Source organism: Oreochromis aureus, linkage group 3, assembly GCF_013358895.1.
Source record: "Oreochromis aureus strain Israel breed Guangdong linkage group 3, ZZ_aureus, whole genome shotgun sequence".
In the NCBI taxonomy this organism is placed as follows: domain Eukaryota; kingdom Metazoa; phylum Chordata; class Actinopteri; order Cichliformes; family Cichlidae; genus Oreochromis; species Oreochromis aureus.
The window spans coordinates 128,399,598-128,471,686 of record NC_052944.1 but is presented as its reverse complement, the minus strand read 5'-3'; the positions used below and the strand labels follow the sequence as shown (position 1 = coordinate 128,471,686).

The following is a 72,089-nucleotide window of genomic DNA, read 5'->3' as shown; positions in this document are numbered from 1 at the left end:
CTGCAGAGAGGTGAGCTGTTAGTAACATGAACTCTTTGAGTTGGTTGGTTGCTAATAGACATAGATTAGTTTATGTTAGCTAATTAGTGACAGAAGCAATGACTTAGTGGAGAATAAGAACACTGAAGCTAAAAATCTGTCTCACTGTTGTGCTGCTCTTTGCTGCAGCAACGAGTTTATTTAAAAACTTTCACTCTGGAGAAAGATAAAAAAGGACAGGAGCTTACATTTAAAGGTAAAGACTGCTTAGTAGTGTTGGATAAACTGACAATATAAATCTCACATATGTTTTTAAATCAGATATCATGTGAAATTTGTTGATTTTGTGACTTTGTTTGTGAGCTGAGAGGAAATGAAAATGAATTTGTAACCAAAATCAGTTTAGTCCAGTTTTCCTGTAAAAAGCTGAACTCTAATCTAAGAGGACTGTTACTGACAGGAAACAGCTGCATCATCTGCAGTCTGTGTGATCACAGCTGCTTCAATCATGTTTGTGTCTGCAGAGGTCAGAGGTCACAGTCTGCAGGGTCCAGCTGTCCATCTATGAGGAGTGACCGGTCCAAAGGTCACAATCCATTCTTCAGTGCTGAACCTGGACCAACGAGGTCAGAGAGCTGTGATGACTCCTTTACATGTTTGTGTTTCCTGGATAAATCTGACCTGAAACATCCTCAGATTGTTACAAAGATTCATTAAAAAGAAAACAATGAAAGAGAAAAGATCCAAATGTTAGACTTGGTCATTTGCTGTTTGAGGACAGTGATGCTCATATCTGTGGGGAAAGTGTGACCTGAGTGGGTTCATGTTTGTCTTTAAAGAGCTGCTCTGATTCTCTTTGTGTCTGATCTGTTAAACAGTCTGAGAGGTCACACAGAGACCCAGCAGCTAAAGCCTGGATCATACTGGCTGCTGTTACTCCATCAGGACAACACTGAACCACAGTGGTGTTCATGGAAATCAATCAGTGCAACTTTACACTGTATTACCAAAAGTACTGACTCGTCTGCCTTCACACACATGTAAACTTGAGTGACATCATATTCTGAATCCACAGCATTTAATATGATGTCAGCCAAGTGCTGATGACAACTTTATTTTTGGCACAATGCAGTCATACAAGTATTGTTGCCCTGGCAACCACCAAACCTATAGTAGTCAATCAGATTGTCAGATGGAGAAGCGTGATTGGTCCAGAGAACACATCTCCACTGCTCTAGAGTCCAGTGGCCGTGTGCTTTACTCCACTGCACCATCGTGCTTGGGCTTGGATGCAGCTGGTCGCCATGGAAACCCATTTAATGAAGCTCTGCTCTTGAGCTCATCTGAAGGCCAAATGAAGTCGTGATCGGCTCTGCAGAAACTCTGCACTTCATCATCCACTGACCCCACTCTGTGATTTCCACTTCATGGCTGAGCTGCTGTTGTTCCCAGTCACTTCCACTCTGTTATAATCCCACTAACAGCTGACTGTGGAATATTTAGTAGTGAGGTCATTTCACAGCTGGACTTGATGCACTGGTAGCATCCTGTCACAGCACCACGCTGGACTTCACTGAGCTCCTGAGAGCCATTCTTTCACAGATATTTGTAGAAGCAGTCTGCATGCCCAGGTGCTGATTTGGTACATATACGGTCATGGGAGAGACTGGAACACCTGAGTTCAGTGTTTTGGATGGTGAGTGAATTCTGTTGGCAGTATCCTCCTGCAAACCGAGGCCAGAAGAATCTTCCCACTAAACTTTTCTTGTGCCCACCAAACATGAGATATCAATGGAAAGCCCCGGATGTCCTCTATCTAACACATCAGGACTTAGTAGGGTAGCTCGAATAACTCCAAAGATATAGACTGAAAACAAATGTCCTTCACAGAGGACATAAATAGGTTGGTTCTCACGAGGATACTATGTATATGAAGTAAGCTTCAACAAACTCAAATATGAACCCTGTGTCTGTTGCCATCTTTTATATACAGACTGTAGATCATCTACCGTGGAAATACGTATTTACACTTGCTTAGAGACATTTAATGTTAACCAACACACACACACAAAACCTAAAAGGAGGAAGTGTTTTTAACACTCGGCCTTATTGGTCCGGCTGTGAGTCCATTACCGTGATCTATGGAGCGGCATGAAGAATATAAGCAGCGCCCTCTGATGGAAGGCTTTTATTCTGAAGTGTGTATTCATAGCAAACTGCAGGCAGATCACTGAGTGTTTAATAAGACAGGCAGACAGGAAAAGCAGCTCATTATTGTTGATGAAATCAATGAAGCATCGCTTTGTTTCCAGACTGAACGCTGCCTTCAAACATTAAAGTATCTCCACTTTACTCTGTGACCATCACAACTTCTTAACCATCTTTTAAATTTGAATAGTTTTAGCAACAGTCAGTGAATGATGTTAGTGATAAAGAAATGTGTTCACAGAGAGAGGAAGAGGAGTGGTGTCTGTGAGGAGGAGCAGCTGTCCTGCTGTGCTTTGTGTCAGGATGTCCTGAAGGATCCAGTCTCTACCAGCTGTGGACACTGGTTCTGCAGACAGTGCATCTCCTCATACTGGGACCAGTCTGCTTCATGGGGAGACTCCTGCTGTCCCCAGTGTGGAGAAAGATCCAGAAGCAGAGCTGGACTGCAGACAGCCAGTCAGAGCAGCTGTGTACAAAGTAAGACTGAACATCTGTCTGCTGATGGACTCGTTTCTGAAAACTGGACTTCTTGTTGTTGTTCAGACATTGAAGAGTTTTCTTTCTGTGTTTCTTTCTTTCAGCAGATGTTGGTCTGCAGGAGGTTTTAGATGAACATAAGATCAGTCTGAGGAGGAGATGTGAACGTGTGACTGAAGGAAGTGATGAAACAGGAAGTAGAACCCTCCTCAACAGGATCTACACTGAACTCTACATCACAGAGGGACAGAGTGAAGAGGTTCATACCCAACATGAGGTGAGGCAGCTGGAGACAGCTTCCAAGATGGACGCCCTCCATGAGTCTCCAATCAGGTGCCAGGACATCTTTAAAGCCTTCCCTGACCAACAGAGACCCATCAGAGTGGTTCTGACCAACGGCGTGGCTGGTGTTGGAAAAACCTTCTCAGTGCAGAAGTTCACTCTGGACTGGGCAGAGGCTTGGAGAACCAACATGTCAGTGTGGTGGTTCTGCTTTCATTCAGGGAGCTGAACCTGATCAGAGATGAGCAGTACAGTCTTCTGGAGCTGCTCCATGTTTTCCATCCAACATTACAGAAGGTCACAGCAGAGCAGCTGGCTGTCTGTCAGCTTTTGTTCATCTTTGACGGCCTGGATGAAAGCAGACTTTCATTGGATTTCACCAACAGGAAGCTGCTGTCTGATGTCACACAGAAGTCATCAGTCAGCCAGCTGCTGACAAACCTCATCCAGGGGAATCTGCTTCCCTCGGCTCTCGTCTGGATAACTTCCCGACCTGCAGCAGCCAATCAGATCCCTCCTACATGTGTTGACAGGCTAACAGAAGCACGAGGCTTCACTGACGCCCAGAAGGAGGAGTACTTCAGGAGGAGGTTCAGTGATGAAGAGCTGTCCAGCAGAATCATCTCCCACATGAAGACATCCAGGAGCCTCCACATCATGTGTAGTATCCCAGTCTTCTGCTGGATCACTGCTACAGTTCTGGAGCACATGTTGACTACAGAGCAGAGAGGAGAGCTGCCCAAGACCCTGACTGACATGTACTCACACTTCCTGCTGGTTCAGACAAAGAGGAAGAAGAACAAGTACCATGAGGGACATGAGACGAGTCCACAGGAGCTGATGGAGGCTGACAGGGAAGTTCTTCTGAAGCTGGGGAGGCTGGCGTTTGAACATCTGGAGAAAGGAAACATCATGTTCTACCAAGAAGACCTGGAGCAGTGTGGTCTGGATGTGACAGAGGCCTCGGTGTACTCAGGAGTTTGTACAGAGATCTTCAAAAGAGAGTGTGTGATCTTCCAGAAACCAGTCTACTGCTTTGTTCATCTGAGCATTCAGGAGTTTCTGGCTGCTGTCTACATGTTCCACTGTTTCACCAACACAACAACAAAGGTGGTGGTGGACCTTCTGAGGATAGATTGGAATGAGTCACCTCTGAATGTTTTCCTGAGCAGAGTCATGGAGAAATCCCTCCAGAGTAAAAATGGCCACCTGGACCTGTTTGCTCGCTTCCTTCATGGCCTCTGTCTGGAGTCCAACCAGAGACTCTTAGTAGGTCTGCTGGGTCAGACAGAGATCAGTCCAGGAACCATCCAGAGAGTCATCAACAACCTGAAGGAGATGAACAGTGATGAAATCTCTCCTGACAGAAGCATCAACATCTTCCACTGTCTGATGGAGATGAACGACCTCTCAGTACATCAGGAGATCCAAGAGTTCCTGAAGTCAGAGAACAGATCAGAGAAGAAACTCTCTGAGATCCAGTGCTCAGCTCTGGCCTTCATGCTGCAGATGTCAGAGGAGGTTCTGGATGAGTTGGACCTGCAGAAGTACAACACATCAGAGCAGGGACGACAGAGACTGATTCCAGCTGTGAGGAACTGCAGAAAGGCTCGGTGAGTCCAGATGTGATCATTAACATCATTAATTAGTGTAGATCAGTAGTTTAGTTCTTCACATATACACAGTACTAAACGACTCTCATTAGTTTGAGTTCCTCAGATAAAATGATATTTTGTGTTGATCAGTAAATGTGTGTGTGCACTTAGCATGATCCTGCATTGGTAGTCGTACACTGTGTGTTGTAGACTCACATCTACGTGTAGTACCTGTGTTGTGTCATTAAGGGGCAGTATTTTAAATCTGCTGCTGCTGTTGTTGGTCATTCAGACGCTCCTGTTAGAGAGAGACAGAAATAACAATAATAATAATGGATTGCATTTATATAGCGCTTTTCTAGGCACCCAAAGCGCTTTACAATTCCACTATTCATTCACACACACATTCACACACTGGTGGAGGCAGCTACAGTTGTAGCCACAGCTGCCCTGGGGCAGACTGACAGAAGCGAGGCTGCCATATCGCACCATCGACCCTTCTGGCCAACACCAGTAGGCGGTAGGTGAAGTGTCTTGCCCAAGGACAAAACGACCAGGACAGAGAGCCCGGGGATCGAACCGGCGGTTTTCCGGTTACAGATGAGCTTCCCAATCCCCTGAGCCCCTGAGAATCTAGGAAGAGCTTCTTTGTAGTGAAGTGAACTCTAACGGTGTGTTCACACTGAACGCAATAGACGCGACCAGAGCGTCAGGTTTACATGTAAAGTCAATGGAGAAGCGCGATGAGGCACGATTGCAGGTCCTGCGAAAATTCCGAAGCCGATTTGCGTCGCGAAAACACGTCAAAGCAGCGCGTCTGGCGCGTTTGACTCACGAATAAAACCACGCTCGTCAGTTTTTGTGTTGCATTTTGTGCATACGCGCGTATCTCGCCTACCGCTTGAGTTGGAAAAATCTGAACTCCAGCGTCATTTCGCGCCGCGACAACCAACCAGGAGCCTGGTGACATGGCTCTGACCTAAGGGGCAGATCCAGCCAAAGCCCTTCATTCTTCATTCAATATGGAGGATAGGCTAATCAACGCTGTAGCAAGCCACCCGGAGCTGTACGACACCAGCTGCTTTCTGTACCGAGACAGGAATATTAAGGACCGAGCTTGGAGGAAGATATGTGAAGAGATCGGGCAACCTGGTAAGTTCATTCATTTCTCTTATGAAATTTTTCACTGACCCGAGGAAGCCGCACAAAAGCTAGCAAGCCACCGCTATTTTCCCACTGATGTACAAATACCGTTCTGCTTTTATGCATGTTGTCATATAGGAATATATTTTATTGTTTATTAATAAACAGCACACAGTGGTCCCGCTCATCCGTCACTGCTTCCCTTTTTTGCTGATTTTTTATTGCACCGTGCAGCATTGCATTCTGCAGCCTGATTGACAAATCTCCTCCGTGTCGTGTCTCCTGTGCTTGTCAAATTTATCATGTTTGGTTTTGATAACCATCACGTCCAATAGAAAAAACAGCACAAAGGGGGTGCCAGAGGGGGTGTTCGCCGAGGGCGCCAAACAGGCTAGGACCGCCACTGCTCAGCCTTGTTCCTGCTCTGGAGAGCATGCCGCCTCAGATGAGAGTATTAGTAAAATTTATAAATTAGTTTTTGAAAACAGCACAGCTGTGTTAAATTTGGAAACATTGGACCCTAGCAATCAGTAGTTTTCTGATGAGGCAGCAGGCTCTCCAGGGCAGAAACAATGTTCTTAATTTTCTCCTTTTTCTCCCTGAGGCTTTTCCAAGCTGGGTCCTTTTTATTCCTGTCTCTCTGTAAATACTTATATTTTATATATTTATGTTTAATGTTTTTTTGTTTGAGAATTTTAATATTACTTCAAATAAATTTTTATAATGACTAATGTCTCAGTTCTACTACACAGCAAATGTTGGCACACGACTTGACACATGTAGAATTTATTTCATATTATACTAATGACAAAATATACTAATACAGTGGGATGCAAAGGTTTGGGCAACCTTGATAATAGCCATTATTTTCCTGTATAAATTGTTGGTTGTTACAATAAAAAATGTCAGTTAAATATATCATACAGGAGACACACACAGTGATATTTGAGAAGTGAAAAGAAGTTTACTGGATTTACAAAAAGTGTGCAATAATTGTTTAAACAAAATCAAGCAGGTGCATAAATTTGGGCACCACAAAAAAAGAAATGGAATAAATATTTAGTGTATATCAATGTGTGTGTCTCCTATGTGATATATGGGGCGCCTTTGTCTGGACGTGCTTCCCATCCAGAGCTCCACAGCAGAGAGGGAAGTTCCAGCGCTCCTGGAATCCCTCTGTGATGGACCGCCAGTCTCCAGGTGAAGGCACAGCCATGAAGTCGCCCACTAGACAGTCCCAGATGGCCGTCGCTACCTGGGGGTGATCTGGCACACCGTGGACACACCGACTCTGAAACTGAACGCGATGGTCCTGAAGGAGTCCCCGGTGGCAAGGGACCTGGACAAAATTGTTCAAAATTAGTATTATGTGTACTGCAGTTACAAAATACATTATTCAAATTCCAAAGTACTTTTGTGATGTCAGATTTAAATTACAAAACTTAAATCTTACATAAAACATTTTGTAATTATAATGATAATTACATAATATATATTAGATATAATATAAAACAGTCAGTTGTGTTTTGTTTTAACTTTACCATATCATAATTTGATTGGTTGCAACTTTTACCACTACAGTGAGCCAATCACTCATAATTCCTAGACATGTCAATCAGGTAGGAATGAAGTAAGACATTAATAGAAATAAAGAGTTGTATGTTGACATGTAACCCTTTCCTTGCTTAAATCATTGTTAATATTTTTGAAAAATTAACCTGTGATAAGACAGCTTATCAAGATAGAATATGCTAGATAGAACCATATAACTAAAGATGAACCAAACTGTTCACAATTTTATCTAGCTCTCAGTTTTAAGAAAGGCTGGTGACCCCTGTTATAGAGTCTGACAGCTGCGAGGTTTATATACAAATATTCAACTATACCAGAATTAAACCAGGTCTAAATAAAAAAAAAAAAAAAGGAGTGAGTATCACTACAAAGATTAACCCACAGTGGTCCTCGTACCACAGTTTGATATCAGCAAACACCGAGAGCATACATTGATAGACACCACAGCCATGCTATCATTACTAACACTGATAACAGCATAAATCGAATTAAATCGGGACTTGATGAGAACTGTCGAGTATCACTAGAAATATTATAAACAGTCGTCTCCGTACCACAGTTTGCTATCAGTAAACACCGACGGCATTCACTGATAGCATAGCACATCTATGTTAGCAGTGTATAAACGATAGTTTAGCATATATTAGCACAGGTATCAATAAAGGACTACCGTATTAAACACTTTTACTAACCACAGGCAGATGGACAGGCGCTCTGCAGGTGGGATTGAGCGCCTGTAGTTGGTGTCTAGGCGGGTGATGCTGGGACCAACAGCAGCTCCTCAAACTGGGCGAGGGAAAGACGGTGGTACCGCTGAAAGCGGCCGTGGTCCAGCCGTAGCTCCTGGAGCAAATGGTGAAACTCACCAAACTGCTCACGCTTCTGGAGGACCTGATGGACCCAGGTACGGCGAGGACGTCCTTAACGCCGCTGCTCTGCTCTCCACAGTAAATAGAGAAGGCTGACACTCTCTTCAAATGCTAGCTCGACAGCTGCCATCTTGCAAAGATACCATCTGGCACAACTTCCTCCCACATTTCCGGTTCACGCGCGTCAAAATATGCAATTTTGATTAATTCGCGTTGGGCACACTTTGAGGTGCGAATTTGCATGCATCAAGTTAGGGGCGTCTGGCGCGTTTTTGGTCGCGTCTATCGCGTTCGGTGTGAACACACGGTAATGGTAAAAACAGGGACAAAAATCCAGAGCAGTCACTGTTGGGTCTGCGTTTCAGCAGGCCCGCTAGTTCAGACTTTTTCCCGTGAAGGAAGCAAGACAGAACAGCTCAACTGGTTTTTCACACACTAGTAGGGCTGCCACGATTAGTCAACTAGTCACGATTACGTCGACGATCAAAATCGTCGACGACTGATTTAATAGTCGACGCGTCGTTTGAAGCTTTGTAAGATCACAAAAGACGCAGGAATAAGTAGTAGTATTTAAGAGTGCAATAACGGACTGAAACAGAAGATGGCAGCACTGCATGTACAAGGATGCCAGCTGCCGTTAAACCCCGAAGAAGAAGAAGTAGCTCTGTCCTTGAATTCATAGCACAGCCCAGCTCAGTTTCCAACAATGGCGGCAGCTAGTTAGTTTTAATATTACTCTTATTATTCTTTCTGGGTCACAAAATAAACGTTTAACATATTTTCAGGTGAGAATGTAGCTGTGTAAACCTCAAATATCTGCTCAGTTTATCAAGACACCACATATTTTCAAAAGTGCTCCAACGTTTTCGGAGACGTCTGTTACCCACTAGCTCGATAGCTACCCGGGGGCAAGGCTCACTAGAACCCGTGAGAACACCGGACTCCCGGCAAATCGTTTTCAAACCCACCGCCGTCTTTCGCTACTCAGGTTAAACATATATAAGTCACTTAGATAACTTAAAAATGTTATTGTTTGGCTTTTTTTAGTATTTTATTTGTTCCTGAGTAAATCGGTTTGCCTGACATTAAAGTTATAGTTTTTACACAGCTGAATAAACGTCAAGCAGACAACTGATTATCAGAAATGTGAGATGCTCGAGAATATACTCCGGTGTCCTGTTATATTTTAGATAGCAAGGAGTTTATTAAACTTCACCGAAACAATCTGCAAATTTCGTTAAAATTTAATAAACTATCATCTTGTCTTTATTTTTAGTTAGCACATACCTTAAACACTTAAAGCCGTAAGCTAATGATAGTTATATAAGAGCAGATGCTGGTGCAATAAGCTGTACGTCCAATGGATGCATGATCTGATTAGTCGACTAATTGCAAAAATAATTGGTGACTAGTCGACTATCAAAATAATCGTTTGTGGCAGCCCTACACACTAGCAAGGGGAGCCGGACGGCAGCACTTCTGCCCTCCAAAGAACCAACTTCCCCTTTTATTCTGTGACACACAGTTTACACAAACACTCATTGTAAAACTCCCACTATGGTCATAAACCCTAAGGCATTGAGTGTGTATGTGTATGTATGTGTGTGTGTGTGTGTGTGTGTGTGTGTGAATGTATGTATATGTATGTGTATATGCACGTGAGTGAGTGTGTGTGTGTGTGTATGTGGGTGTTTCTGTGTTACTTCCTGCTGATCACAAAGGGTCATCTTCCCTCACCCTGTATATGGCTTAACCCCTCTTTAACAGTCTCACCATACACAAACACAGGTGAGGTCATAAATGGCAAGAAGTAAACATCCTCACTAAATAAGGACAGAGAAACAGAACCTTCACATAGGACAGTGGTTCCCAAACTTTTTTTGCTAGGCCCCCCTTTGTTTTACAAGAAAAGTTTCACGCCCCCCCGCGCGCGCGCACACGCACACGCACACACACACAAACACATCCTCCAAACACACACAGCCATATTTTGCTCCATTGCGGTTTATTTCACACCTCAAACATTTAGTAAACAATTAAGCAAATACAAGTAATCTGCAATAAATTACTGGTAGTAACAAAATGAACTACTAACTCTTTTACGCTGCGTCCGCACCTACACGGGTATTTTTGAAAACGCAGCTGTTTCGTCCACATGTAAACGGCGTTTCGATTCTCCGAAAACTGAGATTTTTTTAAAACTCCTTTTTTGCGTTTACGTGTGGACGAGGAATACAGAGTTCGTCACGCAACATCAAAGGTATGTGACTTTTTTCACGTCACGCTGTGCACCATGTTATTGTTTACATGAGATGAATTGCAGAATGGCAGATAGAGACACAATACTGTTAATCTGACTATCTTCAGGTTTTACACATATACACACACAGTTACTGTCCCTCCATTTAGAAAGGCAGAGGCGTCATGGTGTGATTATTTTACGTGTAGTTGTTTTTTTCCTGTGTAATAATATTCAACATTGCTATCAATACATTTTTCAAAAGATGCCTCTCTGTGCAAAATGGGTTTAAAAACATAAACAACTGCGGGATACTGTTTGTCCGTGATTTAGACAGGGGGAACAAACTGTGGCAGGATCAGCCTGATGTTATTTGTATCCCACTGTAACTTTACTGTATAAAGAGCTAACATCTCCAAAATGTCAGGAGTAGTTAGTTATTACAGCAAGTGTTTGTGAACTAAAAATCAAGAATTTGGGATACTGTTTGTCCGTGATTTGAACAGCCCAGGGCGTACTCCCGACGAAGGGAAAACCAATTCTGCAGGGGAGACCTACCTCGGTACTTGTACAGGTGAAACCAAAGGGAAGATATGCTTCACCAGATTTTCTAGTCTTTGGCTTAGAATGAAGTTGGTTTGGAAACATATTCAGCTATGCTTCACCTCCTGCTTTGCGTTTGTGTGGGCGCCCCATGCTAGCAGTGTCCAAGCGTTTTGTTTTGATTTTTCCCCATTTTCATCCCGCGCCCCCCCTGCCATGGCTCGGGCGGGCCCCACACTTTGGGAAGGTCTGACATAGGATGTGCCTGTAGTTAAACACTATAGCTAATTACCCATTCAACAGGCTGGGGAGGAGGATAGAAACAGAAGACACGCCATTTCCTCTCCAGCTTACGAGTCATCTGCTTTAGGCTACGTGTTTGAGAATTGTACCACGGAGTCAGATACTTCAGATTTGAGGCCTTAGTTTTCACAGGAGCTACAGTATCCAGAGTCATAAGTAGTGAGGAGGTAAAATTATTAACAAGATAATCGACCTCTGTTGGAGTAGCGTTCAGATAGCTGCTCTGCTCTATGTTGGTACAGGGCATTGAAGATGATAACAGTGGGTGGATTATATTGTTAAACTTAGTTACAGCACTTTCAGAAAGACATCTACTGTGATAAAGTCTACTCTCCACCAGGGGCGGATCTAGAAGGGTGGCATGGGGTGGCAAGTGCCACCCTAAATTGATCCCTTGCCACCCCAAGTGCCACCCCAGTTTTGCATATGACAGTATTGTTTATTAAAATAAGATAGCATTAACACTTTGAGCGTAGTTACAGTCAACACTGAGTATAAATGCTAAAACTGAATATATTGCATAGTGTTCCCCCCCTCCACCATTAACAAATGGTTCAGCCCATAGCAGGACGGGCTTTTTTCTTGTTTTCAGTAACAAGCGATGTTTATGATTGTGCCAGAGCACATTTTGAACAACACCATGGGAATTTCGCTTTTTACACAGGTGGTTGGATGTTACACTCTGGAAATGGAAGGAAGGTGAGTGTTATTAACCCTCTGGGGTCCACGGACACGCTGCACCTCCAAATCACATGACTGATTTAAGCTGACATAGCAACAAGCTGCAGCCACGCTGAGTCTCTATTTCAGCCCACATTGAAAGTTCGGACTTCAAAGTTTTTAAATTTTAATTACAGGCCAGTAAATCCAGTTATGATAATGGTCAAAGGAGTTTGCAAAGAAAAGCGTCTGGACTTCTTTAAGTTGCTTGAAGACGTTTCACCTCTCATCCGAGAAGCTTCTTCAGTTCTAAGGTCAAATGGCCGAGAGTCCCAGATTTAAACCCAGTGGGAGTATCCCCCCAAGGAGGGACAAAGGACCCCCTGGTGATCCTCTAATCACGTGCGCCAAGGTGTGAAAGCGGGTGTGGGACCTAATCAGCCAGGGTTCCGGGTGAGCTCATTGTGAAACCTGGCCCCACCTTGTCATGTGAATTCCTGAGGTCAGATGGCCCAGGATGTGAGTGGGCATTAAGGCGTCTGGGGAGGGAACTCAAAACTGGATTATAGATGGCAGACAGTTGGTGTCGTAAACCACCGCCTCTGTTCAAAGATGGTCGCTCACAGTGGACATAGATGGCCTCTTTCACTCCTCTTTCAAACCATCTGTCCTCTCTGTCCAATATGTGAACATTGGCATCCTCGAAAGAGTGACCTTTATCCTTAAGATGCAGATGGACTGCTGAGTCTTGTCCCGTGGAGGTGGCTCTTCTATGTTGTGCCATACGCTTGTGAAGTGGCTGTTTGGTCTCTCCAATGTAGAGGTCCGGGCATTCCTCGCTGCACTGTACCGCATACACCACGTTGTTCAGTCTGTGTTTTGGAGTTTTGTCTTTCGGGTGAACCAGTTTATGTCTGAGTGTGTTGCTGGGTCTGAAGTACACTGGGATGTCGTGCTTGGAGAAAACTCTCCTGAGTTTCTCTGATACACCGCTACATAGGGGATGACAACGTTGTTGCGTCTGTCTTTCTTATCCTCCCTCGCTGGTGTCTGATCTTCTTTTCTGTGCCTCTTTGCTGACTTTATGAACGCCCAGTTAGGATAACCGCATGTTTTCAGTGCTTCCTTTACATGTGTGTGTTCCTTCTTTTCCCTTCAGGCTTAGAGGAACATGTTCTGCCCGGTGGTGTAGGGTCCTAATTACTCCAAGTTTGTGTTCCAGAGGGTGATGGGAGTCAAAGAGGAGGTACTGGTCCGTGTGTGTGGGCTTCCGTAAACTTCAATGTTGAGGTTGCCATTCTCTTCAATGTGCACAGCGCAGTCCAGGAAAGGCAAACAGTTATCCTTTGTGTCTTCCTGGTGAACTTGATGTTTTTATCCACGGCGTTAATGTGCGCAGTGAAGGATTCCACTTCTTGTGTCTTGATTTTGACCCAGGTGTCGTCTACATATCTGTACCAGTGGCTGGGTACTCTCCCTTTAAAAGAGCCAAGGAGATGCCATACCCTGCATTTATGGACTTCCTAAGATCCACAAGGAAGGGGTCCCACTCCAACCCATAGTCAGTAGCATAAACTCAGCCACTTATAACATTGCGAAACACCTTGCTACCATCCTTGCACCTCTCGTGGGGAACACCCCACACCACATCAAGAACTCCACCGACTTCACCGACAAGGTCCAGAAACTTACCCTGGATCCAGATGAAACCATGGTGTCCTTTGATGCAGTCTCTCTCTTCACTTGCATACCCACCACAGAAGCAGTGGAGACTGTCAGAAAACGACTACAAGAAGACAGCTCCTTGGAAGACAGGACCAACTTCACACCCGATCAGATTTGCACACTGTTAGATCTCTGCCTTACCACAACATACTTCAAATACAACGAAGGCTTCTACAGACAAAAACATGGCTGTGCCATGGGCTCCCCTGTGTCACCTATTGTAGCCAACCTTTACATGGCGGAAGTGGAAAGAAAGGCTCTTGGCTCTTTTAAAGGGAGAGTACCCAGCCACTGGTACAGATATGTAGACGACACCTGGGTCAAAATCAAGACACAAGAAGTGGAATCCTTCACTGCGCACATTAACGCCGTGGATAAAAACATCAAGTTCACCAGGGAAGACACAAAGGATAACTGTTTGCCTTTCCTGGACTGCGCTGTGCACATTGAAGAGAATGGCAACCTCAACATTGAAATTTACCGGAAGCCCACACACACGGACCACTACCTCCTCTTTGACTCCCATCACCCTCTGGAACACAAACTTGGAGTAATTAGGACCCTACACCACCGGGCAGAACATGTTCCCTCTAAGCCTGAAGGGAAAAGAAGGAACACACACATGTAAAGGAAGCACTGAAAACATGCGGTTATCCTAACTGGGCGTTCATAAAGTCAGCAAAGAGGCACAGAAAAGAAGATCAGACACCAGCGAGGAGGATAAGAAAGACAGACGCAAACAACGTTGTCATCCCCTATGTAGCGGTGTATCAGAGAAACTCAGGAGAGTTTTCTCCAAGCACGACATCCCAGTGTACTTCAGACCCAGCAACACACTCAGACATAAACTGGTTCACCCGAAAGACAAAACTCCAAAACACAGACTGAACAACGTGGTGTATGCGGTACAGTGCAGCGAGGAATGCCCGGACCTCTACATTGGAGAGACCAAACAGCCACTTCACAAGCGTATGGCACAACATAGAAGAGCCACCTCCACGGGACAAGACTCAGCAGTCCATCTGCATCTTAAGGATAAAGGTCACTCTTTCGAGGATGCCAATGTTCACATATTGGACAGAGAGGACAGATGGTTTGAAAGAGGAGTAAAGAGGCCATCTATGTCCACTGTGAGCGACCATCTTTGAACAGAGGCGGTGGTTTACGACACCAACTGTCTGCCATCTATAATCCAGTTTTGAGTTCCCTCCCAGACGCCTTTAACGCCCACTCACATCCTGGGCCATCTGACCTCAGGAAATTCACATGACAAGGTGGGGCCAGGTTTCACAATGAGCTCACCCGAACCCTGGCTGATTAGGTCCCACACCCGCTTTCACACCTTGGCGCATGTGATTAGAGGATCACCAGGGGTCCTTTGTCCCTCCTTGGGGGATACTCCCACTGGGTTTAAATCTGGGACTCTCGGCCATTTGACCTTAGAACTGAAGAAGCTTCTCGGATGAGAGGTGAAACGTCTTCAAGCAACTCAAAGAAGTCCAGACGCTTTTCTTTGCAAACTCCTTTGACTACGATGACCTGGATGACTGAGAACCTTCACAGACAGTTATGATAATATATATAAGCCACGCTTTTTACTAAATACTGTCGTCACGTTTTTGTGTGTGTGTGTTTGTGTTTTAAGCGTTTTAAGGACAGCGCGAAAACAGTAAAGAAAGGAAAAAAAGCCACCTTTTTCCTATCGGTGGAAAAATGTACCATGTCGACCAATTTAAAAAAAAAAAGTCAACACGTGGGATTTGGTTGTTTAGGAAGAGGGGAGAGTTTTGGGAGTGACGGTAACGGCAGCGAGACAGAGCGAGCGAGTGAGAGAGAGAGAGAGTTTTTAGACGTGGGAGATTTGTGACGTTTAGTGTGGAGTGTATAGTTAGTGTGTTGTGTTGTCTTGTGTAGTTGTTCTGTTGTGTAGTTGTTGTTTTGTGTGTCAGTGAGGGCACTAATGAATGTCACTGAGGCACATTTGCAACGTAAACACTGTCACTAAGTAGAAAGCCAGCGGAGTGATACACCTGCTGTTGTCAGGCCTGCAGGTTTATCCCTGTGCTGTTCTCCTCTGTCTTTTGGTGGACAAACTGTTTTTTTACTGGGACACATCATTTGTGGGGCATCTTATTGCAACACTTGATTGTTCTCTCATTTTTTTAAATAGTTGTATATGTTTACAAAATGTACATTTTATATTTGCATTTCAAGTTATAAAAATTTACTCAACATGTCTGTGGTTTTTTTTACAGTAAAAAAAATACTATTAGGATTTTAAGTTCTTTGTGTGATTTCAGATCAGTAATACTAATGCAGTATGTCAGTGAAAAAAACAACTAAATTCAGTTGAGCTGAAAAGAATGATACCAAACAAGCCAAGGGGAAAAAAATAAAATGAAACAATTTGAGGGTGAAATACAAACGTAAACTCAAAAGGAGTCAAAAATGGTCGGTTGTATTTCAGACCTCAGTGGGTTAATCCAACAAATCATGAAAAATTAGGTTTAAATTTTTGTTCATGACAGTGCAGATTTCTGACATTTTGTGTAATTTAAGCTGTAACAATGTGATTGTTTTCTAACAAAAAACAGTGTGAAACTTAAGTTAGACTTGTGTTTGTAAATGAACCGCCCCATGTTGTGTAGCTTTCTGGATTTTATACTTATTGGGCTACATATTTATTTATTATACTGGCTATACAGTACATAACATCAAAACTCACATGTTTTATGTAACTAAAGTGTGTAATTATGTGGGCTACAGACAATAATTAAGTTATAGACTATAACGTGTATACTTACTGCATTTGAATCATTTTAACCATATGTAACCACCTGCATATGTGTTTGAAAAAAAAAAGGCTTTGATTTTGCCACCCCATTTGATTTCTTTGCCACCCTCATGCCACCCTAAGAAAATTTCTCTAGATCCGCCTCTGCTCTCCACTGCTGTGTAATCAATTATTGTAAATGTAAATGTTATCAGGAAATGATCAGACAGCAGAGGGTTTTCAGGAAACACTGTTAAATGTTCAGCTTCTATGCCATATGTTAAAACAAGATCTAGAGTGTGATTAAAGTGGTGGGTGGGTTCTTTTACATTTTGAGAGAAGCCAATTGAGTCTAATTTTGTAACCACAAAGTGTTTGTGTCCGTACGCTGCAACCTTCCACACCATCCTTTATTATACAGACTCAGCAGCAGCTCCATGGATCCCAAATCCAAGAGTGGAGTGTGTCACATCCATGCAGTCACAGCTGTTTCCACCATGTTTCCACTGATATTAATCCTGTTCAATGACACGTTTCATATCAGTGAATATGTTCTTTAGAACGTCCACTGACATGTTTAAGTGTCCTGCTGGAAATCACTCAAATCATCCATTAAATCCATGAAAAATCCTTTTAGTGTTTCTAACTTCACCCTCTGTCCTGTCTCTCTCTCCATCCTCCTCACTGCTTCTTTCACTGATAATCACACAAACATCGTATTCAGCTACAAAATAACACAATAATATCATCTGATGATCATTATTATAAGAGCAGGATCCATATTTGATATCAGAGTAACACACTGCTTGGTTATGTGCAGTCATCATCAGTGACTGTGGGTCAAAGAGAAGCTCTCTGATTGGTTGCTGACCTTGGTCACCTGTCCACTCTCACCTGTTTGTGTTTGCTCTCTCTTTGCTGTCTCCATCCTCTCTCTCCTTTCTCTCCCTCTCTGTCTTTGTACCGTCACTCAGGTCCAATGGAAACAGTGACATTTACAAACCAATCAAAGACAAACTGATCCATGTCAGGTTATAACAATGTTCGAAGTGAATACAGGCTGCTGCTGGACACAGACAGGTAACATCATTTTGACTTGCTGTCACCTGGATCTGGACTCATAAACACTGAAGCCCTGAACAGGAATACAAATCATTTTCTGCCAACTAGCGACACACCAGCAGATAATGGCTCAGAAAGCTAAAATGAGCCAATCATTTCTGTGTTTAGTTCCCCTGAAATCAGATCTGATATCAGCAGCTCTGAGTTCATTCATCATTATTGTCCAGTGATGAGATTTCTGCTCCGTTTGGTAACAGTCAGCAGATTTTTCCTGCGTGTGGACGTGAACAGTCGTACCTGACAGCAGCAGGTAGCAAACAGAGATCATCTTTGCAGCTGGAACTCTTCACTGAGCTGAACTCATTCAAAATGTTCTGGAGTCAAAACAGGAAACAGTCCAAATGTGTCTTCACTCTGACTCTGGATCAGATCTCAGTGACAGACTGTGGACATTATGGAAGCCTAAATGTGACACCATCTTCCTCCTTCATCTGCAGATTAAAGCCAAACAAAGATTCTCATTAAAAGTCTGCAGGTCTGAGAGAGACTCAATCGTTGTGTCATGTCAAACACAGTAAGAGGAGCTGAAGCACAGATGTAAAGAGCAGATGTTCATCAGATTATGACATCACTCTGTTTTGTCTTCATATACATTCAGTCTGTGTTATAATGCAGATTTTCTGCTTTTATAATAACACATTTTATATTTTCTCTAATCACAGACTGACTCTGTGTGGACTCTCAGAGACTCACTGCGAAGTTGTGGCCTCAGCTCTGAAGTCCAACCCCTCCCATCTGACAGAGCTGGACATGAGTGAGAACAACCTGCAGGATCCAGCAGTGAAGTTTCTGTGTGCTGGACTGGAGAGTCCAAACTGTCGACTGGAGACTCTGAGGTGAGTTCCCTGACTGCAGCTGTTGTTGTTTTTCTATATTTCAGATGTTTGATGTTTGAAACTTTCTTTAGTTCATAAATATTCGGGATGTGTCTGAAGACAAATGTGAAGAACTTCACGTGCTTTCAGAAATGTTGTCTTTCCAAATGACTGAACAACAGTTTTTCCTCTTGGCTTTTAATAGAAGTGACAGACTTGAGCAGGGTTCATTTAAAGGCTGACAGAAGTGGAGTGGTGACGGGGAGATGTTTGACAGGACAGTGTTTCAGCCTCCACAGGTTCATGTTGTGCTCCAACATGTTAGAGATCTGATGATAGCAGATAAAAACAGGCTGCAGAGACTTTGAGCTTGTGTGGAAACAGAGAGAGAAAATAAAGACATAACTGTCAAAGCTAATAAAGTTGAAGTTAGGAGCTGTAATGATGTTCATGTATCAGAAGCTGATACGGCTGCTACAGAGACGACCCACACAGCTGCTGTGGTGAGGTGTGTGTTAAAGCAGAGGAACACAGAGCAGCCTAACACAGGCCCAAACATGACAACAAAGCAGGATTCAGGCTCTGTGAAAAGATTTCAAACAGAAGCTGGAGAAGAGAAAGGACTCTGTTGGAATGACTAAAGAAAGAAGGCAGCTGAGACCAGTCCAAGTGTTTCCATGGAGCCCAGTGTAACATTCATTTATACACTAACGTACAGAAGTGAACCGGAAAATGAATCCATAGTTTCAAATGTAGAAATAGTTCTCAGTGCATTTACAGAGTTTAATAGAGTTCATGAGGAAATGAGAAATGTTCAAAACAGCAGCTGAGAAGAAATCTGCTTCACAAAGTTGGATCCAATTCCAATAGTTTGTGTTGCACTTGAACGCAGCATGAGCAGTTCACTGCCTAACCCCACAGAGACTGTCAGTCTGGGCTTTTCTTTATTTCTATTGGTTGTCAGTGAGATTTCAGAGCAATCAGAGACTGTGGGTCTGTGTATGAAGTATAATTCATGTGCAGTTGTTGAAGTTGTAGAATGAGAAATGGCAGTTTCGGGGTATTTCCTGCTTTCATTGTCCTGCTTGTGCTGATGAAAATGTTTATTGATGAGTGAATTCATTCTTCAACGCTCGATTCTGCCTGAACAACATGAAAACGTTTCTTATTTTTGTGTTACACAATTCAACGCACTAAAGCATCGACTTGTTCTTTTATCCAAACAATGAAAACAGGAAACGGAGACAGCTGGCCTTCAAAGTAAAAGCTGCTCCTTTTGAAACGTGTTGGTGGTAAAATGTAAGAACAGCTGAACCACATCAATGAATTGCACAGCTGATGGCCAATGGCTGCGCCTGCTGGAGTGTTGTGAGTGTTGGGATTCAGGTGTAGATGTAATGACTCGTTCATCACATTTAGTCCTTCCATAAAGTTCCTTTTTCTCTCACTTTAGCTCAACATTAGCAAAAACATAAGAATTGTTTTCACTTTGTAAACATCGCACACTATTTCTACCCGTGTCTGACACCTGCTGCATTGTGGGTAACAGGGATTCCAGGCCAGCCAATCAGAGTAGAGTTTGACAATAAAGCCAAAGATGGCCTCCAGTGAAGGTGGGACATGATGGCTGACATGACTCCAGACTGGAGCCTGAACCAGGATGTGGAAACATCACTGCCTATTTTATTGTTCACACTAAATCCATGATGGCTCCATGTGGCCACGGCTGGATGTTCAGCTTGCAGAGCCTTGGGCACAAATGTGTGATGGGCCCTCACCAGCTGGATTTGAATACTCGGCTTCTTTTCCTTCTTCAATAATTAGACATACAGGGCACACAGTGTGTGTACAGAACAGCTGAAATCATTATGGAGGTCTCACTGGAATATGGAATATGGAAGCATCACAGTACAGCTTCACTGAATCTTTAAAGTCTCTGATATGAAATGAGAAATGAAGCAGCCAGAGCTTTTTCGTGAGTGGAAATCCACTGTGACTGTGAGCTGCTGCTACAGCCTCCAGATTAGAAAGCAGCTCATCCTGCTCAACATTTTCTCACCAACTTTAATGGAAGTGTGATGTTTTCAGCTGGAGTGGTGGTCAAGGTGGTCTCCCTCTCCTCTTCTTCTCCTCTTCCTCTTTCATTTGTAAAGCCACTTCTGCTGCTTTCATTCATTTGGAAGTCCTGTAGCTGAGTTTAGGAGAGACTTACAGCCTCGGCAGCAGAGGGGAGAAAGGCCGGCTGTAACACCACCACTTTACTCTGTTCTACCTGTCACATCATTTTATCAGGAAACACTATATAGAGGGGCAGGGATACCTCAGTAGGTAGAGTGGTGGCCCCATGATCGGAAAGTAGGGGGGTCGAATCCACTGAACGGCTGCCCAGAGGTACCCCTGAGCAAGGTACCGTCCCTACACACTGCTCCCCGGGCGCCCAATGGCTGCCCACTGCTTCACTGAGTGAATGTGTTAAATGCAGAGAGGAATTTCCCCACGAGGATCAATAAAGTATACATTACTATTATATATACTCATGTTTTTACTATGTTTGGCTTGAAGAGATAAAATGTAAGAAGATCAAATGGTGCTCTTTATTATTGTGTTCGTTTGTGTCCTGTCTCTTGAATGGAGCCCAGCTGTGCATGGCCCCTGGCCCTGTGGTCAGAGTGTGTGTTGGATAATCCGGCCCAGGATGAGGCCAAACTGACATGGGATTAAATGTCTGTCACAAATTTGAACCTAATTTAGAACATAATCCATAAATACTGAGTAATAACTGGACTCTTATACAGCGAGACTACAATGCCTTTAAACATCAGGGTTATCCTGCTGATCATTTTGTTTGGTTCAATAACTTCCTGCTAATACACAACATTTCATCATATTTCCTCATAACCCTTTTTTGTCTGACCATTTGAATCATATTTGAATTTCCAATAAACGACAGAGTTTGGTGAAAAGTGTGTGATGTTCTTTCAGTGTTGCACTTTGTAGACGGTCCCTGAGCACTGGTCTCACAGCCAGCTGCACATAGAGACCAGTGTTGTTAGTCCAGGTCAGAAGATGACTTGTTGGAATGAAAATGAGCTTGTAGTTTGTCTGCTTTAATAATGTGACTGGAGAAAGGTGTTGAACTTCAAATATGTCCATTTCTTACCAACTTCACCTTTAAAAGTGTGGTTCCTTGAATGAAAAACATCAATTTTTCAAGTGTTTTTCATGTTTTTAAATAGGTGTATAAAAATAAAAAGGTGTATAATAAACACCTTTAATAAAATCTCGGCCGTGCTCACACTGATAATCAGCAAGTCTGAAAATTCATCAATAATTGACATATAAAATTATCTCAATGGCTGGATTTGGCCCACAAGCCATATGTTTGACACCCCTGGTTTACACTGTTGTAAACTGTGTAAACCAGCTCTATGCATGTTGTATAGAGCGCTTTGACTACTCCGGGAGAGTAGAAAAGCGCTATATAAGAATCAGTCCATTACCATTTACAGTTTAGTATTCAATGTACAAGCTCTCACCTAACTGCAGCCACAAGCTGTAACTGCGTCTTTCTAACAAGAGTATCAGACACTCAGACTGGTTTTCTTTGTGGATGATGATGTGTTCTCACACTGATCCTTCATGCTGATGCTGCCATCCACCCACTGCTCCTGGATTGTTATCTTCGTCATCATCTCCATCAGCCCTCGCAATACTCCACCTTCATCAGCTTCATGTTCAGGAGCCTGGATGGACAGTAATTCTTTCCATGGGTTATGGTGGGACATTGAGAGCTGAAGTCAAACAGAAGTGAGAAATGAAAGACTGATTCATTTCTATTTAGTCTTGTGATGTGCAGCTTTGTTCAGAGCATTAAGGCCCATCAAAGATTACTGAGGTCATAGAGTCACTGATGAAACCTGTGCTTATAGAAACGGAAACCAGATGAACCAGAATAGAAGGACATTAAAATGAAGTGTCAGCTACACAAAGGTATTCAGTTGTTGGTGTGAGTTATTTAAATGGAGGATGGAGTCAGACTTTAAGCTGCTGGACTCAGTCACTATATCCTGTTTTCCTCATAGAACCTGGATACACAGACTCACCTGTGACACAGTGACACACAGTGTGGGCTACACACACATTAGAAAGTGGATCAGTCACACTTGTACAGTCATTTGTAGTGCTGGGAAACCATGAACACTTTGAATCACCATTAATGGCTTTGTTACAGCAACATTCAATCATGAGTTCAAAAGTAGTGTATTGTGTACTTATTTTAATAGTACTGCAGTATGAGAAGTGCAACATTCAGTGTGCAGAAACAAATCAGGTGCTTTAGAACAGCAGTGTTCCCTTTAACACAGCAGCAGTTCAAATATTTCTGTCAATCTGAGCTGAAACATGAATCTAATCAAATCAAATATCAAATCAAAGTTCTTTGCCTCTGCTATGACGTTAACATTTGATCTAGTTTGGTCCAAACAAAGTTCCCCTCAGAGTCCAGAGCCACCATCATAACATTATAACAGGCACCTTTGATCAACAGCAAGTGAACATTTATAAATGTGTGTTTTCAGAACAGGAACCAGCAGAACTACAGGGAGTGCAGAATTATTAGGCAAATGAGTATTTTGTCCACATCATCCTCTTCATGCATGTTGTCTTACTCCAAGCTGTATAGGCTCGAAAGCCTACTACCAATTAAGCATATTAGGTGATGTGCATCTCTGTAATGAGAAGGGTGTGGTCTAATGACATCAACACCCTATATCAGGTGTGCATAATTATTAGGCAACTTCCTTTCCTTTGGCAAAATGGGTCAAAAGAAGGACTTGACAGGCTCAGAAAAGTCAAAAATAGTGAGATATCTTGCAGAGGGATGCAGCAGTCTTAAAATTGCAAAGTTTCTGAAGCGTGATCATCGAACAATCAAGCGTTCATTCAAAATAGTCAACAGGGTCGCAAGAAGCGTGTGGAAAAACCAAGGTGCAAAATAACTGCCCATGAACTGAGAAAAGTCAAGCGTGCAGCTGCCAAGATGCCACTTGCCACCAGTTTGGCCATATTTCAGAGCTGCAACATCACTGGAGTGCCCAAAAGCACAAGGTGTGCAATACTCAGAGACATGGCCAAGGTAAGAAAGGCTGAAAGACGACCACCACTGAACAAGACACACAAGCTGAAACGTCAAGACTGGGCCAAGAAATATCTCAAGACTGATTTTTCTAAGGTTTTATGGACTGATGAAATGAGAGTGAGTCTTGATGGGCCCGTGGCTGGATTGGTAAAGGGCAGAGAGCTCCAGTCCGACTCAGACGCCAGCAAGGTGGAGGTGGAGTACTGGTTTGGGCTGGTATCATCAAAGATGAGCTTGTGGGGCCTTTTCGGGTTGAGGATGGAGTCAAGCTCAACTCCCAGTCCTACTGCCAGTTTCTGGAAGACACCTTCTTCAAGCAGTGGTACAGGAAGAAGTCTGCATCCTTCAAGAAAAACATGATTTTCATGCAGGACAATGCTCCATCACACGCGTCCAAGTACTCCACAGCGTGGCTGGCAAGAAAGGGTATAAAAGAAGAAAAACTAATGACATGGCCTCCTTGTTCACCTGATCTGAACCCCATTGAGAACCTGTGGTCCATCATCAAATGTGAGATTTACAAGGAGGGAAAACAGTACACCTCTCTGAACAGTGTCTGGGAGGCTGTGGTTGCTGCTGCACGCAATGTTGATGGTGAACAGATCAAAACACTGACAGAATCCATGGATGGCAGGCTTTTGAGTGTCCTTGCAAAGAAAGGTGGCTATATTGGTCGCTGATTTGTTTTTGTTTTGTTTTGAATGTCAGAAATGTATATTTGTGAATGTGGAGATGTTATATTGGTTTCACTGGTAAAATAAATCATTGAAATGGGTATATATTTGTTTTTGTTAAGTTGCCTAATAATTATGCACAGTAATAGTCACCTGCACACACAGATATCCCCCTAAAATAGCTAAAACTAAAAACAAACTAAAAACTACTTCCAAAAACATTCAGCTTTGATATTAATGAGTTTTTTGGGTTCATTGAGAACATGGTTGTTGTTCAATAATAAAATTATTCCTCAAAAATACAACTTGCCTAATAATTCTGCACTCCCTGTAGGTGTGGTACTTGACCATAAACTGTGTTTTGAATCTCATGGTGATGCCACTACTAAAAAAGTTCAACAAAAACTGTTCTTTTTAAGGAAAATGAGATCTTTTAATGTCTCATCTGAGATGTTGTCTTTGTTTTATAGAAGTTTTATCGAATCTGTGATGTCTTTTTGTATCGCTGCCTGGTTTGGTAACCTGACAGTGAAGAATAAGAATCGGTTGGGACTTCTGGTAAAAACTGCTAGCAAAATTTCAGGGCGCTGGCAAGATGGACTTTTGGCCATCTACAATAGAAATGTGCTTAGAAAGGCTCATTCTATTATTAATTGTTTGAACCATCCACTTCACAGTGAGTTTGAGTTGTTGCCTTCCGGCTGCCGTTTCAGAGTACTTGTGAGGAAGACTAAAAGACACCAGGTCTCTTTTATCCCTACTCTGCCTTGTCTCCTTAATGGCAAATAACTGTCCTTAGACTTTCTATCACTGTTATTGTCATTATTATTTTATAGTATTGTTCTGTTTATTTTTATCCTGCTGCTAAACTAATTTCCCCTTGTGGGACAATAAAGAAATTGAATTGAATTGTATTTTCTGACTCATAGTGGTTAACTTCAACATATTTATCTTTATTTCTATTCAACATGCCAGTATTGAGACACTGAGCATAATGAACCCTCAGTGTAAGTTATACAAGTTGTGGTAACTGGAACATATTTATGTTTAATATGTTGGGTTGTATTTGATCAGTTTCAGGTGTTTGTGTAGCTGTGTTAACGTCAGTCAAACATATAGAAATGATAGTTCTGTCTTTAACAATTACAACACTCTCACCACATTTGTTAACAATTCTCTCAACAAATGTGTTTTTCCTCGTTCTTTGTTATCCAGCTGAGACTTTGGGTATAAATCTGTCATAAACAGGAGAAAGCACCGCAGGTTCAGTCTAATCAAACCTCAGACTGAGTTCAAAATCATCATCATCACCTGTCCCAGATACCGCATCAGCACGAGAACCATGATGTGTTTACTCATATTTAAAAAGGTGGAGGTCACTGTGTATGGATTGTTGTCATTGGTCTGAATGTGCCTCTATAAACATGTGTTCTTCATTATTGATTTTTTCCTAATGAACAGAAAATGTGTTGGAGGAAAAAGGACCCAAAATTCAGGCAATAGACTGATGATATGAGTGACGTTTATTTACAAAGTGGCGGAGTGACAAAACAGGCAATGAAGCATGGGAAATTAATGAAGAATCCTAAACTGGGCAAACTAAGAAATAATGGCAAAACGGCGTGAAGGGCAGAGAGACGCAGACCAGAGAACCAAAACACCATGAAACGCAGACGAGCCGACAACGAGCACAGACCAACACCCATAATATATACACACACAAGGAGACCAGGTAATGACACACAGGTGGAAAGCACAGCTGATCCTAATACACAAGACAACCGGAGGATACAAGCTGAACACAGTGACAACAGACACATACCTTCAAAATAAAATAGGAAATCCACAACACGAACTCAGGGACACAAACAGGGCACAAGGGGAGGACACAGAAAATAAACCTAGAACTGGAAACCCTGAGAATGAAGCCTATATACTAATTGAGATAAGCATGAAGAAATTAAACACCAGTTAACCTAATAATAATAAACATAATGCCAAACGCAAAATGCTGGGTCAACGACTCAGCACCATGACAGAAAATGAGACTTAATAAAATCCTCCTGACTGTGGCCGTTGTTGGAGCAGGTTGGGCCCTGGGTTTGAGTCCCCCACTGTACCACAGTGGCTTCTAGCTTTGTTTCACAGTGTGTAGAACAACAAAAACCAAATCCCAAAAAGCTTCAAGTCAAAAATACATCAAACTTTGAGGGTTTTTTTTTCAAGGATGAGGAAGCAGACTCGGCCCCAAACAGCTGTATATATGGATGGTTACCACAGCAACCACAGCAGTGTGCTCTCAGTATATTTAGTTGTATAAAGGTGTTTGTGGTGTGTTGCAGCTGAAACAGCCTTATGTATGTTGACACAGTCAGAAAATAGTGTGAGAACACTGTTCACAGCAGTCACAGCCCGCTGCCTTCAACAGTCTCTTCCTTCCTTGTTTGGATGTCACTGATATCATCTTCTGCTCTCACACTGTCCACCTGTTGGAGCTAACATGCTAACATGGAAGCAGCAGCATCACTACATGTAGTCCTTAGTGATGGAAACTGGAACCATGAAGTCAGTGATGCTGGAATAAGCATCTCCACAGTGACACTAATGGTCACTATCGTGACTCTTTGATGATATTCTGTGAAACACTGACAGAGAAAAGTGTTGGACAAATCTGAACAAGTCTACTTATTATACACGACTGTCCATAATTGTGATGGACACATGTTTTGGAGAAACGCCCTGCCTCCTGCTGCTCAGTTAACTCCGCTGTTCCACTCATGGTTGTTCATTATAACCTGTTTTATTTTGGTAAGTATGGTCTCTGGTGTCAGACGTTGTCTACATGAGTTTCAGCTGTGTTTCAGGTGAGCTCATTGTGAAACCTGGCCCCAGCCTATCATGTGATTTCCTGAGGTCAGATGGCCCAGGATGTGAGTGGGCGTTAAGGCGTCTGGGGAGGGAACTCAAAACTGGATTATAGATGGCAGACAGTTGGTGTTGTAAACCACCGCCTCTGTTCAAAGATGGTCGCTCACAGTGGACGTAAATGGCTTCTTTCACTCCTCTTTCAAACCATCTGTCCTCTCTGTCCAATATGTGAACATTGGCATCCTCGAAAGAGTGACCTTTATCCTTAAGATGCAGATGGACTGCTGAGTCTTGTCCTGTGGAGGTGGCTCTTCTATGTTGTGCCATGCGCTTGTGAAGTGGCTGTTTGGTCTCTTTGATATAGAGGTCTGGGCATTCCTCGCTGCACTGTACAGCATACACCACGTTGTTAAGTTTGTGTTTAGGAGTTTTGTCTTTCAGGTGAACCAGTTTTTGTCTGAGTGTGTTGCTGGGTCTGAAGTACACTGGGATGTCGTGCTTGGAGAAAACTCTCCTGAGTTTCTCTGATACACCGGCTACATAGGGGATGACAACGTTGTTGCGTCTGTCTTTCTTATCCTGCCTAACTGGTGTCTCGTCTTCTTTTCTGTGCCTCTTTGCTGACTTTATAAATGCCCAATTAGGATAACCGCATGTTTTAAGTGCTTCCTTTCCCTTCAGGCTTAGAGAGAACATGTTCATGACTCTCCACCATTTGACCCTTAGAACTGAAGAAGCTTCTCGGATGAGAGGTGAAACGTCTTCAAGCAACTTAAAGAAGTCCAGACATTGTCTAGATGAGTTTCAGCTATGTCACATGACCCTCCTGTGATGACCTCAGGTGTATAAATGGCTCTGTCCTTCCCTCAGTCTTCATGTCAGTGTCAGTTTATCCTCCTCATGTGCTGCCGGTCTGTTTTAGATTCTCTTTAGTTTGTTCCTTGTGTCCTTTTATACCTCAGTTTAAGACACCAAACTCATCAAAGGTTCAGTCTGCCTCCTGAAACACTCCCATTCATGACATGAGACCAATACAAGATGTCCTTGGCAGCACAAACACTGTTTTAAAAGCAGCGATGAGCAAAGTGAGGCTTCGTCAAACTGAAACATTCGAGCATTTGTGTCATCTTGATGATGCTGTTCTGTGAAACGGGGACACAGACGAGCCCAGCACAGTTCACAACACAACTACAGACACACAATAAATCAGTTTAGTCAAACAGAACAGACTGTTGTGTTTACTGTAATAAGCACACAGGTTTACAGCTGTTTGTTGGCCTCATGTTTTCCTCCCAGCCGTGAAACTTTGGACGCATTATGTTGATTTTGAGGTTTTCTGGGAGTTTGTGTCATCAAGCTTGTTCTACACACTGTCAAACAAAGCTACAAGCTGGCATGGCGTTAGCTTTGATTTGGAATCACTTTTAAAAAGATAGATGTCCATGAAAAGACTAAATGTGTTTCTTTCTTTATACAAAGTTTGTCCCATTTTCAGAGGCTCATTCTGACCAATCAGAAGCCTCCATTTCACGCACATCTTTAAGTCGTCCTCTGCTGAAGATCTTCTGAACCATGAAGAAACTTTCCTGAACTTTATCTTCCTGGCCTGATGTTTCACTGTCAGTCTGGAGTTTGGCTCATAGTGAACCTGCACAAGTCCTTTTGAATTTGAAAGACTCACAATAGAAGCATCAGTGGAAATTAAAAAGGAAAATAGAGCCTGGAATCATTGTGTTTTTCTAGCTTTCCTTTTTATAAGATCAATATTTTCTGTATTTCTACACACAGTGTGTGAGTAACAGCTGACAGTGAGGATGATATCCCTGATTGCAGTAAATCCTGTTTTCTGTTAGAAGTAGAAAAAAGTAGAGCGCAGACAGAGCTGAAAACTGGTGCCTGTTTGATTTAGTCCTTGAAGCAGAGGTGATGTTTTTACTAAGATCCTCTAATGATGTTACAGACAGTGTGTGGCTCTCTTTCTGCTGGTAGGACTGAATGTGTGTGGAATAAACTGAAGCAGTGCTATAAAAGCATCATTCAGTCATTACAAGGCCCAGTCCAAAAGACCAGCCAATCAGAAATGGGAATTCCTGGGCCTGGCGATGCCTGGAAGCAGCAGGTATGCCACCTGTGGCAGCTGAGGTCACGTGATCTGAGTGTTTGAACCATGCGTTGGAGCAGCATTTCCAAATTTCTGCACTTCAGAAGCTCCAAAGTGTGGAAATGTCAGTGTGGAGCGTCTCATCCCTATTTAAGAGATCTTCTTGGCACTGCAAAGCTAAGCTTGCAAACAACACCATAGTTTGTCAATCCCAACCAATCAGAGCGCTACTTATGTCACGTCACATGACTCGTGTGTTTTCCTCTTTGATTAGCACCCAAAGAACTAAAGAAAGGCTAAAAGGACGTTCAGCCAACAAATCCCTCCTAGGAACAGGAAGTCTAGAGAGGAAATGGAGCAGAGAAGGAGAATCACCAATTTAAATGTCTGAGTTTTAAACTGGTGACCCTCTAAAGAGGCTTTTATTGACTCTTTCTGTTTTCTTTACAGCTTTTTACACCATTTAAACTATTTAATATCAGATTTAGAAATAACCTTTGGATAGTTTTTCTACATTTCCACTAAAATGTGACACAAATAGTGACTTTCTGACTTTACTTTGGAATAATCTAACGACTCAGCCTGGCTATGTTGGACTGGGTGTGGAAGCAGCTCCCAGTTTGAGTTCAGGAGACAGACACCCTCTACTTTGAAGATCAGCTTCAAACTTTCCTTTTTGATAAAGCTTATAGTTAGAGCTGGATCAGGTGACCCTGAACCATCCCTTAGTTATGCTGCTATAGGCTCAGGGTGTTGGTGGACTTCCCATGATGCTCTGCTTTCTTCTCCACTCCCCTCTTTTCACTCAGATGCTCCTCCTGGAGCCTGTTTTCACTGGGAGGATCTTTGTGTCAAAGGGAGTTCTTCCTTCCCACCATCACCAAGTGCTGCTCACAGTGGATTGTCTGATGGTTGGGGCTTTCTCTCTAATATTGGAGGCTGTTACCTTACACTGTTAAACAGCTTGAGATGACTGTTGTTGTCTGTTGGGAATTGTCACTTATAAATAAAGTTACATTGAATGGATGTAAATGGATTGATGTTATTGTGACAAAGAGAAAATGATTGTTGACAGATGGATTGTTGTTTTGTGTGTCTGCAGTCTGTCAGGCTGTCTGATCACAGAGGAAGGCTGTACTTCTCTGGCCTCAGCTCTGAGCTCCAACCCCTCCCATCTGAGAGAGCTGGACCTGAGCTACAATCATCTAGGGGACTCAGGAATGAAGCTGCTGTCGGCTGGACTGAAGGATCCAGGCTGGAGACTGGACACTCTCAGGTATGGAGAGAACGTCTGATAGAGGAGGAAGAGCTGGAAACATTTCCTGTCTCCTTCACTCACTTCCTGTTTGTTTCCTGCAGATGAGACATGAACAATCACACATGCAGGAATATTTTCAGGGACAGACACACTAGTCTAGCTGGATAGTACATGGATATTTATGTAGCGGGTCTCCAAGGAGTCTGTTTGCAGGAACATTAATGATAACTGATAAGTCATGTCGAGAGTTTCATTAAAAGTAGACCTACAGTTAGGTCCATAAATATTTGGACAGACATTTCTGTGACTTACTAGAGGATTCAAACCAATCAGATGACAATATTCACATGACTCCCACTTCTTCAAGTATATTTGTGAAAATCTTGGACTGTTCCTTTATCAGTGTCTAACAGTATGTTTATGAGAGCCATGTGATGTCGAGAGAGAGAGAGAGAGAGAGAGATTTGTGATGTTTAGCGTGTTTGGAGGCTACAGTTAGTGTGTAGTATAGTCATTGTCATGTTTTGCGTGTCAGTTCTACTAGTGAATGTCACAGTTGCTGCCTTAAAGTCACCAAAGGCAGACTGCAGTGTAAACACTGTCTCCACATGGAAAACTGGAGTGATCCACCTTCTGCTGTCAGACCTGCAGGTTTATCCCTGTGCTGTTCTCCTCTGTCTTATAGTGACACAAACTATATTTTGCAGTGGAACAAATCATTTGTGTGGCTTCTTATTTGATGCAGAACACCTGATTGTTCTGTAAATAGTTTGAAATGGTTGTATAAAAACCACCTGAGGCCTCGGCTGCATTTTTAGGTAAATAGATGCAGAGTAGTTATTTGTAAAACTTGCGCAACATTTTTAAAATGTATAATTTCTGTTTGCATTTCAAGTTGTGAAAATGATTGGTTAAACATGTGTGGTCGCCAATTTTTGAAGCCATCCTGATAACCTTCTTCCACCAACAATGTGGTGATCCAAATCCAATTAAAATCAAGACACTCAAAAAGACGCTCTGTAAAAGAGTAGAATTCTTGGAACAGAGTTTAATACACTGAATCACATGAACAGCAGGAAAAATACATACAGACATTTAGCAAGAAAATTACATAGCAGAAAGCAAGCAAAGCAAAACCCAGCCTTAAGCACAGACAGCAGAGCAACACAGAGACGGACAGGTAGCAGCAGCAGGAGGAAAAAGAGCACTAGGGGTGTCCTCTGGTCCCCTAATATAGGGACCAGTATCCCCGCCCCCTGGGGCTGGGTAATTTTCCCACGCGCCCAACACAGCTGCAGGGGTCAGGTAGCGGCCAAGGTCTTGGCCAAAGGCCAGTCAGGACTCTGAGTACCCCTGCTCTGGCTTATCACAATAGGTCATGACACGGTCAAAGGTCAGACATTAATCCTAATTACTAAATCTTATACAGCAAGTGGCACAATCTTATAACATATAATACACAGGTTACATGCTTTCTCATATATAAAAACACTTCAGTTTGGGTTCAAAGTGTGTGTGTGTGTGTGTGTGTGTGTGTGTGTGTGTTTATTTTGTATGGTATTTTATCGTGATGTGTTCAGGATCTCTGTTACAATGTTACTGTTTTGGTTGTGCTGCATTGAAGATGTTAAATTAATTAATTATTAAGTAAATTATTCAAGAGAACTCTCCCCTTACATTAACTGCCCTGTTACAGTACCAACTTAATAAACCTCGGTGAAGCAAAATGTCTTGTGCTTAAGACTCCACATGAAAGTTAAAATATATATGTTCAGTGTGCATAGATATATAGTGTATATAGTTACATAGTTAAACATATCAAACAAAAATCCACCACACATGTTTGTGGTTTTTCCAGTAAAATCTGACTTTTTTTCTCCTCTGATATTTCCTCCAATGACTGGAGATGTGGTGTTGATGAATGTGTCAGAACTAATCCAAAGATATAACCCTGTGCAGTCTGGAGAAATGGCATCATCCAGTCTGTCCTGTTTCCATCAATCACTGTCTGCTTGGCCTCAGTCATGAAGCATGACGGGGCCAGACAATAAGGTCTTTAGAGAGGCTCATCTGTGCTGTCTTTCCTCCATCCAGGACCTGTAAAGCTCCAGAATGAGGGACAAACACATCTCTACAGACCTTTCACATCATGGAGATAAACTGTTCACATTTCTTCCTTCAGGCAGACGATACAGAGTGTTGTTAACAAAAAAATAGACACCACAGACAATTCATTCCCCCGGGCTTTGAATTTGATGAACACTGTGAATGTTCATGTGTATGAGAGCCATGTAATGTCCATGTGTGCATGCTGACTGTGCTGCTCTGACCCTCCTCCTCCTTTCAGGGTGGAGCCTGCTGGAGTCCGATGGTTGAGACCAGGTCTGAGGAAGTGTAAGTGTGTTTTTAATGGGATTCATGAAAACAAAGCAGCACACATTCAACCATCTTCATCATGTCAGGAGTCATCATCAAAGTGTCAATCAATGAACAGATGATGGATCAATAACTGCAGCTGGATTGTGTTTGTTCTCTCCATCAGATTCCTGTCAACTCACAATCGACACAAACACAGTGAACACAAAGCTCCAACTGTCTGACAACAACAGGAAGGTGACACATGTGGAGGAGGTTCAGTCATATCCTGATCATCCAGACAGATTTGATCACTGGGCTCAGCTGCTGTGTAGAAATGATCTGACTGGTCGCTGTTACTGGGAGGTCGAGTGGAGAGGAAACATTTTTATATCAGTGAGTTACAGAAGCATCAGAAGGAAAGGAGACAGTAAAGACTGTGTGTTTGGAGGGAATGATCAGTCCTGGAGTCTATATTGCACTGATGATGGTCCTCAATTTGCCAGACACAATAACACAGGAACATCCATCTCCTCCTCCTCTGTCTCTAACAGAGCAGCAGTGTATGTGGACTGTCCTGCTGGCACTCTGTCCTTCTACAGAGTCTCCTCTGACACTCTGATCCACCTCCACACCTTCAACACCACATTCACTCAAACTCTTTGTCCTGGATTTAGAGTCTGTCCTGGTTGCTCAGTGTCCCTGTGCTGAGTGGAGTGTAAAGAGTGTCCTCCTGTTAGAGAAACACTCTGACTGTTGAACAGATAGTTCAGTCTGTACATGTCTGTCTCTTTCACTCACAAACACGTTTTCAGATTCATGGATTCAATCAGTTGATGTTTGAAACTCTTCCAAATGATTCCTTGTAAACTTCTTCCTCTTCGGTCTTTTAAAGATGGAAGCTCCCATTATTCCAGGATCCACATGTTGTTTTTCTGTCTTTTTCCACTCAAAGCTTCACAGTGAATCTCAGTATGTTGTGTTTCTCTGAAGCTCAGTTCACAACCAGCTCCTCTGCGTTTTCAACAAGTCTGAGCTCATTAAAATGAATCCAAATGTTTGATTTCTCTTTCTTAATGGGATGTTTCCATCATGTCTGAATAAATGGACATCCAATAGTACTCAGTGTATCAAATATTAAAGACATTCAGCATCTCTCATGTTTCTGTCGTTCTATAAAAACAGCTGCTTTTTAAAACTGATCCAATCACAGAAACATGAAGTTCCATATTGATCACAGCAATACGTACAGCTCTGATGTCACTAACATCTCCTTGAACTCTTCATTGATGGTGATTTGTGGCCCCCTGCTGGTGAGAAGATGAACTGCATGATGTCAGTTTAATGAGCACAGATGACATGAAGTGTTTTTAAATCTGCTTTTTGTAATTGTTCAGGGTCCTGCTCCAGGAAGCAGCTTCAACAAACTCTGGCTTTCAAAATAAAACCTCAGTCTGAGTGTTTAAGAAAGCTCTTATTTTGTAGGGAGCTGACATTTAATCTTCATGTTATCAGTCCATCATTGGGTGTTATTAGCAGTTATCAGCCCCATAACTGTGGCTCAGATTGGCCCTCCTGCACCTGCCAGCAGGCTCAGTAGGTCGTTATCACCAATTGGTGAGCTGGATCACTGTGTCGCTGTTGGAGGGACAACGATGAATCCAGATCCAGTACAGACAGACTCCAGTTCACTTCACACTGAGACGGGCGCATAGCAGCTAACTACTGAAAAATGTCTATTTAATCAGTCTGAATATGATTTCCTCATGAACAGAAACAGATTTCAAAATGAAAAGGCTTCTGAACGTTATTCTTTTGCCACGAGCATCATCTGTATGATGGAAGTTGAACCTGGAAATAGTTTTTTGCTAGTATATTACTTTAGCTGACGCTAACTTCAAAGCACGCCATGAGAATAACGTCACTAATGTTCAGCTACACTTTACTAGGTCACATCTGTGACACACGTCACTTAAATAAAGAAGGAAATATTGGCTCTGTTTTATCTGCTGGGCCCAAAAGTGACTCCCCGTATTTAAACTGCTATGAATAACTTGTTGGTCTATAATATGTGAAACATGTGTCAAATGTCTCCATCATGAAAGATATCAGGTCATCTTGAGCCACAAAAACATTCCTATCATGAGGTAGAAGCTGGAATCAGTTTGTTGCAGAGGGACGTTTATATATCCCATATTTATCCAGTTAAAGTCACATTGAAATTCAAAAATGTCTTTTCAAGAGTCGTCTGTCCAAGAGGAGCAGAAACAAATATAACAACAGTTATTTAAGCTGTTTTAAAGGCCACAAAGGAGCAGATTGGTTATAATGCAGCTGCTTCAGAGGAATAAAGATGAAACACTGTTTTTATTTCATGTGTAACACCTTTCAATCATGTGTTGACTAAAGTCTATTGACCAGTATAAGTAAAGACATCACACACACACACGGAAACACTGAAACCTGTTTTTTGGTGCAACAGCGGTCCCAGCTGCTCGCCTTTATCTAGACTGGGTCGGCTGCTTATCTCAATATAATCAATGTTTAAAGTTTTGTTCTCAGTGTTTCTGTGTTGCTTCGTATAGGATCTCCCAGCATCATCAGCTGTGCAGTATAATCACTGCTGTGTCTGTTAACCCTAGAACACTATCGCTATAAATAGTAACACAATCACTAATGCCGGGTGATTTTTACCCAATATAATATAACCAATAAAAAGTAATCAAATATATCAAAATATGACAACACATGACAAATTAGAGTGGTCTTTTTTACTTTCAACTGTGCCATGTCTAACAAAATGAAAAAAAAACCTCCTAAAACAAAATAATGACTCTGGAAAGCTGGTCTTTGGTCCACCCATTCCTGGGAAATTTGAGACTTCCCTGGTGAAGGCACAGGCTCCTCGACACGCAAACAGCTGCAGGAGAGAGAAATCATGTAAATGTATTTGCTCGGGTGTAAATCACCCAGCGATAGTGTTCTAGGGTTAATGATGTGCGGATATTTCTAAAGTTCTGTATATTAACATTTACAGTTTTCACTACTTTTTTAATGTGTTTTTTAAAGGATAACTTAGAGTCTAGTAGCACTCCCAAATACTTAAATTCCTCAACATAGCACTGCACTCCATCTACTGTAGCCCACAGTAGATGGAGTTATCAAGCTGGACTGACAAACATCAGGACTCATGTGATCCCTACATGTGGACCTTTCACAGATGGATCCAAGTGCAGATTCAACTCTGCATTACATTTGACTTCAGCTGTTACACACTTTCATTTTCTAGCTGTGTCACTTCCTGCTTTTTGGATCAGATAGTTTATCCATGTCCACAAATGTTTGGCTGCTGTTGGGATTCAGGGATTCTTTTATTGCTGCCATATAACCTGCCTTATGATAAATGCATTAACAACATGTTTTACAGCATTATTTTATCAGTAATATTTCTAACAGGGTTCATATTGCATTGAATATGTTTGTCATCACATTCATTCTATTCACAGGTTTATTTTATTTTATACACATTGCATATCTGTGCTGATTTGGAGTTGATGTTCCATCCAAGAGGGTTTTAAGCTTCACTGGTGAGAGTGTCCAGGTGATACATGTTGAGGGAAGATGAGAACATAGCAGGTTAATTGCATGCAGGCTTACAGTACACATAAATCTAGCAACAGACCTGAGCGAAGGCCCAAGTGTCTTCTGATTTTCTTTGAGACCTGCTGCAATTCAGTTTACTTAGTGATTGATGACGAGGGTCAATTATTAGCCCTTAGAGACCCTGAAGCTGGAAGTTTATTACCTTAAAAGGCAAGTGATATAGAAAAGAGAAGTTATATGTCTGTTTATAGTTATTAAGATGTACAAGATGTACCCTTGTCTGTAAACAATGACTGTACACAATGTATTTTTGACCTGTGTTGACGTACGTGGAGGCGTGATCCTCACTGCTATAAAGCCAGCATCCATTGTATTTTTGTCAGAAGAAGACATGCTGATGTTTCTTCTCCGGTGTTAATAAACTCATCGTTTGATTGCACTTTTCTGGAGCCTCCGTCGTTTGTTGTTCTGGTCTCCAATTGATTGATCTTGCACGATACTGCATATTTGTATCATCTATATTTTCCAGTCTTCATACAGCCTATATGTCATATGAACTCCAATCTGCCACCTGCCATCACGTTTTCAGGGTTCATTCAGTGTTGAAATGTAGGACAAACAGCAGCACATGTTCTCTAAATGTTTGCAGTCATTTTAAATGAAGCTGATACTACATGAGACATTTTCCACATTTATTGTCTTTGAACAGAGAATAATAAAGCCATCAAACATATACAGGCTGTGCAAATACAAACTTCTGTGGTGCATTTGATGACCTGCAGAGGAGAACAAGTCGGGCTTTTCAGCCCTAACACAACCTCTTTGTTCTCAATACTACAAAACCTTCAAAGGCTGATATGCAAGTTTGCATGAATCACCAACACAGTTGTGTTTGTTTCTAGTATAGTTATAAATAAGCTGATCAAATATCTGCTGACTGATTAGATCCAGTATCTATTACAGATGAACTGGATATCACAGCATGTTGTTAATCCGTCATATCAAACTAAACAGTGTTGCTGGTGTAAATATCCTCCAATAAAGTCAGATGAGGGCTGCTGTTGCCAGGTAACGATGATGTCACACTGGATCTTCTGATCTTTAGCATCGTAGCGCTCGAGTCTGATGTTGGCTCATGTGTTGTCAGACACCAACATGACGTTCTACTAGTCAAGGCCTCACCTTAACCCACTGATGCTGATCACACAGACCCACTAATAGAACTGTTTGATCAGGTTTATGCAGCGTCACCATTAATGTCACATTTAATCAGACACATTTACATTACAAGCCCACTACAACCATTATCAACATGTTAAATTACATTATACATCTGCACTGATTTAAAGTATTTTAACCTGGTTCATTGTTTCAGGAGGAGATTTCCATCAAACACTGGATTCTGATTCAGATCAAACTAACAATCCAAAGCAGCAACTTTCAAATCACTGGATTCTTCTTGGTGGCTTTCAGATGAGCTCATGTTACAATCAGCTGCTGTGTGTGTTGTTGTTGTGTAGCTGAAGCTCTGACTCACATTTCATATGTGACCAAAGGAAACTTGGTGCTGTGTGACACACTTTAGATTCTCTGCTGCTGCTTTGAACTCTTCAAACTAAAGAGCCAAACTGATGATTGACTGTGCAGCTCTGACATGGCACCAAATGTCCCTGTTATCAGCTGCTGGATGGACGTTATCAGAGCTTTTTAGTCCCACACGGATCACCAGGAGCTCCTCCTCGGTCTGCAAACAGGCTCAGCAGCTCTGATCATTCATTGGAGTCAGCACAGTGTGTGGAGACATCTAGTAGTCGTGGAGAGTAGCACCATCAAAGCTCTGCTGGTGAATGTAGTTACTGTAAGGTCTCTGATGGAGCTCTGTGATTGGTGGATTGTCCAAACTAAATCAAGGTATCAAGTTTCTTTGTCCTCTGATAAACCATTTGCAACGATGCCCTCGCGTTGAGAATTGACGTGCAGGGTCCTCTCATTGAATACTATAGCGCTCCCTAAACGTCGTTTATCGACGACAAGAGATTGCCGTGGAAGAGCTTGTTGTCCGTATATTTATATATTTCCGAAATCACATTGTAGTGACGTGTACTGAACACAATATGTTATATAATGTAAGCAACTACGTGAGAAACATCAGATACAGCAGATAAATTAATTATAGGCCATTACTTTTGTATCGTTTATTGCATTTATGGAGGGAGAGGTGTAAAAAGGATGTATTGTTCCGACAACAGTTAATCCTTAATATGTTTTATGTGTGTGTTTTTGTGGTTGTGGTGGTGGTGGTGGTGGGGGGGGGGCGCCAGAGGGAGTGTTCGCCCGGGGCGCCAAACAGGCTAGGACCGCCACTGGCTTTGACTAACCACATTTTTTACCATATTAAAAAAATATATCAATGATGTATTTTGATGGGCTGTAACCTCCCTCATTTGCTTTTAGAATGTTATGAAAAGTTTTGCACTCAGTGGTGAGTGATGTAGTTAAAATCATTTGTGCGGGATTTTGTCAGTCACAGTTTTTTGAAGCTTTTGTCTCCACGCAGTGTTTTTCAGTTGTGGTAATTAAGCTAAAGTGGCTCAGTCCAGCAACATAACTGGTTTTCATTTTCATGCTGTCGGAGCCCTGTGACTTTAGTGCAGGCACAGCTCACATAGAGGGATGATGCGAGTTTCCAGTTATACTTGGTTGGTGTATCAGTAAGACCCATGCTCAGTCACAATGTTTATGTTTCTGTAGAACGATCTTCAAGACAAAGGTACATTCAGGAAATAATATAGTAATATGTGTTTAATCTGACATAAGTCTTTCATAATTTGTATGTTTAATGAGATTTATAACTGCAGAAGCCTTGAGGTGGATAGTTTATGCTCAAAAAGTATTCATGTATAATAAATTAACCTCTCTGTCATTTTAGTCAGTAAAACTGTTTGGTCGCCTTAGGGCATAAATGGATAATAGTAAGAATGCTCTGTATTTAACGTCAAATTAACACCCAATGGTGTTTGGATACAGAGATGATATTGTGTAGATTAAAAGGACGTCTTTTCAAATATAGGAAGATATATACATATATGCATACATATAAATACATAAATAGTGTTATTTCATGTCATGATCTATCACCAAATCGGTACAGAAAATAGGGTCTATCCCCATTTTAATCTAATAAAGAGTTTCATGGTTTTATAAGTGAACCTCACCTTTAAAATTTTAGTATTTCTTCAAATTTGTCTTTAACAATTTGTGTGTGTAAAATTTTACTTGGAGAGTGTGATTGTTATTAATGTTGTGTTCTTTTCAGTTGTTGGAAGATCCCTCAGCTTAAATTCAGCTGATCAGTATGTAGACTATGCATTTTAAATAAGTTGTGATGGATGATTGTATTAATTTAAACTACTAGTTTTGAAATTGAAGCAGAAGAAAATGACTAAGTTGACCCTACTTAATATAAGTTAACTCTGCCCATTTACATTTTATTCTAGGTTGAACGAGATAGAGCTCCATGTAATCACTGATGACCAAATCGAGAAGTTGGTTCTTCCATCAGGGATCCCACCAACAGTAGAGGAGCTGCAAAGTGTTGTGAAGGATACCTTTGGGATTTCAAACGACTTCAGTCTTCAGTATTTGACACCAAAATTTCAGGACTACTTCACTATTCACAGAAGTGACCAGATAAAAGACAAAGACACTGTGAAGGTTGTTGGCATCACCCTGGTCATCCTGCCAGTTTTCGACAGCCCCTCTGATCAACTGTCAGCTGACTATGACTCATCATCCAATCCAGTTGTATCTAATGCAGACTCTGCTGCAACCACTTCTCAGGACACCATTATTCTCAAAAGGCAGAACTTGTTCCCCATTCCATAGTCAGCATAGGAAACTGAAATGCAACTGGAAAGAGCCACTGAGGATTATAAAAAGAATGTAAATCTTCTGCCCACCTCCAAAGTAAAGACTGACATTCTCGAGAAGTTGGCTGAAACTATATTTTCAATTATGGCCTAGTCTTCCTATTATATTATTATTATATTATATTATTATTCCAAGCACTAGTGAAAAATTTCAGTGCATACAATCTAAATTAATCAGAAAAATGTGATATTATAAATTTTGTATACGTTTTATATTCCACAATAAAAACAATTACTGTTTGAATGTTCTCTTTGTGAAATTGTTTCATTTTACTCAGAAAAGAAATTAAATTAGCTTGATTTTCTCTTACTATTCAGTCATTGTTTATAAAGTTTAATTGGAAAATGCTGCAGTGATGGTGGTGGAGCAGCATTAATGATGATGCTGTAGAACAACAGGAACATGGGGATATCAGACTGTTAGTGGGTTTAGTCATTCCTGCTGCACTGTTTTTCCTTCTTATTGAAGTGACCTGCTGAGAGCTCACACTGTTCTCTGTAGAAATGATGTCAGTCTGACTCGTCACATGTTTGGAGGCGTGTTTGATGTTTGCTCTTCTGGAAACTCTCAGTATCAAATATGGAAGATGCAAAGGAGACACGCTTCAGTCTGGACCTGTTTCTGTAGCTGCCACCATCATTTTACATGTTTGTACATCAGCTTATCAAATCCTGTCTACTGTCTTCATTTATTACTCTTCACCTGCTTCACTGTCACTGTGTGGGCGGAGCTGCCTGAGCCCTGCCCACACATACACACCTCCTCTCTGGAGCTACACTTCTGCTTCATCTCTGCCTCTTTTCTTCATCCTCCATCTCTCTTTTCTCTTCTTCAGTGTTCTGCAGCCACGGAGCCTCACAGCCATTAGCACACCCATACCTGAGCAGCTAGCATTACCCAGCATGCCGTGCAGCAGTGTCAGTTTGTAAATGTGCAATAATTCCTGCTCCAAACTGTTTCTGTTTCACAGATTGCTGTGTGCCGTGACCTTTGACCTGCTAAAGTGAGTCAGCTGTGGATTATTCATTGTTGTGTCTGATACTTAGAACTGTGAGGAAGAACGCTACACAGTTAATCAGGGTCCCGTCTCTCTGAATTAGGAAAGGTTGGCAGGCCGCGTGTGGGCCTTGGGCCATACGATGAGTATCACTGTTTGAAATGTGAACATTGTTCTGCTGCAGTCAATAGACGAAACCAGAGAAGAAGAAAACAGACTTTACCATGAAGATCCTCAGTGTGGATCAGTATAATATCAGCCTCATGTCTGCAGTTTAGTGTCAGCACAACTAAAACATGCTGACTGACCTCAGAGTTTCAAGTCCACATCCTGGACTCTCCAGAAAACCACACAGCTGCTTCACTCCTGAATCCTGCAGCTTGTTCCAGCTCAGGTCCAGCTCTCTCAGATGGGAGGGGTTGGACTTCAGTGCTGCTGCCAGATAATCACAGCTGATCTCTGACAAACTACAGTTCTTTAATCTGTATAAAGAATGAAAGATGTAAGTTTATTAGACAAAGTGTGAGCTTGAAATCATTCAGTGTTTCATCATCTGTTCAGAGCTGAAGAAGGTTCAGAATGTAGAAGTTTAGAAAATGGAAACTCCAAACAGCTGAAGCCAACAGGAAGCAGCTTCAAACAAACACAACAAGAGAAAAAAAACTCTGAATGTTTCATATTAAAGTCGTACATTTATCATAAAAACAGGACAAAGACTTGAAAAAGTCGTGTTTTTCCTTCCAGGAACCACAAGGCTTCACTTTTAAAGGTGAAGTGTGAAAGAAACGGACATATTTGAAGTCCAACACCTTTTTCCAGTCACATTATTAAAGCAGACAAACTACAAGCTCATTTTCATTCCAACAAGTCATCTTCTGACCTGGACTAACAACACTGGTCTCTATGTGCAGCTGGCTGTGAGACCAGTGCTCAGGGAGCGTCTACAAAGTGCAACACTGAAAGAACATCACACACAAATTTGCTTCAAGCACTTTCACACAAACATCTACTGTCATTATTTTCACCAAACTCTGTGGATTCTTTGTTGGAAATTCAAATGGGATTCAAATGGGATTCAAACGGTCAGACAAAAGAGGGTTATGAGGAAATATGATGAAATGTTGTGTATTAGCAGGAAGTTATTGAATCATTTTCCTCAGAAACCAAACAAAATGATTGACAAACATGTTTTTACAAACTCAGTGTTGGACTTTGATCAGCAGGATAACCTGATGTTTAAAGGCATTTTGGTCTTGCTGTAGGAGAGTCCAGTTATTACTCAATATTTATGGATGATGTTCTAAATTAGGCTCAAATATGTGACAGACATTTAATCCCATTTCAGTTTGGCCTCATCTTGGGCCAGACTATCCGACACACACTCTGACCACAGGTCACTACCTCTTCAAGCCAAACACAATAAAAACATGAGCATATATATGTTTCCTGATAAAATGATGTGACAGGTAGAATAGAGTATAGTGGTGGTGTTACAGCCGGCCTTTCTCCCCTCTGCTGCCGAGGCTGTAAGTCTCTCCCAAACTCAGCTACAGGACTTCCACATGAATGAAAGCAGCAGAAGTGGCTTTACAAATGAAAGAGGAAGAGGAGAAGAAGAGGAGAGGGAGGCCACCCTGACCATCACTTCAGCTGAAAACATCACACTTCCATTAAAGTTGGTGAGAAAATGTTGAGCAGGATGAGCTGCTGGCTAATCTGGAGGCTGTAGCAGCAATCACCGATCAGCCACCGATCAGCCCAATTGTGACCAGCAGCTCACAATCGGAGGTGGCTGTAGCTCAGGTGGTAGAGCGGGTCACCTACTCACCAGAAGGTTGAAGGTCGATCCCAGGCTCCTCCAGTTTACATGCCAAATATCGTTGGGCAAGATACTAACCCCATGTTTACATACTGGTGGTGGTCAGAGATGACTGTGAACAGAATAGATGTAACAGTAGTTGTTGTACATGTACAGACCATAAATATGGAGTCCAGCTGTGTTTGATGCTGCTGGGCAGACTGACCACTGGGAACCTCTGAGCTCTGCTGGTCCACTCTGGAGGAACCATGAAGCATTAGATCAACACAGGATAAAGATCCAGCAGTTTCTGCTCAAATAACTTCATCTGACTCAAGTTTCTCAAGTTTTAAATTCTCAGATTCTGAAAATATGGGTAAGTTTATGGACTTTCTTTCAGTCATGATGTAAGGGATGATTTTGAAGAAGCTCATTAAACTGAACCATCAGCAGATCACTGCTCCAAAACCAGAACATGATCCGAGGTCTCTCCACCAACAGAACACCAGCTTTACTAACGTGGTAGATCAGTGTAGTACAGATCAATAACTGATGAGTCATTTTATCAAAATCACTGAGTGCTTCACATCTGACCCTCTGATGTTTCTGTGGACATTTTGCATATTTAATGAATGTCTGAAAGTTTTACATTCGTTCTATGAATACAGGGGAAATATTGTCTTATAGTCTCCATGTTTTTACCAGCATCATAAATTCTTTTTTAGATTAGATTCTTTTTTCACAGCTGAAAAACAACAACATTTATTCTCTACTGAAATCTGCATCGTCCACTCCAAAGGTCACAATCTGAAGGTAACATCTGGTTTTGTTCCCTGTGATCAAATCTGAGCATCAGTATGGTGGGATTTATCCACTACATCCACACCACTGTGGTTCAGTGTTGTCCTGATGGAGTAACAGCAGCCAGTATGATCCAGGCTTTAGCTGCTGGGTCTCTGTGTGACCTCTCAGACTGTTTAACAGATCAGACACAAAGAGAATCAGAGCAGCTCTTTAAAGACAAACATGAACCCACTCAGGTCACACTTTCCCCACAGATATGAGCATCACTGTCCTCAAACAGCAAATGACCAAGTCTAACATTTGGATCTTTTCTCTTTCATTGTTTTCTTTTAATGAATCTTTGTAACAATCTGAGGATGTTTCAGGTCAGATTTATCCAGGAAACACAAACATGTAAAGGAGTCATCACAGCTCTCTGACCTCGTTGGTCCAGGTTCAGCACTGAAGACTGAAGGTTGACCTTTGGACCAGTCAGTCCTCACAGCCGGATCCTGCAGACTCTGCTCTGTCCTCCTCTTCCTCCATCATCATTTTCAGTCAGTCTGAGAGGTAAACCACAAACACTCAGTCAGTTCACATTAACAGGAGTAACTGAGTTACAGTAGCTGTAACTCAATTACATAACATGATATAATCTGGTAATTTACACCGATGTGTTTTATATATGCATGTGTAAAGTGAGTGTGAGAGCCCTTGTCTGACACTGTGTCTGACACACAACCTGTCCAAAGGGGAGGGGTCTGGCTGCTTCCAAATACAGCACATTTCATTCATAATGTTGTCAATCCAAGCCCCTTATATATTAATTGTTTTTCCTGGGTTGTGTGAAATCCCTGGAAAAAAAAATCCCTAAACAAACTGAATCTGTGCACTAAGATGTAGGTCTGGTTGTGTTGTGGTGATTCTCGGGTTAGGGGATGGGTGTTGACACTGGAATACAAAATAACACCAATGGAAGATGGACAAGAAGAGGTCAAAGGTCATCTGGTGCTCAGTTTAGAAAAAAGAGAAAAGAAGAAAATGTAAGCAGATTTGTCTTTGGATATTAGCAGGTATTATGCAGGGCTCTAGAGTGCGACCAATTTTCTTTTCTTTTTTTTAAAAATTGAACAGTTTTTATTCATTATCAAGAAAAGCATAAAAACATAACAAAGCAGACAAACAACAAACAAGAAAGAAAAAAAACCCAAAGGGAATATATTAAAGTCATTATATACCTGTACAAATAAACATATGGGGTAAAGAGGAGAAAAAAAAGAGAGAAAAAAAAGGAAATATATTTTCGCTCATTTACCCACAGATTTAGAAAGAGAAAAAGATAAACTCCAAGAGTGAATTGTTGTCCTTTACGCTTACTTCCTATTTAACTGAGAACATCTTAATCGCAACCACCCCCCCTCAACAGTTGGGACAAATCATTTGGCAAATAAAAAAGCAAAGGGGACCAAACATTGAGAAAGAGACCCTCATTTCCTCCTAAAATAGCAGCAGTTCTTTTGTGAGGAATAACTTTAAATAATTCTCTGTACCACAAACTCACAGAGGGAGGTTTATCCTTAACCCAATTAATGAGAATACATTTCCTAGCTACCAGCAATAGTTTGTCACATAATTTGCGCTGCGAGTGATTTAATGTTAGTTCTTTTGAGGGTAGGCCAAGAAGAAAATACCCGGGGTCCCTTTGGAGCAGATTGTTAAAAATATTACTTAGTTCTTGAGATATGGAGCTCCAAAAGCTTTTGATTAATTTACATTCCCAGAAGTAATGAAAAAAGTGCCAGTTTCTTTTTGACATTTACTACAAAAATGGGAAATATGAGGTGCAATCTTATGCAAGACATTAGGAGCTATGTAAAGGCGATGTATGATTTTGTATTGGGTTTCTCGCAAGAGGTTGCAAGTAAAAGTGGAACTACCCATGTTAATGGCTCCTTTCCACTCCTCTTCGGTATATTGATTATTAAGATCTCTCTCCCATTTATGAATAGCACTCAATGTGTTGCTACTTAGAGTATATAGGAGAGAATAAAAGGCTGAGATAAAAATGAGTTCTGTCTTTTTGCTTAATAAGAAATGTCTCAATATCATCATATATAACTATTTCTGAAGACTGTGGAATTTTAGAATGCACAAAGTTATGAACCTGGAGAAAGCCAAAAAAGTGGTCTCTAGGAATATTAAAATTTGACTGCAATTGCTCAAAGTTCATCAGTGTGTTGTTTTGAAACAAATCGCCAATTACCCTTAATCCCTTTTTGTGCCACTTATCGAACATACATTATGTAGGTATTATGCAGGGCTCTAGAGTGCGACCAATTTTCAATGGTACGACAAAAAATATCCTAGATCACACGGACGAATTACAATGGCTGTTTGTTAGCCAATGCATACTATCTATCTGTGTGTGTGTATATGCATGTGTGCACACACACACACACAGATAGATAGTACACACACACAGATAGATAGTACACACACACACATGATATAGACTTATTACATGTAAAGCAAGATATTTCAAGCCTTTATTTTTTTATAATTTTGATGATTATTGCTTGCAGCAAATGAAATCCCAGTTTCAAAATCTCTAATGTAGCTAATGTACATATGGAGGATATCCCCAGGGCACCAAACAGGCTAGGACCGCCCCTATCTATGTACATGTCCCATGTTTAGTCAGTCATTGTCAGGAGTTGCAGTGTGGATGTTGGAGTGAATTGGTAACTGTTTGTCATTTTTATGCTTACCATCCATTTCTACATTGTTTAACTGTAGGATGAAAGGAATTCCACTGTCCCCCTCCCCAGATTCTCGAGGTTCTGAGTGAGGGGCTGTAGTCTTTTATTACAGACATCCTTGTGAAGGTCCTTTTGATGTAAGCTTCCTGCGTTTACGACCCTTTGGTCAGCAGGAGGTCTCAGACACACACACACACACACACACATTCCTACTTACATATAGAAGTTCACACATATACATACAAAGCCTTGTCTTAGAACTATGTGGGCATTACTTCTTGTGTGAACTGTCTCTCAATAAAAGGGAGCAGGAGGAGGCCATCGTCGGGGTCATTCGTGATGAGCTAAGATACCAACGAGGCCTCCCTTGCGCAAGTAATCAATCAAACGCTGTTGCCTTGTTTTTCTTTCATGGGAATAAGTCCTGGATACAGCGGGGTCTGAGTTTAGACTCAACAGTGGATGAGGGAAGGAGGACCCAAACGCTGGACTCACAGGTAGGTGAAGGTTCGGGTTTATTGTAGACGGAGTGAACGAACAGAACAGAAGCAGGAAATGGCTGGCTGGCTGGAAAGGCTAATGACTGACTGACTGACTGACTGACGTAACTGACGTAACTGAACAGCGACAACCTAACAGCGACAATGACACGACAGTGAACTGGTAAAACTGAGGAACTTAAATACACAGACTGGATGATGACAACAATTGGCAAGAGGTGAGTACAAGGCTGAAGATAATGAAACAAGAAATGGAACATGTAGGAAATAAACAGTGAAGAACAGAAAACACTGAGTCAAGGCGACGGCGTGGGAGCTGGCGGTGACGGCGGAGCGGCAGCTGCAGGGCCAGCAGGTGTGGAAACTTCTGGCTGGAGGCAGGCGGGGCCAGCAGTTGCGGGAACCCCTGGCTCAGGAGCGGCCGGGCCAGCGGGTGCGGACGCCCCTGGCTGAGGAGCGAGACAGCTCACAGCTGGCTCTAAATGCTGTGGCGGCAGGTCAGGTAGCAGAACAGGATGATAAATGAGTGACTGGGCCAGAGACTAGATAGGAGATTGGGCAATGGGTGACTGAGTTACTGGAGACTGGACTACAGACTGAACTGACTGGACTACAGAAGACTGGACGACAGACTGGGCTGACTGGACAGGAGGAGACTGGGCTGACTGGACAGGAGGAGGCTGGGCTGACTGGACAAGAGAAGACTGGAAAGGAGGAGAGTGGAGAACAGGAGACTGAGCTACAGGGGACTGGAGGACAGGAGACTGAGCTACAGGGCACAGGACTGACTGAACTGGAAGCTGAACAGCAGGCGAGTTAACTGACTGGACTAGAAGCTTAACAGCAGGTGAGTGAACTTACTGGACTGGGGAGGCTAATGGATGAGCTAAAGACTGTGCTAGTGAAGGAGAGAAAGCTGCAGCTTGGGCTACCGCATCAGGTGCCTGAGCGGGGAAGAGCTCAGCTAGCCTAACCAGAGACAGAGCTAGGACGTGAAAGGCTGGATCAGCAGGTGGGTGAAGTGGTAGACTGATGGGTGAACAGGCTAGCTCTTCCTGGCCTCCAGGGCATGAGGGCACTGGCTGGAGAGCCTCAGCTGAGCCTCTAGGATGGTCTGGTTGGATTCTGGCTGCCCTCAGCCTGGGCGCTGGGACAGGCACAGGGGGTGGCTGGACACCAGTCACCCCCACCCGAGGAACATGAACGGGTGCAGGAGTGGACTGGGTCATAGCTGCCCTTGTCCTGGGAGCTGGCACAGGTGAGGGTGTTGGCTGGCTGATAGGGGTGGAAATAATAACTGGGCGAGTGATACTGACAGGTTTAGCAGGGATTATTCTGGCACCGAGTTAATGTGATCCGTGAAATGTAGTACGTCCTGAGATTTGATTTTCACCCAGGTGTCATCCTCATATCTGAACCAATGGCTTGGTGGTGTTCCAGGGTAGGATAGCAAAGCCCTGTTTTCCACTTCTTCCATGTACAAATTGGCCACGATGGGTGAAACTGGGGAGCCCATGGCACACCCATGTTTCTGCCTGTAGAACTGACCCTTGTATGTGAAGTAGGTGGAATGAAGACACAGTTCCAAAAGCAAACACACTTGGTCGATGCTGAGAGTGGTCCTGTTGCTGAGGTTGGTGTCATCCTGTAATCTCTTACGGACTACCTCCAACGCTTCCATGACTGGGATACAAGTGAAGAGAGATGTAACGTCGTACGAGACCATGGTTTCATCTGCCTCCATAATGACATCTCTCACCTTCTCAACAAAATCCAGGGTGTTCCTGATGTGGTGTTCAGAGCTGCCCACCAGCGGGTTGAGGATCGAAGCCAGAAACTTGGAGATGTTATAGGTGACCGAGTTGATCATGCAGACAATCGGTGTTAAAGGTGCACCCTGTTTATGTATTTTCAGTAAACCATACAGACTTGGTGTAGACTCCCCTGGGTGTAGCCTGTGGTATGAGGTCTGGTCAATAGCCTTGTCTTGTTCTAACTGCTTCAGACAGTCTATCACCCTCTTCCTGTAGCCACTTCCTGGGTCTCGTTTCAGGGGCTCATAAGTATTTTCATCACTGAGGAGTGACAAAATTTTCTCATGATAGTCTTTCTGGTTTAGCAATACTGTGCACCTACCCATATCTGCCGGAAGGATCAGGGAACTGACCTCCCAGCCCATTGTTCCTCAGTGGGCTGCTTTCAGTCATTATGCAAATGTACTGTTTATAAGGTTTGGGGAAACCTGCAGTCAGCTGAGACTGAAGAAGTCACTTGGATGAGTGACGAAACGTTTTCCCACAAAACGCTACGTCCAGATGAACAGAATCAACTTTTGAGATTTACTTTCCTGGATGATTGAGAATGCATCAAGACTTATGCATGTGCATGTGGCGATATTAATCCCAGGAACCACATTCAGTTAAAAGTGTAAGAGCAAATGATCCATCAATAAAGGATAATGTTGGATCAGTGTTTCAATATTTATATCTTTTATTAGATGTGCATGTGGTTTGGTTATTTGCTTTTGGTGAAAGTACACTGAGAGAGACTTTTTATTAGCGATCTTAATAATATTTTTTTTCATATTAATGTAATTTTTTATCTAATTGAATACAATCTATTTGTGTATGATTGTCAGTCGAAAGAGGGAGAGAGGAAAGAGGGGAACGTGAGGAGAAAGTACAAGGTCAGGAAGAACCCTGTTAGAAAACAGACAGGGAACAGTGACAGGCACAACAGAAACTGTTTAACGGCTTGAGAGAGTTGACCACCAAAAAGTGATAGACAGATTTGCCAACCTCAAGCTGAGGCGACATAGGTTAAAATAAAAGAAAAAAATCTGCAGAGCCATATTAGTAGTATCTGCAGTAAACATCTTTTCATACATTGCACCATAGGCACAATTTTTTTTATCAATATTTTGTACATTTGTATATTTCAAGGACTCTTCTGTTTTTGGAGTGTATTTTTATACATCTGTATTGTATTATTCATACACATTAAAAGTGAATCTCTGTCCAAAACATGCACTCAGTTTACTTCTTACTCACTATGAGCATCATTTTCACCCAGTAATTAAGGTTAGGATATGTATTTTTTTTATCCATTCTTCGTTTACAGCATTTAAATAACCTTCATCAGATTTGATGGTTTTGTTACAGACTTTTAAAAAAAAGTGTTTTGCTTTTCTTTCACAAATGTGGGGATTAAATTGTGTTAAAATGTACAAAACAATGATGTCATGTTTTGTGACGAGGACCCAGGCACAGAGAGACTTGATGAATTTAAGAATCTTATGATTTAATAAAGAAATTTGCAGACTTGCACAGAGATGGTAAAATTATGATGACTGATAACAGAGATGAAGACAACAGACGATGAGGACAGGGAGGAACAGGGGTTTAAATTCACCAAGGAGACAGTCATAGAGAACTCAGGACAACTGGAGACATTTAAGGATGCAGTGACTGACAGAGACAGGGAAGAAGTCTCATCGTGAGGAGTACAGTTTATCTTGCCTGGCTGGGCAGCTCTCTGGGTGCTCAGCACCCCCAAAGCTCTGATCCTAGAATCGCCCCTGGTATAAATGATGAGGATCTGCAGCTGTGCAGCGCTGACATCACTGAGTTATTTGGGAGAACAGCGAGAAACTCCCTCATGCAGCTCACTTAAAGTTCACACACAGATTCATTCATCAGAATCAGCTCAGGCTGAAAATCCTGCAGCAAACACAGCAGAGCGATCAGTGCTGCATCAGTGGATCTTTACTGTCACAGTCAGTTTCACAACTCACCTCACCGACTGCACTTCAACTGTTCAGCCAGAGTCACAAACTCTTTATCCATGTGCAGCTGTATGAGATGAAAGTCTTTAAGGTGGACTGATTGTGTGTTCAAATACAAAACTAAGACAGAGACAGAATCAGGGAGCAGACATCAGACACAGATCATCGCTGCAGTTCTTCACTTTCTCAGACTCTGATCTTCATGTTGATGCTTTGATTCTCAGTGTTTACTCTCAATGATAGCTTCACATGGATTCATGTCACCTTTAAACTAAACCAGGTGAACTTAGAAGCAGGACAGCAGCAGTTAATGAGCAAACACTGCATTTATACTCAGACACATGTCAGGAGGAACAAACAGCAGGATCAGGTTTGATTCGCTCCCGGAAGAAAAGATCTGACTACACAAATTAAAGAATAACTCCTGACGTGTTGTGTTTGTGGAGCAGAGCTGTGAATATTAGAGGAGTAAATATTACAGAAATTATAAATATATACATACATATATGTATATATATTAGGGAACATGTACAAATGAGAAAAACCATTTAAAATATCTTGCTGCAAACAGTCAATGAGTCAGAGTGATGGTGAAGAATTGCATTTGTGTAACTGTCACAGATAAAGTGGAAAAATCCACTCTGGGCAGAGGTCACAGAAAGAAAACTAAAAAGTCCGTACATGGAACAGTAGCTTAGCAACATAACAGAGTCATGACTGTGATCACAGGAATGAACTGTGCTGATGAAACTCCTTCCTGTACAGCAGGAAGATCAGTAGGAACAGATTTCCTCTCTGCACACAGTGAAATAACAGGACACAAAAAGGAAGGAAAGAAGGAAAAAGAAAAAGGTCCATCTCTGTCCTTTCAAACAAACAAGCATCAACTGTGTGCTCCAGCCAATCACAGGACAGACTGTGCTCTGAATAAAGCTGTCTCAGTTTGTACATATGTACACATTATGAATCCAGCACACAAACAATCCTGGATCTTCAAACAGAAAAAAGGTATTAGCACTTAGAAAAAGCCAAACAAATGGAAGCTGAGAGCTTTCAAATCTTCTGGGATCCTCAGGCTGGGAATTCCAGTCATGATGTGGAGCGCAAAGGCCGGATCACCTTTAGTGCCTAAACGAGTCTTTGGGAGCACTAACAAGGCCACACCAGAAGGTCTGAGGCAGTGAGCGGCTCATGGAGTCAGCGTCTCTGATACAGGCAGGAGCCTGACCATGGAGGGCTTTAAAGATGCGTCTTTATTTGGATATCAATGAAAAATCCTCATCAATATAAAGCAGCAGACATCAAATGAATGCTGCAGGGTTTGATGTCAAAGATAAGATAAGATGACCTTTATTATTCCCACAGATAGGAAATTTGTTTCGTTACAGCAAAAGTGCAAAGTTATGTACCAGAATTTAGAAAACACTGGAATGGAATAAAATAAAATACTATATACAATAGAATAAAATAGAATACAAATGCTATATACAACTGAGTAAGAAAATACAAAAGTACAATGTTAAGTCTAATTGTTGAATGTTGTCATTGTGTTTCTTAAATTTGTAAAGTCTTGGTTCAAACTATAGGATCAAGCAAGCAAGCAATTTATTTATATAGTACTTTCAGATCAGCCCCCAGCTGAACACAAAGTGCTGTACACTCGACATGCCAGAAATGATACATTGAACATGTTTAAAAAAAAATATATATAAGATATAAAAAAAATTATATAAAATAAATTTTAAAAAATTATAAAAAATAAAAAAATAAGATAATTATTAAAATGACATTTAAATTAATAAAATTAGCACAAATAGCAAAAACAATAATAAAATAGTATAAAAATGATGATGAGAATTGCATTTAAAACAATAAAATCAGCACATTAGATTAAAACAATAAAATCAGGGTCAGACCGTGTCATAAGCCAAGGAGTAAAAATCAAGACATTCCTTTGTCTCTGACAATCTCCCCAGCCACTCTGTGCTGGGGGAGGTTTTATTGTACATACATCCTATCTGACAGATCTGTGTCTTGTGTTGTAAGCTTCCTGCTTTTATGACCCTTTTGGTGAGCAGAAGGTCACACACATGACACACACACATGTTCTTGCACATGCATACAGGTGCTTACACATACACACACATAGTGCCTTGTCTTTGTAACCAAGGGGGGTTTTACGGAGGGAGGTGCTTGTGTTGCAACTGTCATGTCAATAAAAAGGCTATGAGGACAGCTGCTCTTTGAAGGATTTGGGCTAGAGACCAAGAGCTGGTTCTTTTCCAAAGCTTCCCTCATTAGCGAGTTAAGAAACCGGTTGAAGATGTTCTTTTATGTCTTGTGTTCTTCATGAGGAATAAGTCTCTAAACTAGTGGGGCATGTGGAAACACAGACACAACATACAACTTTGTCAGAAAAAGAATTACACTTATAGCAGTCTTATTGCACATGTGTGTGTTTGATCAGTTAAAGTCTTTATTGTGGAGTCTGACAGCAGTGGGGAGGAAAGACCTGCGAAATCTCTCCGTCCCACACCGTGGGTGCCGCAGTCTCCCACTGAAGGAGCTGCTCAGTGCTGTCACAGTCTCATGCATGGGGTGGGAGATGTTGTCCAACAGGGATGACAGCTTAGCCACCATTCTCCTGTCACTCACCACCTCCACTGGGTCCAGAGGGCATCCTAGAACAGAGCTGGCCCTGCGGATCAGCATGTGTAGTCTCTTCCTGTCTCTGGCAGAGATGTTGCTGCCCCAGCAGATCATACCTTAAAAGATGGCTGAGGCCACCACAGAGTCATAGAAGGTCTTCAGGAGTGGGCCCTCCACTCCAAACGACCTGAGTCTCCGCAGCAGGTACAGCCTGCTCTGCCCTTTCCTGTAGAGGGCGTCTGAGTTATGAGTCCAGTCCACTTTATTTGAAGACATCTGTAGCACTGCCTCAGTTCTGGATGTTTCCACAGACTCCTCTGGGCTCTGTGCACTTAAAGAAAAGGTCAAAGGTCAGTAGCACATGTAGTTGGGACAATTCTTCATTTACAAACAACAGTCACACAAACTACACAATTATTTTCCTCCAATGACGACTTTTCACTTGCAGAAATGGTCCTGTGTGATTTCTAGGCTGTGATATAAAAACTAGTTCCTAATGGCAGCGATTCACTCAGTAAACATGTGTTTCCTTCACCAACCTCACACACAGATCCAATAAGATCAGGAAGTGGGCAGTATAGTACAATATGTGTTATTTTGTACTGTGCTGCCCAAACTAAAGATCTGCTGAAGTGTTGGAAATGATTCAGATGTTTATTTTGGACGATACAGCAGAAGATCAGACATGAAAGTGGAGATAACATAGAAGACCTGCAGCAAAGGGTCAGAGGTCAGACTGGGCCACGTGATTCAACAATGAGCCAATGATCATCAAGTAGTGACTAAAGCAGAGCCCTGACGTTCTGACATTTATCACACAGTTAGAACAAATGTCTGCTGATGACTTCATCTCATGAAATGACTGATAGATGTCAATTCATTGATCAGCTGAGCTGCTGATCTTCATCGTGCACAGAAACATTCAGCTTGTTTCAATCAGTAAATAACCCCACTACTCTCAGTTTGAACTGTTCCCACTCAAAATGCTGTCAGAACAATGATCATTGTAGAACTTCACAAACATCACGTGTTGTTTTCCACATGTAAGATCAGCAAACATACAGAAACTTCCTGTTGCCACACACGGCCTCTAAAATCTCTTCCACGCTTTCTGTCTGAAGTCCACTCTCTGTGTCGGATCCACAGGAAACAACAAGATCTTCCTGTTCGTGTATAGAGTCCGTAAAAGTCCTTAAAATAAACCGTCCATAAGTCCAGGGGGATGTGTGTGAAGAAAGGGAACAGTAAGTTCAAAGTGGCGTGGTGTGTTTTTGTTTTGTTGCAGCTGGCCTACCACACTCTGCTGTGCAGCACAGAACAAAGTCAATTGGTCCTTCAATTGGCTCGCCATCGATTACAGGATCCGTTGCAATGCATCAAAAGGAAGATACAAAAGGAAACACACACACAAAAAAAAAAACCTGACCTGTCAACGACAGTGTCATAGAACATATTAAGTTCAACCTTGGTTTCGAGACCAAGGCCGGTGTTGAGACATCCAACTCTAACCTACACTACAGCTCTGCTGGCCTCTGTGTTCACCTGCAGGAGACGTGGAGACCCGCGCTCACCTTCTGCAGCACTTAGACACAGTTGCAGTGAGGGAAGGTGAGTCGTCCTTTAGCAGGACATCATTCAGGCTTTATTAGCATCTCTGTGACTGTTGTTGTGTTTGTAGGAGGTTTCCTCTACTGGTCTCAGACAGCAGCAGAAACATCAGCCTCCCTGTCAGTGGAGATCAGTTCTTATGTGCTGTTGGCCAAACTCAGCGCCTCCCCGACTGCTGAGGATCTGGGATATGCCTCTGGTATTATCAGGTGGCTGACTGGGCAGCAGAACTATTACGGAGGCTTCTCCTCCACTCAGGTACGACACCACCCGAACAGCATGCAGCTCATCTTTGAGTTCATATACAGTCTTGGACCAAATCAGAAGAAATAATCCTGAAGCTTTCATGTTGTTGCTTTTCTCTCAGATATGCAGACTTGTTTTAGCAGGGAGGGATGTTTTTATTCTTTATTTACAAGATGAAATTGACTTTGGTCTAAAAATGTGTTGTTTTAACAGAACAGCCTTCTGTGCACCAACTACACGTAACAGCCTGTAAATAACAGCTCAGCTGCAGCCTGTAAGTTTCTACCTGTGATTTCTCTACTTTGTTTCTCTGAGATCATCTCTGTTAAACATATTTAACCTGTTTAACCTTTATTTAACCAGGAAGTGAAGGTTAGAAACTCTTTGTGAGAGTGTGTTGAAGTGACACAGGCAGTTTGAACTTCATGTCAACATGAATCCATCCTGTAGGACACAGTGGAGGCTCTTCAGGCTCTCTGCTCCACTCTGGTGTTCAGTCCTGAAGGCTGGAGCACAGGGACAGTTCAGGCTCCAGCAGTCAGCTGACATTTGATGGAAATCAGGGCAACAAACTGCTCCACCAGGAGGAGGCGCTGCAGGACGTGTCAGGAAAATCCAGGCTGGAGGTGAAGCTGCTTCAGTGCAGGTCAGTGACAGCATCATGTGACCAGGTCCTGGTTGGTGTCAAACAGGCTTTCTTTGTTTCTTTGTACTTATAAAACACTAAAGAAGCATTTTCACATGTAATCAATGTGTTTTCATAGACAACATTAGAGCTGACAGTAAGAACTGCACACAGTACAATTCTATTTACACTGAATTAAAAATCAATAAAGTCACTTTGTGTCTACATGAGAATCAGAGAAACTTTCTTCATCCCAGAGGGAAACTGAGCTGTCGGAGCAGCAAACACACAACAAACATCAAGCACTGATAGACAATGAGAAACACAGATATTGATGATAAATATTAAGATAAAGAGATAAATATAGAGATATAAATATAAAAGTGTCACGCTGTAGAAAAGTGACAGCAGGCTGCACTGAGCTGTGATTGGTTCTGTTTGTCTCCCAGATTTGTGCACCTACAACATCCCAACACCTGCTGATGTCCCCACTCTCAGTGTGAAAGTCCACACAGAGGTGGAGCCCACAGGTGGATCTGCCAGAGCCAGACTGACTGTGGAAATCCATCCCTGTAAGTATGTGACAGGTTAGAGGAGAGTCTGTACCAGCGTGGAGTCACTGTGGGTGATGAAGAGCATGTGTGCACGCACTGTTCAGACACAGCTACAGTGGGAAGGAGGAAACTACAAACATGGTGGTCCTGGATGTTCCCCAGAGTGTGAGTCATTAGACAGACTCTACCAACACGTCATGTGATGACTGTGATGATGTCATCTCCTCACAGCTCAAACGTGGCCTCCTGGTGAGTCATGTTGAACCAAAGGAAGATCCTGTTCTGGTGTCCTTAGAGGAGGTCAGAGACGTCCACAGTGGGGACACCAGATGATGATCTTTGGTACAAACTGTGTCTGTGATTGTTTCTGTCTCGTCCAGTTATCAAAGGACACACCATCAACCACAGAGATCATCCAGGAGCTCCCAGTGGACGACCTGAAGCCAGCCGTGGTCCAGATCTATGACGACTACCAACCAGGTCCAAGTCTGACTAAGCTTTACTCCAACAGCTCACTGACACACTTCAGAGGATCCATCAGACTGAACAGTTCATACAAGCTGATGTTTCCATCAGTGGGACTCAGAGAAATGACACTTTCATAAATCTGGTTTTAGTCACTTTGAGTGTAAAAAGGAAACAAACTGCATCATTTGTGCTTCTTGCACCAGGATCCTCCTTGTCTCTCCCACAGCAGGAAGTTCAGCTCTGCTCTCATGAAGCAGCAGGAAGATGTGAGGCTCAGAGTGAGGACTGAGTACAGACTGATGGCACACACTCAGCCTTTTGCCACTGCATGCACAGCTGTGAGTCATGTGACACTCGTGCACTCGTGTTGATCACACCTCTCACTGCAGATAAGTGAACTCTCCCAGGGGCAACGATCACACACAGTGGTGTGAAAAAGTATTTTCACTCAGTCATTTCTTCCTGTTTTTATCACACAAATGTTCATGTTAGACAAAGATAACACAAGTAAGTAAATGATGATGTCATTGATTAAGGCACAAAGGTGATCCCAACCTACCTGAGCTGTGTGCAAAAATAACTGCCCCTCTGCTTCAATCATGAATGAACTGTGATGAAGCACATTTGTTTCTAAAGCTGAGTTCAGTTTGACAAACACACTCAGCCTGATTACTAGAAGACCTGTTGGATCAACAGACTCATCAACTTCTACAGAACCGTGTGAGAAAGTGAACAGGCTGAAAGATGTCAAACAGCAACACATAATGCCTCCATCTACACAATCAGCTGACAGAGTCACAGCTGTCAGTCTGCACAGGGTTCAAAGCCATTTCTAAGGCTTTGGGACTCTGTTGAACCACGGTGAGAGCCATTAGACACAAATGCTGAAAGTGGGGAACAGTGGGAACCTTCCCAGGAGCCAGTGGCACCAACATGACTCCAAGAGCACATCGACATCCAGGAGCTCACAAAGAGCCCAGAACAACATGAAAGAGCTGCAGGCCTCAGTTAAGGTCATCATTGAACAATAAGAAAGAGAATCCATGGAGGAGTCCAAGGAGAAAACCACTGCAGACCAAGAAGAGCACAAAGGATGGTCTCACATTGTCCAACAACATGTTGATGATCCCGTTTGGGAAAGACTCTGTGGACTGATGAGACCAAAGCTTTCTGACAGCTTTGAGTCCTGTTACATCTGAAACTAACAGCATCAATGAAAAGGAGCCTCATAGCAACAGCCACATATGGTGGTGGTAGTGTGATGGTCCCATGTGATGCATCATGGCAGCAACAATACAACAACAAATACACACATGTGACAAATGTACAATAACAGGTCATTAAGTGTCACGGCGCCGTGCGCATTAGTATATTTGACTTAAGCTTAATAATCAGAATAATGCTCTGATCTCTTCAAATAAATGAAATCATACCTTTCTACTAAAACTGTTTCTGTTGGTCTCCACCTTTTCCTGAACCAGACCCTGCAGGATCCACCTGAGTGTCCCAGTCCTGGACCCTGTTTGTAACCAGGATATTTTTGAAATTGAAAATATATTTCTTTCAAACCAAAATACATTTCAAAATATATTTGCGTTCAAGAAAATACATTTCCAACCTTACAGTAGAATGTATATCAAAGTATCCCTTATTTAAAATGTATTTAGTGCAACAATAATAATAATAATAAAAGTAACAACATCTGCATCTAATCACATCTGCAAAAATAGTTGGATTCAAACAAAACAGAATTAAAGGTCTAGCAAGAATTAGGTTATTTATTCATTTGCTTACAGTATTTCACACAATATTAGCATTCACTTGACTTTGAAATTATTTATCAGTGATACAGTACATAAAATACAACAACTGCTATGTACACTTAAGTTCAAACTTTTCAACGCAGTCTGCACCGTAAGCGTGCCACTCTTCTCCTTCTAACGATTTTGTGCACACTAGGTAAGGGACGTGCGTCCCCTCCCGGTCTGGGAAGGTTTCAAAGTCATAAAAGATTATGGAAGCGGTATCGGGGCTTTCGTGTTTCAGAGGTTGAATGTAACACAGGTGCTGATTTTTGTCAGGAGGAAGCTCCGCGCGGCAGATTTTACATCTGGCGGCTCCGCACCTGTGCTTTTCACGACGGGAGAGGAGTTTTTAGTCCGGGCATTTATACAGTCTTTGACAAACACTGAGATCGGAACTAGAGTGAAGTCTGGGTTGTTTGTGCTTCAAGTAACACTCGCGAGTGCGACACGACCTGTTACAATCCGGACAGATTACAGCATCCAGAAAGTGAGCGGGGCATGCGGGGTCAAAACAGAGATTGCAGCGATTTTGGCAAACGTGTTCCTCGCGTTTATAGTATCCGCGGTGACATTCCTCGCAAATGTACGGGACTCCTAAAAATGTTTTTAGATTTTTTATCCCGTAATAGTGATGCTGGAATAAGAATAAGTACAGCGGGTGAGGCGTGTTTGGGGACTCTGTTTCGATTAGCGAAAGAGTCCTGTCCTCGGGCGGGCGGTAAAACACAACGATTTTACGATTTAGTATTTGCTCAAATTTATCTATGTCGGTGAGGGCTACCTAGGTCTGATCACTCAACCCCGCTAAACGCTGCAGCTCTCTGCCACGTTCCAGGGCCTGTTTATCTGTGAAATGAGGCTCGGTGAGGTGAGCCAAGTTAATGGCGAAGCACAGATTGTCGTTTTTGTTTTTTACCACGTACAGACAGCGCCGCTTTTTGACTATAATTTCATCATCTAACGTTTTGTGAATCTTTTTACGTCCGCCGCCTCTAGGATTTCTAATTGCTTGCACAACAATTTCTAGGGGAGAGCCGACCACGATCGCTCCGTTTGATTGTATCAGCCTGGCCAACAGGTCCTCAAAAGCCGGTACAATGTTTTCACCGTGATCATCGACATTAAAAACGGCGTGCTTTTGCGCGTCCTCGCTGATGATCTCCAGTTGAACCCGATCATTACGGCTAACTTCGGGCCTGATCCTTTTTTTTTTTTTTTTTTTTTTTAACCTGTCCCGTTTGGTTCTTTTGCCATCAGAATTATTGTCTAAAGGCGAAGAAAGATGCCCAACGGATTTACTTTACCAAATTGACCATCCCAGCCTTGCCGTAATGGTCCATTTGATTCACCTTTTATTGTTTATTTTATTTTCACTTGCTGAATACGGGACAGACTTAACTGGGGGAAAGAAAGGGGAGAAAGAAAGAGGGAAAGAAAAACAGCGGGGAAGAGGGACGGGGAAAAAGGGCAAAAACCAAAACCAACAGAATAAGCAGACAAAAAAATACATATATCGATCATCTGGATCACCTGTTGAGAAAGAAAGAAAAGCAAGCAGAAGAAAACGAGAGTAATAAACAACATCACAATGATCTATGGGAATATGACAGTAAATACTAAATATTAAACATTATTGTGCAGCACGTAAGATCGACAGCGCACAGTGTGCTTTGAGGTAAGAGCCAAAAAGGGTGTAGTTTGTGTGTGATCACCTGTGTGTACACCTGTGAGCATGAACGCGCTTGTTTTTAAAAGGTTCCTTCATGTAATGATCTGCTAGAGGGTGTGGGGGCCACTGCCCCATCCTCCAGGGCATGAAGCAGGTATGGAGGAGATCAAAACTCCAGACATCCAGAGGCCCCCAGAACACAAGAGACCAAGGAAGACCAACAGAGGGGCAGCCGCGTCACTATCCCAGAAAGAGCTGAGGAGAGTCCCAGATGAGGGGTCACTCAGCAGCCGCGAGCAGAAGCCAAGGGGGTTGCAGTGACGTGCCCGTGAGCTCCGCCGGCAGCCAGCTGTGCCTGAGTGACCGAGCCCGGGCCGAGGGCCGAGGCACCCCATCCCCGAGTGGCCCGGAGCGAGCCCCAGGCTCCAGGCCCCGATAAGCAGCCGCCAAGGAGTGAGCCGGTGTGTACCTGGGCGCCCACCCGGACACAGAGAACCACCAACGCACCGATGTCTGAGGCGTCCACCACCGGCAGGGGAAGTGGTGGGGAGATAGGCCTCCAAACCTTGGAGGGCCTGAGATGTCCCCAGAGAGGTGGCGTCTGATACCCAACCTGACATATAGACACAGACATACAGGCACACACAGATACAAACATCCATTCCCACCCTCATGCTCTCATAGGCAATTATTCCACACTCAGCCAACGTGGAGACAGACATAAAGAGACACTGTACACACAATCACTCTCCCCAAGCGTACTCTAAGAACCGGGTCCGGGTACCCTTGCCCCTGGAGGGGAAACTGCACCCAGACCCAGGTGGTGTTACCCTTTTCCCTGCGGTGGGGAGAAGCAGACCGCCCGACTCCGCAGCAGCAGGGAGGCCCCACATTCCAGACCCCAGTCGGACGGCCAACTCCTCCTCCTAGCCCCCGCTCCAGCAGGCTGCAGAGAACGGGGTGTGTGAAGACTCAAACCTCCCTCCACCCGCTCATATGTAGTGTTGATGTATGTGTGTTCTAAGGTGCATTTAAAACCCAGGAGGGCATGGAGCTACCTGCCAGAGCAGCAGGTAGGCGCATAGCCCCTCCTGCTAGCCCTCAATGTCTACGTGTATTTAAAATTGAGAGGTGGGCAACGACGCCAGGGGTGAGGTGTACACCCTGATGGTAATTTGGATTCTGTGTGGCGTGCCCACCCCCAAGATCCTATATGTATGTGTAATGAGAGTGTGAGTAATGTGAATGTCTAAGTTGTGGGATAAAATTGAGGCACAGGCAGCCAGAAGGGGACAGAGGGGGGGGATGCCTCCCCTGCACCCTGGTGACACACCCCTACCCCAAGGCCCTGCATGTGTGGGTGACTGTGGTGGAGCGAGAAGAGGGAGGCAGCTGGAGATGGGGAGGGAAGGAAGGGAGGGGCAAGTGACCCCTCCCTGGGGCCAGCTCCCCCGCTGACGTTCCAGGGCCTGTTTATCTGTGAAATGAGGCTCGGTGAGGTGAGCCAAGTTAATGGCGAAGCACAGATTGTCGTTTTTGTTTTTTACCACGTACAGACAGCGCCGCTTTTTGACTATAATTTCATCATCTAACGTTTTGTGAATCTTTTTACGTCCGCCGCCTCTAGGATTTCTAATTGCTTGCACAACAATTTCTAGGGGAGAGCCGACCACGATCGCTCCGTTTGATTGTATCAGCCTGGCCAACAGGTCCTCAAAAGCCGGTACAATGTTTTCACCGCGATCATCGACATTAAAAACGGCGTGCTTTTGCGCGTCCTCGCTGATGATCTCCAGTTGAACCCGATCATTACGGCTAACTTCGGGCCTGATCCTATCGGCTAGATCTACAAAATCGTCCCTGACGTCGAGGTAAAATTGAGCGAGGTCGGCCGCGTCATCCGGAGAGGGAATGTTAAATACTCGTCTTATTTCAAAATTATTAAATTGTTCACGGCGAGTCACCGCATCGTTCTGTACCCGAGATCCTCCGTGCTGATGCTCCGCAGGCTGCTCCTCTGCAGGCTGCACCTGCCGCTCTTCCTCCGCAGGCTGCACCTGCTCCTGCCGCTCCGCAGAGTGCTCCTCCCTCTGCTGGCCGTAGAGCTGAAGAGCATTTTCTAACGGTTGCAGAGGGTCAAAGTTCTGTCGGTCGGCACGCCGTTCATTTTCAATGTTTTGAAGGAGGGTCTGGAGAGCGTTTTCTAAAGGCTGTAGAGGGTCGACCGGCGGTGCTATATGATCGACGTCTCTGTTCTCCAAAAGTTGAATCTGTTCATCTGGACGTAGCGTTTTGTGGGAGAAACGTTTCGTCACTCATCCAAGTGACTTCTTCAGTCTCAGCTGACTGCAGGTTTCCCCAACCCTTATAAACAGTACATTTGCATAATGACTGAAACCAGCCCACTGAAGGAACAATGGGCTGTGAGGTCAGTTCCTTAATCATAATTATGCAAATTCCCATGACCATTGATCCACAATCACTGACCAAAACCCACTGATCAAAGAACACTGATCAATGGCCATGAGTACCATTCACAGAGAGTTGGGGAATGGCTGCAATCACAGCATTGTAAGATGGCGAAAGATGTACCCTAAGGCCCCCTCCTCGATTCAGAGATGGTCTTTCCCTTTTCACGTAAATGGCCTCCTTGACTCCGTGCTCAAACCAGTGTTCCTCCCTGTCCAGGATGTGTACATCCTCATCATTGGAAGAGTGTCCACTGGCCTGTAGGTGTAAATAAACTGCAGAGTCCTGGCCTGATGAGGTAGCTCTTCTGTGTTGTGCCATCCGCTTCGCTAGAGGTTGTTTGGTTTCCCCGATGTATAAATCCGATTCAATTCCGCCGTGTTTGAATCCGGAATTGAATCCGCCGTGGCGGAATTGAATCTCTGTTCAATTCCGCCACGGCTTCCAACAAAGCGTCAGGAATGCTGTGTTCTTCCGACATGATTTTCTTTATTTCTTAATTCACAGACTTTTTTACATGTGTATGCTTTTACTTTGCATCCCTTTACAGATCCTTGTGTCGATATATTGATGCATAGGCACGGACGGTGAAAGTGAAGGTCTCCGAGGATCCTCCTCTTATTAACTCGCCGTCGGCCTGTAAGAAAAGACAAACAAAATGTATTTTTTACTCCTTCAAAAAGGACGATCATGTTTTTGCACACACATTTTATTTATTCTTGTTGTATAAAGTTGAGAGTAAAAAAACCACACATTTTTAAAAATTTTTATTTATTAATACAACATAATTATTTATTAGGGTCGATTCCAAGTGAACCGTCAGCTCGTTCAAACACACGTTAAAGTCCGTTTGGCTCGACACCACCGAACAGAGGCAGCAATATAACATAGCTAACATTAACAGTGCAGTGAATCCTGCTTGTGCCGTCATATTCAGGACTGCAAACCGAGCAGCATCACTGACTTTCAGCTTGTTGTGTTTGTGGATATATGACTGACTTTAATTATCCATAAAATCAACACATTCTCTGTAGGATTAAGGTCAACTATTGTATTATTATATTTTAAAGGCTTTAAAACCAAGTAAACGCTGAAAGTACAAACATCACTAATGTCACATAACTTTGCCGACATGTGGCCAACAGTAATGTTTTAATGTTCTTCATTATTAAACATTTGCACATAAATAAGTGACATAATATTCAGTACTTACTTTTAAAAGTTTACTCTTTCGCCACTCCGCTTCCACCGTTTTTTTTGGTAAAATTATCCACACCCACCGGCGCACTATGAATTCTGGGATATGTTGGGCCATGAAGTCTACACCGCCACATCCTTAAAATTCAGGGAAATGAAGGACGCATTTTAGGGCCGCATTTTGAGCAGCCTTTGAATTGGGACAGCCTTCGTCGCGTCGCTGTGACGTAATCGGCCTTAAAATTGCGGCCTTTAAGGCTGCAGACCCTGAATTGGGATACAGCCAATGAGTCTTTGCCAGATTGTCTGCTAACCTCAGTTAGTTCACAGCCTCATGTTTCTGTGTGTCTCTCAGTGTGCATTACTTACCTCTCTCTTCCTGTCTCCTAGTCGGTACCTGGACTCGTCATCCAAACCCTGCCATAGCCAAGCTTCTGGATTCCGGTCAGCAGCTGCTTAATCCTTTTCAGGCAATCTGCCAATCTCACCTGCCTGCCTCCCTGCGCACCCATAAAGGTCTCAGTACTCGCCCGGACCTCACTTCACCTCCACCTCCAGCTTATCCCCACCTGCGAACACGTAAGCCATCTCAGCTTATAAAACTGGGAAACTCTCACAACTCCTTGGACCGTTCTGATTATCCTGTCCTTCGTTTCAGTGACCCTGGTCTGCCACAGTTTCCACCTGCCCCACTCCAGCCCTCAGCAGTTTAGTGACCTGACAGTTCCATGCTTAGCCTAAGCCCAGCACTTCACAGACACCACGCTTGTGCACAAAGTTTAATCTTTTTTTTGTTTTGAGTATCTAAGTTAGGAATTCTTGTAAATTAAAGTTTGGGGTTTTTTTGCAAATCACTTCAAGCCTCCGGTCTTTGGTTCTGCCCGTGAGTCCATTCCACTTCACAGGCCTCTGAGCCATGACAACTAGGATTTTAAGTTCTTTGTGTGATTTCAGATCAGTAATACTAATGCAGTATGTCAGTGAAAAAAAACAACTAAATTCAGTTGAGCTGAAAAGAATGATACCAAACAAGGCAAGGGGGAAAAAAATAAAATGAAACAATCTGAGGGTGAAATACAAACGTAAACTCAAAAGTAGTCAAAAATGGCCGGTTGTATTTCAGACCTCAATGGGTTAATCCAACAAATCATGAAAAATGAGGTTTAAATTTTTGTTCATGACAGTGCAGATTTCTGACATTTTGTGTAATTTAAACTGTAACAATGTGATTGTTTTCTAACAAAAAACAGTGTGAAACTTAAGTTAGACTTGTGTTTGTAAATGAACCGCCCCATGTTGTGTAGCTTTCTGGATTTTATACTTATTGGGCTACATATTTATTTATTATACTGGCTATACAGTACATAACATCAAAACTCACATGTTTTATGTACCTAAAGTGTGTAATTATGTGGTCTACAGACAATAATTAAGTTATAGACTATATTTATATGAAAAACATGTATACTTACTGCATTTTAATCATTTCAATCATATGTAACCACCTGCATATGTGTTTGGAAAAAAAAAAGGCTTTGATTTTGCCACCCCATTTGATTTCTTTGCCACCCTCATGCCACCCTAAGAAAATTTCTCTAGATCCGCCCCTGGTTGTCAGAGGTAAACAGAGGTGAGAGGAGCAGATAATAAGGATTAAATATAATGCTGAGTCACTAAATGCTGCTAGTCTCTGACATCACTCCCAGCAGCATCACCTCATTTCTTTGACCTTTAACATGAGTTAGCTTAGCTAGCAGAGCAGCTAGCAAAGTAGGTAGCAGAGCAACCGCTATCTCTGCTGTCGGTCAGGTGACTTAGTCTAGTGTGTGTAGGTAGTAGCCTTGTTAGCATAGCTAGCAGTGTGAAAAAAGCTAGCAAACTGTGTGAACATTTTGTAAAAGGTGAGCAGTAAAGAAAAGAAAAAGGAGCTCCTCCAAATGCTGATAATGCACTTAACCTGACTGCTTAACTGCTTGTTACATTATATGTGATGTTCAGTCAAAAACACTCACTTAAGTTGACCTTATAATTATTATTATTATTATTAGTTTATTATTCATAACCTGGCTCTATACTGTAGTGGTTTGCACATTTGATCTCAGGTTATTGTATCCCTTCAAATTCAACAATGGGCCTCAATGCAAAACATCAAACAAATATTTTTATTATCAAGTCATTTGACTTACTGGATGAATCAAATCATCAGCTGCAAATATCCCTGTTCCAGACATCACTTCCTGTTTGCCATTTGTTTGCAAGCTGTTGTGTTTTGATCGTGTCCTATGGAGTTTTGAAATTTGGCCATCAATTTGGCCATTAATTTCTGGAGCAAGAACATTATTCAAATTGTTGGAACTTTTGGTATAACCCTGTCTGGATTACAACTTTGATACAGGATATTGGAATGGACTAACAAAGTTAAAGAGGTAATTGCAGGCTAGCATCCAAAATTTATAAAAGGATAAAAAGATTGCATACCTGGAAAGTAGGGTCGCTGACCTGAAACAATATTCCAGGATAAACAACATCATCATCACTGGGCTTCATATTAAACCCCGGTCATATGCTCAGGCGGTGACCACTGACAGCGATGAGGAACCTGGAGAGCTTGACATTAGCTCCACAGAACAACAGGTGGCTGCTTTCCTGTGGTTCAAAGGGATTGACCTGGACTGTAACTCTGTCGAAGGATGCCACCCTCTACCTAGGAGGAACAGCAATAAACCGGCTATTATATTAAGGTTTGTAAATCGAAAGCACAAGAACGCCGCTGAAACAAGGAAGAAAATTAAAAGGATCTAATGTCGTTATCAATGAACATCTAACCAAACACAATGCTGAAATTGCCAAAAAAGTGCAATAGCTTAATAAGCTGGGAAAAATTCAAAGCACTTGGAAGACAAACTGTAAAATATTCATTAAACTAAACAGATCACCAGAGGAAGCCAAAGTTCTGACCATTAAAAACATGGCGGATCTCGAAAAATACCACTGAGCAACATGATCTGGACTACAAACAGAGATGGGCAGTAACGCGTTACTGTAATCCGATTACTTTTTTCAGATAACGAGTAAAGTAAGGGATTACTATTGCAAAAACGGTAATTAGATTACCGTTACTTTCCCGTAGGAACGCTGCGTTACTGCGTTACTAAAACCGTGATTTTTTTGCGAGAATGTCTCATGACAGTGACGTAAGCGAGTGCGACGTTCGTGACAACAGCTGTCTGCAGATCAACAATGGATAATATATCGAGTGCGGGAGAGAGTATGAGCGTGCAGCGTTTAAAGCGTGGAAGTACTGACCTTATTTTGAGTTTGATAAAAAGTGAAAAAAACATTAGTGTCCGTTGTGCGTGGGAAGAAAACTTTTTACAGAAACCCACCCCCCCTAAACTTCCAAGCAAGCAGCGAGTGTACTACGATGTAATGGGAAACTCACAGAGAAACTCGCGGATTCTTCAACTGACCGCTGCGGCACACCTGCACCAGGGTAAACCTCCGCCAACCCCACTCCTGCTATACAGGTGAAAATAGAGCAACAGGACCGCTAGTCTTTGATTTTATTTATTTTCTGCTGTGTTTTACTTGCATCTATTTGAAAGAGTGAGTGTAAACACAAAAAATATTTTATTTTATGTGCTGGAATGTGCAGAAAATAGGTTTAAATGTTAAACAAATTTCTTCCAGTCAGATAATGTTGCATATAATTTAATTTTTGCTTGATGCATAAAGTTAAAAGGTTAAAACTAATAAAACAAGTTTTAAAAAGAGACTTTTCCATTTGATTACATTTTGTATGATGGATTATGCAGAAAAAGTAGAATTGGGCTGAAAGATCTATTGTGTTATTACCTATTCAGCTTGTAAATCGCGTTTTTAAAAAGTAACTAAGTAATTAATTACTTTTGAAAATAAGTAATCAGGAAAGTAACGGGATTACTTTTGGGGGGCCGTAATCAGTAATTAGTTACTGATTACTTTTTTCAAGTAACTTGACCAACACTGACTACAAACAAGGTAACAGACAACCACACACTCACACATCACACACACTGGAAGGAAGAACTCAGATACATCTGGAAGAAATTGCTGCATCAGTCCGATAGTTGCAGAATATGATCAATTGGAACTGAAAACATTTAACTATATGGATCACAATACACAGGACTTGAATATGGAATAGATCCAGACAACAACTTCTTCTCATCTATCAATAACAACTGCTGTTACTATACAAATGAAGACTACAATCAGAGGATTAAAACTGAGAATACATTATCAATTATCCACTTTAACTGTAGAAGTCTCTATGCTAATTTTAATCATATCAAAAAATATCTTAACCAGTTTTCACATCCATTTAGTGTCATTGCCTTATCAGAAACTTGGATCAATATGGAAAAAGGAGCAGACTTTGAACTGGAGGGCTATGAATTCACATTTATAACTAGGCGAAACAAAGGAGGAGGAGGAGGAGTGGCCTTGTATGTGGACAAATCCTTGAAATTTAATGTGGTGGATAAGATAATGATGGTGATTAATAATGTACTGGAATGTATTACAGTTGAAATTTGTAAAGAAAAAATATACAGAGCTCCAGGTAGTAGTATTGAGACATTTAAAGACTGGATAGAAGAAACATTTATTGAAATAGCTCACAAAAAAGTTTTCATTTGTGGAGACTTCAATATTGATTTGCTAAACCCAAATAAACATAAAACCACTGAGGAATTTATAAACACAATGTACTGTATGAACCTATTCCCTAAAATTACTAGACCTACCAGGATCACATCACATTGTACAACTTTCATAGACAACATTTTTACAAATGACATTGAAAATAAGACTGTAAGTGGACTCCTGATTAACGACATAAGTGACCATCTTCCAATTTTTACAATCTATGATAGGAATTACAAGATCAATAAAATGGACAGTAAAAAAGAGTACAGGCGAGTAAGAACAGAATAAAGAATTAATTCATTTAACAAAGGTTTATTGAAAGAGAACTGGGGTGAAGTATATCAGGAACAGGACATTAATAGTGCGTATAATGAATTCCTTAGAATATTTACATTACTGTACAATACCAACTGTCCAATAAAGCAATATAGTAGGAAACATAAATATATGGACTGTCCATGGATAACAAAAGGTCTGCAAAATGCATGTATAAAGAAAAATGCTCTATACAGAGATTTCTTAAGAATGAGAACTAAAGATGCTGAAATCAGATACAAAAGATATAAAAACACGTTAACTAATATACTTAGATTTAGTAAAAAGGAATACTATAAGAAGCAATTAGATATAAATAGAAATAATATTAAAAGATTATGGGAAATACTGAACAGTGTTATAAGACGTGGGGATCAACAAAAGAACTATCCCAAGTATTTCATTTGTAATGACCATGAAGAATACAATATGAATGTTGTGGCAAATAGTCTCAATGAATTCTTTGTAACTTTAACTTAACTTTGTAAATTTAGCAACAACAATCACCGATCCTGGGAAAGCACAGGAAAAACCGCGTACACTGATAGACAGAAATCCATATTCTATGTTTCTCACAGCCGTTGATGAAAATGAAGTTTTTGGAATTGTCAAAAAATGTAAAAATCAGAAATCTTTGGATTGTAATGATATTGATATGATAGTGGTTAAAAGAGTCATTGAGGCTATTATATAACCATTTACATACATCTGTAATTTATCATTTCAAACTGGTCGATTTCCAGACAGAAAAAAAATAGCAAAAGTTATACCTCTATACAAATCTGGCAACAAACACCATTTCACAAACTACAGGCCTGTCTCTTTACTACCTCAATTCATACAAATTCTTGAAAAACTGTTTAAGAACCAACTGCAAAACATTATAGATAAACATAAACTACTCACCGAGAGTCAGTATGGATTCAGATCAAGCAGATCAACATCATTGGCACTATTAGATTCAATAGAATACATCACAAATTCCATAGACAAAAAGCTGTGGCTGGGTTATTCATAGACTTGACAAAGGTATTTGACAGTATAGATCATGATAGATTAATAAGAAAACTGGAACGTTATGGTGTCAGAGGGGTAGTTTTAGATTGGGTCCAGAGTTATTTAAGTGACAGGAAGCAGTTTGTGAAATTAAATGGTGGTTGGTCCTTATGTATGGACATCTGAAATACTGAAAATTGCCAATCTAGTGAAATTCCAAACAGCACAAATTCTATTCAAAGCAAAAATAAGGAACTGCTATGTAATATTAAGAGTATGGTTTGGGTTTTTTTTGAAAGAAGTAAGTTATAATTTAAGGAGTTTTTGTATGTGTTTCTGTGCACGGAGTGAAACTCTGGAACAGTTTGAATATGGGATTAAAGCAATGTCCAAACATGAAATAGTTCAAAAAGTGTTATAAAAATATGATATTCTCGAACTATAAAGAAAGGGAAAATGTTTAAATTAAATGAATGTCTCTATTTAAAAATTTCATGACGTGATATTATAGTATATAGTATATCAGAAATCTGTTCACTATTTTTTATTACAGGTTATATCAGTAAGGAAGCTGACTAAATATTAACTGACAACTTATGGCAAAGGGTGGGATTAAATAAGTGTTTACTTCTTCCCACTCCCTTTCATCATGTAAATGAATCAGAACAGTAGCAATATTGAAATGTATTGACTTTTGTATAGTATTTTTTCTCTCTCTTATTTTCTTTGCCAACTGTACCTGTATATTGTTTACATGTTTGAAATAAATTAACAAAGAAAAAAAACAAACTCTCAGTCTGTACTTTCATTCATGACTTCAACAGGTTGAAATGAGCTTTGAAAAAACATCAGTTCAGTGCTGAAATATTCAAACGCTGCAGGAAGAAGAAGAACAAAGTGATGACACATGTTTGTGTTTCAAACAGGAAAACCAGCAGAAAAAATCAGCACGATCTGATATCGTCGTGTTGGTGTTGTTCCCAGATCAACATAGTAAATGTTGATCCAGGATCAACATTGCAAGTGACCAATCAGAATGTTGTGACGTTATTCTTTGGCGCGCCAAGCCATTCGTGCATTTATGAAATTCCAATGTTGCGAGGACAATATCAATTCTGCTTAGCGTTTATTAAAGGATTAGGGTCAGGGTCCGTTGATCGGCGGACAGAGGCGGTTTCTCGCAGCTTAAATACAGTTTTTTGTTTTACGGCGGTTTTTCCCGAAGTCGCAAAAGTATGACGTCACAACATTCTGATTGGTCACTTCCAATGTTGATCCTGGAACAACATTTACTATGTTGATCTGGGAACAACACCAACACGACAATATCAGATCATCCAAAAAATCATCTTTGGACAACATGACAGAGATTAGTGAGTTTCCGAGGTGCACTTGAATGCAGCACACACAGTTTCTGATGTTCGTGATTGTAAAGGTGTCCACAAATGCCTCTCTGACTCTCCGTCCTGCTAGTGAATTCTTGCTCTTTTTAGAGAACCGGCTCTTTCAGCTCGGCTCACTAAAAAGGAGCCGGCTCTTTCGGCTCCCAACAGGCTCTTCGGTTGTTTCGTTGCTTTAATTAATTTATAATCAACAACAATATAACATTATGCACAAAATGAATTACTAATGTTAAAAAAAAACATGGTTTTATTTATATATGTTTATATATAAATATATACGGGGTAGTACGCTAGAGACAAAACACGTACAAACTCCAAAGCAAGAACAAACTCCAAAACACATTGCGTGTTAACTGAACTTCCAAAGAAGAGCTACCTAGATCACTTAAATTACACAATTGAAAGCATATGTCTATTGTTTGTGTATTTATACACAAACAGTCATTAATATATGTATTCAAATAATTAAAAAAAATGTTCATTTACCTGTTACTACCAGTGATGGGAATAACGGCGTTGCAAGTAACGGCGTTACTAACGGCAT

The 72,089-nt window shown here is 42.0% G+C and overlaps 1 protein-coding gene, 1 long non-coding RNA gene and 1 pseudogene across 2 annotated transcripts; all 3 read left to right on the top strand.

Annotated features, from left to right (window-relative positions):
• LOC120438073 overlaps positions 1–22,952 on the top strand; it is a 24,923-nt pseudogene extending 1,971 nt beyond the window's left edge.
• A 28,994-nt stretch (positions 22,953–51,946) lies between these two features.
• Positions 51,947–55,457, top strand: LOC120435305 (alpha-1-inhibitor 3-like). The gene is made up of 3 exons (XM_039604638.1): positions 51,947–52,022; positions 55,050–55,109; positions 55,180–55,457. Exons 1-3 carry the CDS (start codon positions 51,947–51,949, stop codon positions 55,440–55,442), a joined length of 399 nt encoding a protein of 132 aa, XP_039460572.1. The 3' UTR covers positions 55,443–55,457.
• Positions 55,458–56,428: 971 nt separating this feature from the next.
• On the top strand, positions 56,429–59,996 carry LOC120438072. Its single transcript, XR_005611646.1, has 3 exons — positions 56,429–56,510; positions 56,915–57,340; positions 58,484–59,996. It is a non-coding gene; the product is annotated as an uncharacterized LOC120438072 (long non-coding RNA).
• The last annotated feature ends 12,093 nt before the right edge of the window (positions 59,997–72,089 follow it).

Excerpts from the sequence above, each read along its gene's own strand:
- LOC120435305 (XM_039604638.1), top strand. The coding sequence starts at position 51,947 with ATGTGGAGCGCAAAGGCCGGATCACCTTTAGTGCCTAAACGAGTCTTT. Across the intron at positions 52,023-55,049 it reads TAACAAGGCCACACCAGAAG|GAGACGTGGAGACCCGCGCT; the intron begins GTCTGAGGCAGT and ends GTTCACCTGCAG. Across the intron at positions 55,110-55,179 it reads CACAGTTGCAGTGAGGGAAG|GAGGTTTCCTCTACTGGTCT; the intron begins GTGAGTCGTCCT and ends TTGTGTTTGTAG.